A 72089-nucleotide genomic window follows, 5' to 3' on the forward strand; every position below is an offset into this window, starting at 1 on the left:
CGCCGAAGTGTCCAGAGTAGGTTGATGAAGAGATGGCGAAGCCCCCGGTCCAGCCGAGATGTCGAAGCCTCGATGTCAGCCGATGAGTCGAAGTAGGTCGGCGTGATGGACACCAGCTTGAAGAAGCAATAGTGCGGCCCTGTCGATGCAGGTCGTGACGTGGTCGATGCCGGCTTGATGAAGCGACCGTGCGGCGATGCCGGTATGCCCGCTCCGTGTAATCCGTGGGGCGGCGATGTTGGTGATGATTTATCCTTCGCGATGCCGGGCTCTTGTTCGGCTTGCCGAGATGATGATCCGAAGAAGTTGAGCTCGGCTCAACAAAGTGACGCCGTGTCTAGCGCAGGTCGGCAGCCGTGGAGTAATATTGCCGGACTGGTTTGACACCAGCATGATGTTGAAGATCATGTTCAAAAGATCTTACAGTTAGTGGGATGTGTTCGGGAACAAAACACAATACCCCATACAAAACTTCCTTCAAAAGGGATGTCCGAAATCCTGTTCATAAAAAAGATGAACTCGGGTCGGATTCGTTTTCGCGCAGAAAACAGATCCGAAAAGTGATGCACTAATCGGAAGGTTCCCGGAGTTTGGACGGTCGGATCGAGCCGAAATTTTGAGAGGTGGTAGATATAGGAATTCCGCAGCCGATCAACGGTTGGATCTTCCAAAGGACGTCCGAGCTAGAAGCTGGACACCACGCCCTAAACTCATCCAAATTCCCGTCCAGATTTGACAGGGCTCCGGTATATCGTGGATTGCCAGAGATTCCTCCATCGGAACTCGACGAAATTTTCCAGGGTTGTTGTAGACTCAATTCCGCACAATTCCACCAAAGCGATCGTCAAAGCGATACTCGAGGAGGTGGTGGTGGCAGATACGAGTTCGCTGTCCAGAAAAACAGCACGGTCGCTTGAGGGCAATGTTGACGTTGAGCCCCCGAGCTCCATAGATGATTCCTCCGTGATCTTGATAGAGATCGGAGTTGATGTTTGATGAAGGCCCTCATCCGAACATGACGATCGGAGATAGGGGCGCAATTCTTGGTCGAACCAAGGTGACCAGTCGAGCTGGTGACGAAGACGCCGAAGTCGCAGTTGATCTGCAGGCGAGCCATCGATCCTTTTGTCGATCACACAGCGGAACTCTCAATGAAAGCACCAATGTCGGTGTCAAAACCGGCGGATCTCGAGTAGTGGGTCCCGAACTGTGCGTCTAGGCCGGATGGTAACAGGAGGCAGGGAACACGATGTTTTACCCAGGTTCGGGCCCTCTTGATGGAGGTAAAACCCTACGTCCTGCTTGATTAATATTGATGATATGGGTAGTACAAGAGTAGATCTACCACGAGATCAAGGAGGCTAAACCCTAGAAGCTAGCCTATGGTATGATTGTTGTTGTGTGTTGTATATCTATCGACTAGCCTGGCCTCGGTTTATATAATGCACCGGAGGCCTAGGATAACAAGAGTCCTAGCCGAATACGCCGGTGGGGAGAAGTCCTTGTCTTGATCGCCAAGTCTTGTGGAATCTTCCTTGTATGCGGTAGCAGTCTGAACTGGCACATGAGTATACGGCCACGGGGGTCCTCGGCCCAATCTAATAGATCGGGAGATGACGTGGTGAGTACCCCCTAGTGCAGGACACCGTCACCCATCCTCAAGCCCCGCCGTGAGACCCTGGTTCAAACCACAAGCATCAAAGTTCCACTACGGTCACCGTGTTTTTTTTCCACCAAGTGCAACGACTCTAAGTACCACTACCGTCGCCAAGACCCAGATGGCGCCAAAAGTACCAAGATGAACGGGAACGACTACCGAGGTCTCTCCAAGTTCGACCAAGATTGCCGTGTACAACTACTGTCGACTCGGATTACGCCAAGTACACCGTCGGCCTTGGTTTCGCCAAGACCACCTCGAGTACGACTACACGACCGGAACACAAGTTCCTTGTATCACTTTCATCATAAGAACCGAGTCCGGCATGTCCGAAGACCCCAAGTACCATGACGCCCGAAGACATCGGATTCGTCAAGTTCATCCTCACACACGAGTACGACTTCACGTTGTTGGGCCGAGTACCACCGATGACCCTGAACAACTATGAAACGTGTACAACTACTTCCAAACGAGAACGACTACTTCCACTACCGTCGTCGCGAGAATGCCTACTTCCCTCTACGAACGAGAATCGTCCCCTTTGCACGCTCCGAAGGTATAACCCTGAGACGACGTCCGTGAACGAATGCTTGCGATGTTTGAGATGCTCATGTTTGCACTGTGTCCAATTTGTCACTCGTTTCCTTGTCGCCAACTCGTGGGACACCCGGTATTCGGGAGCACCCCACCATCTTCTGCAGGCAACCGCAAACTTCTCCTTTGCATCGTTATCTCAATCGAGTTACCGGAACCAGAACGTTGCCGTGGCACCCCTTTCCTTTCCACCACGGTGACAAATGCTTCATAATGCTCTTGTCAAGTTTTAATAAAAATTGCATAAACTTGTTCATGTCATCCGCATCATGATAACAACAACTAAAATGTTTAAATTGTTGTTGCTTTAAATTACTAAGGCATATGGGGATTTACCGGATTCGTTATTTGTCATATCCGGTCCCATTTAAATTGTTTAGATGGTGTAGTTTTGTTATGCCCCACCTCTTGCCATGTTTTAACAACATTTAATATTGTTGGGTACCTAAACGAGAGAGAACTAAATAATTGATGTGGTGTTCCGTCAATATGCAACTCGTTGCATATTGAGCTCCACTTAACTTGTAGTTTTGTTTGTGCCATTTGCCATGCCATGCATATTTAAACCGGACATGCATCATACTTGGTTGTGCATCATGCCATGCTTATGTGGTGGTTTTTTACTATGTTGTTTGCTTCTTTCCGGTGTTGCTTCTTCGGGTTAGTTCCAACAACGTCGCGTTTGTGAGGGTCCGTTCAACTACGACCGTTTGACTTCTTCATGGACTCGTTCTTCTTCCTTGCGGGATTTCAGGCAAGATGACCATACCCTCGAAATCACTTCTATCTTTGCTTGCTAGTTGCTCGCTCTTTTGCTATGCCTATGCTGCGATACCTACCACTTGCTTACCATGCCTCCTATATTGTTGAACCAAGCCTCTAACCCACCTTGTCCTAGCAAACCGTTGTTTGGCTATGTTACCGCTTTGCTTAGCCCCTCTTATAGCGTTCTTAGTTGCAGGTGAAGATTGAAGTTTGTTCCTTGTTGGAACATGGAGATGTTGTTTCTTGTTGGAACATATTTACTTGTTGGGATATCACAATATCTCTTATTTAATTAATGCATCTATATACTTGGTAAAGGGTGGAAGGCTCGGCCTTATGCCTGGTGTTTTGTTCCACTCTTGCCGCCCTAGTTTTCGTCATATCGGTGTTATGTCCCGGATTTGCGTTCCTTACGCGGTTGGGTAATAATGAGAACCCCTTGACAGTTCGCCTTGAGTAAAACTCCTCCAGCAATGCCCAACATTGGTTTTACCATTCACCACCTAGCCTTTTCTTTCCCTTGGGTTCTGCAGACTCAAGGGTCATCTTTATTTACCCCCCCCCCCCCGGGCCAGTGCTCCTCTGAGTGTTGGTCCAACCTGTCAGCTGTCGGTGGCCACCAGGGGCAACTCTGGGCTGGCCTACCCGTACCTAAGACAATCTGAGTGTGCCCTGAGAAAGAGATATGTCCAGCTCCTATCGGGATTTGTTGGCACATTCGGGCGGTGTTGTTGGTTTAGTTTTACCTTGTCGAAATGTCTTGTAACCGGGATTCTGAGTCTGATCGGGTCTTCCCGCTAGAAGGTCTATTCCTTCGTTGACCGTGAGAGCTTGTGATGGGCTAAGTTGGGACACCCCTGTAGGGATTTGAACTTTTGAAAGCCGTGCCCACGGTTATGGGCAGATGGGAATTTGTTAACGTCCGGTTGTAGAAAACCTGAAGTTGACCTTAATTAAAATGCATCAACCGCGTGTGTAACCGTGATGGTCTCTTTCCGGCGGAGTCCGAGAAGTGAACACGGTGTTGGAGTTATGCTTGACATAGGTTGTTCTAGGATCACTTCTTGATCATAGTTTCTCGATCGTGCTTTGCCTTCTCTTCTCGCTCTCATTTGCGTATGTAGCCACCATATATGCTAGTCGCTTGCTGCAGCTCCACCTCATACCTTTACCTTACCCATAAGCTTAAATAGTCTTGATCGCGAGGGTGTGAGATTGCTGAGTCCCCGTGACTCACAGATACTTCCAAAACCAATTTGCAGGTGCCGATGTTACCGAGCAGGTGACGCAACCAAGCTCAAGGAGGAGCTCGATGAAGGTCTTGTCCTTTATGTTGTTTCGTTCTAGTTGATCGGTAGTGGAGCCCAGTTGGGGTTGATCGGGGAACGTGTCGCATTTGGGGTTCTTCTTTTATTTTGGTTCAGTAGTCGGACCTTGATTGTATCTGGATGATGTAATATTTTATTCATGTAATTGTGTGAAGTGGCGATTGTAAGCCAACTATGTATCTCTTTCCCTTATGTATTACATGGGTTGTGTGAAGATTACCTCACTTGCGACATTGCTTTCAATGCGGTTATGCCTCTAAGTCATGCTTCGACACGTGGGAGATATAGCCGCATCGAGGGTGTTACAAGTTGGTATCAGAGCCTTCCCCGACCTTAGGAGCCCCCATTGCTTGATCGTTTTTAGCAGCCGTTGTTGAGTCTAGAAAAATGTTTTGAGTCATTTAGGAATTATATATCGGAGAGTTTAGGAATTCTTTTTACTCCCCAGTCCCTTCATCGCTCTGGTAAGGCTTCCTGACATAGAGTTTTGACTCTTAGCTTCTCAAATTTCACTAAATTTTTTTTAGGATCACGCGGGTATCTTGGAATCATTCTGATCGATTTGTGACGAGAACATTGTTCTTGGTGCCTCCTGTCATTTAGGGGTTGTGGCAGTGTCCCGGGGAGTTGAGCTCCGAGGTGTTGTCGTCACAATTTTATCGTTGCAGTTCTGGAATACCTGAGCTTAGTTCGCCGACATCGAAAATCTCTTTTATGCAGTTGTTGGTGAGATAACCTCGACGCCACCCAGTACTGGGGCGGGAGTTCGGGAGTATTGCCATAACTCGTATAACGGATGCTTTTCGAAGGTTGAGGTAGACGATTTCCGAAGGTTTCTTGGTTATGTGTTGAAGGATGGATACAGCTGGATGTAGGATTTGCTAGTTTGGGTGAGATATTATGCTTCCCCTGTATCCCCAACACCTGATTGCATAACCGGAAAATTTTGGGAGTTTCATAGGTGGGAACTCAAGTAGCTCTTAGGATATCTTTCCGACAGATATATGATATGAAATTGGGGTTCGACGTCTAGTGGTCCGCCTATCCACGGTTGGTTTTACAGTGGTCTCGTTGTGTCTTAAAGAGTCCTTGGCTATGCCGACTCGGGGACGCTTCATATGTCATGTGCACTGCCTTGTACATGATGGTGCTGTACGATCGAGCCCGTGTAGGCCCCACCACGAAAACTTCGGATGAAATCTCTATCATATGTTTGCTCTGGCTTATTCTGCAAGCCAATCCTTTGTTTTTGTTTTGAGCTGTGGTATTCGAGTTGCTTCAATGGCAAATGTTGATTCCATACCTTCCCCCAAATGGTGTTCTCATACTTCGATGTGAATACTAATCCTTCTCGATCATCGAGTTTGTCATTTCAATTTCTTGTCATCCGGTGTGTTTCTTTTCAAGTGGATCCGATCATTTCAACTTCTGCAAGATCAATTATCACTTCTTCTCAATGGTGTTTGTTTCATTGGTATCCAAGTTGCCTTTGTTTCCCACCCTTGTTTCTTCAAGGACTCATATATCTTAATCAAGTATCCTTTTACTCTTGTGAAGTCTCTCCATCCTTTTCCGTCAATATTTTTATCCGGTGATTCTCATGAAGATCATAACAGAGCTTCAAGTTCAACATTCGTCATTCTTTTCTTCTCCGGTGGATTCAATTCAAGCTTTGTTGATCATATTCCTTTCCTCGTTTTAAATGTTGTCTCATGCCGGTGCACCTCTTAATCATCCACTTCTCACTATTCAATTGTTCCGGAGTGCTGAAGATATCTCTGAAGGCTCGTCTTTTCATTCAAGATCCGTTCAAACATATCTTCGAGGACGTTCTCTCATTCAAGACTTTTTATTCAACCGGTGCAATCTCTCCTTCAAATCGTTCTATGGTGTATATTTTGAGTGGGCCCTAACCCACAGGTCTATTCCCAGGATCTTACCTGACTCTTCTTATTTCCCGGAGATATCCTCAAATTTCTTGTCAAAGTTTGATGTAAGAATGAATTATCATCAGTCAAATGTATTTCTCCAAGATCTTTCAAATTCTTTTCATCGTTGGCTCAACCTCTCCTCTTTTAATCATCCCGGAGTGTCTCAATAATTCTTGGTGGTGTTTTTTTTCATCGTCATTTGAAGACCGAAGAAGAGTTTTACCTCCATATCTTATCCGTTCTCTCAGAGATTCGTGGTTCTAATTCGAGGCCATCCTCTCATAATTGTTTTGATTGTGAGAATTCTTTTCACCTATCCGGAGCAATTCAAGAGTCTTCTCAGTTTGATTACCCAGAGTCCATCATTTCAGGCTTATTCATTCTCAGCTGTCAGTTATCATTCTCCTATTTTACCGGTCCTTCGTTCTAGTGATCTTCAATCGGCTTGTGATCTCTTCGTTCTCATGTTTCTAAATCCTCTCAATCTCTGTTCATTTTATAATTCTTCCCGATGTTTCTTTATCTTTTCTTCGTTCATTTTAATTCTTACGGTGGTTCGTTCAAGATTTCTCTTCCTCATCAATTTATTCGTTATTTCAATTCTACCGGTGGTGTGTTGAAGATTTTCTCAAGTTTATGTTATATCTCTCTTAATCTTTTCTACGAGAATAAGTGGTATGCCAAATCCGTTGCTTGTCATCAATTTAATTGGTGAAGGATACGCATTATGTAATTCTTATTCTTGTTTCATCCATGTGTTAATCCTTTCTTCCGGAATTTGTTCACAATGACTAATTCTCGTTGTCAATTCGTCATCTTCTGTTTTCTCCCGGAGTTCCAACCTCTTTCAATTATGTCACCACGAAGATCCATCTAAATCATTACAAGGTTTCACCTTGTGTTTTCAACTTCTCTTTTTTTGTTATCATTTTTGTTTATCGGAGTTCTTCATGGAGGCTCTACTTGATGGTTCATCAAGGATTTTAGTCCTTTTTTCGAATTTTTCATCGACATTCTTTCAGAGGAGCTCAAGCATTCTTCATCTTGCATTTCGAAGTGCAATTCCTTCATATCTCATCTTTTGAGGTGGTATTATGTCATTCTTGATAATTAGAGTTCATGTTTCATGAGTCACATGTTGTTAAGAATTAGGTATTTTAAATCCATCTATCTCTTCATTGGAATTATCTTGGGTTATATTTCACCAAAGCCTTCCCTAAGGATTGTTGCTATTTATGGTGCTTATAAATGATCCAAGTTCTTCATCTATCCTCTAGATGAAATAAGTTTCTCGTCTCCTTGTTCTTACCAATCAAATTCTTTCCCGTGAGTGGCAGGTTTTCATCTCTTAATTTGAGATGTACTCCACAAGACCATATCAAGCTTATCCTTTCGTTGTTGGTTTTCCAACAACTCCGCTCGACCCGTTTCCTAAGGATGCCTTCTCAAGCTCTTTTGTGGCATAAGATGGCATTTTCTTCTCCATTCTTTTCCAATTATCTATATTCTATTCTTTCGTTCCGGAGGCATTGTGATGTTGCTCTTTTCAACCATCATCTCGTGTGTCAAAGATCATGTTCTTTTCGTGCTTATCCTTTAACCGGATTGTGTGCCATTCTGCTCAAGTTCTTTTCGCCTTATCAAGCCTTGCATCTCTTTCAACCGGAGTGCTGTCTAAGATATTTCTTACTCCTTGTTCCATTCATTTAATACTTCCGGAGGCAATGTTTTGTAATGTCATCAAGTATCTTCTCATCTTATCAAGTTCTTATTCAATTTCTTTTCTTTTCAACCGAAGTGCTGTCCGAATTTGTAATTCCTTATTCCGCTTCCCTACCGGAGTGCTTTCAACTTCATTTATCTCCGTTGTATTCTTTTCTCGATATGGCTTAACCTTTTCAAGGTTCTTTGGTTTCACTCGTTTGTCAAAGGAGCAACTTAGTTTTACCTCTCCTTTTTCTCTTCCGTTGTCCCTCCCGTGCCATTCTAGATCTCGGGATGAGATCCTCTCGTAGTGGTGGAGTGTTGTGACGCCCCAAGACCGGAGCTTCAGATGCCTTCCAGGGTTTCTGGGTTTCGTCTTGTGATTTATTTGGTCCGTTGCATTTCATCTTTGCATCACGTGCATTGCATCATGTCATCATGCCATCATCTCATAAATCTTTTGCATCTCAACTAAATAAATTGTGTGGATCTTCGATCCATTTAAATCGAGGGAAGGGTGACTTCTCTTTATAACATATCCTCCCAATATTTTAGGGAGCTATATTAAACCATTCCATTTGCTTGGAGTCACCCACAAACACATATGCACCGTTCTTCAAATTTCCTTTTATCCTTCTCAACTTCCCCTTCTTCCTTTGGGGCCTTTTAGTAAAATTGAGTGGCAATTTTACTTTACCCATAAATGTTCCAAATCTGCCCATAAATCACATATATTGTGTAGGGTCACCTCCTATAATTTCAACCCATTTGGAGTTCATTTGAATGGGTTTCGAAATTCGAACTTGTCGAGTTAAATCCAACGCGTGTGGATTTTACTTCCTCTAAAAACCGCCAGGCCTTTTTGTCAAATTCCTCGTATTTTTGCGAGTCCGGAATATTATCCATGTGTCCAAATCCTATCCCTAACTCTTCCTTTCTTCTCTTTTTCTTCTTTGTTATTTTCTGTTTATAGAAAATAAGAGAAATAGGAGCCCAACCAGCCATCGGGCCACCTGGGCCTCCCATCCTCCCCGTAGTCCTCCAGGCCGGCCCAGTTTCCTTGCCCCTCTAAGGCCAGCCCGCACCGGCTCTAACCCTACCGATTCCCCTGCTCGATCCCTTCCCTCGTCCTCCCTCCAGCGCCGCCAGGAGATGGCCGCTCCGCGCTCGATCCCCTTTTCCCTCGCTTCGATCTCCCTCGTAGTGCCCCAGTCCTCGATCCCCTGTCTCTCCTGCCTGCCTTCGCCACGCATCCTCCATGCCTCGCCCCTCTCCGCTCGCGTTGCCCGCTGGCCCCGGCATACGTTGCGCCGGTGAGCTCCTCCCGGACTCGTTCCACTTCTCCTCACCTTGCGCCGCCCCTCTCCCTCGAGTCCTCGCCATGGACCTGCTCCCAGCGCCGGCGAACCCTCCAACTCTGCAGGGCTCCTCTCCTTGCGCGCCTGCAACCCCTGCATCACTCCCGAAGGCCACCCTACGCGCGACCCTGACGACTTGCTGCAGTCGTTCGCCGCCACAGGAGCCTCGTGTCCGGTTCCCTCGAGGTCCCGTGCTGCCGGACCTCTCCTGCACCTCCGCCGCACGCAGGGCCCCTCGTGCCTTTCACTATCGTCACCCGGCCAGATCCGGAGGTCTTCCGCTCCTTGCTGCCCGCTCACCCGTCCCGCTGCCTTCATCGATCGTCTCCTAGAGGAAGTGACGAGGCAGCCCGCAGCGCCTGTGTCTACCCGCGATCCCCTGCTCACATGCTTTCCTCCCGCATCACGCCCGTCCTCAAGCCCCGCCGTGAGACCCCGGTTCAAACCACAAGCATCAAAGTTCCACTACGGTCGCCGTATTTTTTTCCCACCAAGTGCAACGACTCTAAGTACCACTACCGTCGCCAAGACCAAGATGGCGCCAAAAGTACCAAAACAAATGGGAACGACTACCGAGGTCTCTCCAAGTTCGACCAAAATTGCCGTGTACAACTACTGTCGACTCGGATTACGCCAAGTACACCGTCGGCCTTGGTTTCGCCAAGATCACCTCGAGTACGACTTCACGACCGGAACACAAGTTCCTTGTATCACTTTCGTCACAAGAACCGAGTCCGGCATGTCCGATGACCCCAAGTACCATGACGCCCGAAGACATCGGATTCGTCAAGTTCATCCTTGCACACGAGTACGACTTCACGTTGTTGGGCCGAGTACCACCGATGACCCTGAACAACTATGAAATGTGTACAACTACTTCCAAACGAGAACGACTACTTCCACTACCGTCGTCGTGAGAACGCCTACTTCCCTCTACGAACGATAATCGTCCCCTTTGCACGCTCCGAAGGTATAACCCTGAGACGACGTCCGTGAACGAATGCTTGCGATGTTTGAGATGCTCATGTTTGCACTGTGTCCAATTTGTTACTCGTTTCTTTGTCGCCAACTCATGGGACACCTGGTATCCGGGAGCACCCCACCATCTTCTGCACGCAACCGCACACTTCTCCTTTGCATCGGTATCTCAATCGAGTTACCGGAACCAGAATGTTGCCGTGGAACCCCTTTCCTTTCCACCAAGGTGACAAATGCTTCATAATGCTCTTGTCAAGTTTTAATAAAAATTGCATAAACTTGTTCATGTCATCCGCATCATGATAACAACAATTAAAATGTTTAAATTGTTGTTGCTTTAAATTACTAAGGCATATGGGGATTTACCGGATTCGTTATTTGTCATATCCGGTCTCATTTAAATTGTTTAGATGGTGTAGTTTTGTTATGCCCCACCTCTTGCCATGTTTTAACAACATTTAATATTGTTGGGTACCTAAACGAGAGAGAACTAAATAATTGATGTGGTGTTCCGTCAATATGCAACTCGTTGCATATTGAGCTCCACTTAACTTGTAGTTTTGTTTGTGCCATTTGCCATGCCATGCATATTTAAACCGGACATGCATCATACTTGGTTGTGCATCATGCCATGCTTATGTGGTGGTTTTTTACTATGTTGTTTGCTTCTTTCTGGTGTTGCTTCTTCGGGTTAGTTCCGATAACGTCGCGTTTGTGAGGGTCCGTTCAACTACGACCGTTTGACTTCTTCATGGACTCGTTCTTCTTCCTTGCGGGATTTCAGGCAAGATGACCATACCCTCGAAATCACTTCTATCTTTGCTTGCTAGTTGCTCGCTCTTTTGTTATGCATATGCTGCGATACCTACCACTTGCTTACCATGCCTCCTATATTGTTGAACCAAGCCTCTAACCCACTTTGTCCTAGCAAACCGTTGTTTGGCTATGTTACCGCTTTGCTCAGCCCCTCTTATAGCATTCTTAGTTGCAGGTGAAGATTGAAGTTTGTTCCTTGTTGGAACATGGAGATGTTGTTTCTTGTTGGAACATATTTACTTGTTGGGATATCACAATATCTCTTATTTAATTAATGCATCTATATACTTGGTAAAGGGTGGAAGGCTCGGCCTTATGCCTGGTGTTTTGTTCCACTCTTGCCGCCTTAGTTTCCGTCACATCGGTGTTATGTTCCCGAATTTTGCGTTCCTTACGCGGTTGGGTAATAATGGGAACCCCTTGACAGTTCGCCTTGAGTAAAACTCCTCCAGCAATGCACAACATTGGTTTTACCATTCGCCACCTAGCGACTCAAGGGTCATCTTTATTTAATCCCCCCCCGGGCCAGTGCTCCTCTGAGTGTTGGTCCGACCTGTCAGCTGCCGGTGGCCACCAGGGGCAATCTGGGCTGGCCTACCCGTACCTAAGACAATCTGAGTGTGCCCTGAGAAAGAGATATGTGCAGCTCCTATCGAGATTTGTCGGCACATTCGGGCGGTGTTGCTGGTTTAGTTTTACCTTGTCGAAATGTCTTGTAACCGGGATTCTGAGTCTGATCGGGTCTTCCTGCTAGAAGGTCTATTCCTTCGTTGACCGTGAGAGCTTGTGATGGGCTAAGTTGGGACACCCTTGCAGGGATTTGAACTTTTGAAAGCCGTGCCCGCGGTTATGGGCAGATGAGAATTTGTTAACGTTCGGTTGTAGAAAACCTGAAGTTGACCTTAATTAAAATGCATCAACCGCGTGTGTAACCGTGATGGTTTCTTTCCGGCGGAGTCCGGGAAGTGAACACGGTGTTGGAGTTATGCTTGACGTAGATTGTTCTAGGATCACTTCTTGATCATAGTTTCTCGATCGTGCTTTGCCTTCTCTTCTCGCTCTCATTTGCGTATGTAGCCACCATATATGCTAGTCGCTTGCTGCAGATCCACCTCATACCTTTACCTTACCCATAAGCTTAAATAGTCTTGATCGCGAGGGTGTGAGATTGCTGAGTCCCCGTGACTCATAGATACTTTCAAAACCAATTTGCAGGTGCCGATGTTACCGAGCAGGTGACGCAACCAAGCTCAAGGAGGAGTTCGATGAAGATCTTGTCCTTTATGTTGTTTCGTTCTAGTTGATCGGTAGTGGAGCCCAATTGGGGTCGATCGGGGACTGTGTGACATTTGGGGTTCTTCTTTTATTTTGGTTCAGTAGTCGAACCTTGATTGTATCTGGATGATGTAATGCTTTATTCATGTAATTGTGTGAAGTGACGATTGTAAGCCAACTATGTATCTCTTTCCCTTATGTATTACATGGGTTCTGTGAAGATTACCTCACTTGCGACATTGCTTTCAATGCGGTTATGCCTCTAAGTCGTGCTTCGACACGTGGGAGATATAGCCGCATCGAGGGTGTTACAATGTACTACAGGTCAGAGGACGGATCATTTGCACACATGCATTATTGGATGAAACTCAAAGGGCAGCATGTGTGGGGACAACATGTGTCGGGACTCAAGCTAGTATCCTTGAATTTGATCTATTCATGAAAAACTTGTTGAACATCCGTTTAATCTTGTTAAATTTAACTATTGTTGTAGTAGACATAATTGCATGCTACAGATTTTGATGAATTCCGTCATGATTGATGAAAAGTCATCCGATTAGTTGAAATCCGATTCAAAAGCCATCCATGGTTGAATGGTGAAAGCGCCCCGCAATCTAAAAGAAAAAATAGGTTCAACACGTGCCGGTGCATTGAATCTGTATGCGGATAGCGTTGGATGATCGGCTTCCGCATCCGTGTGATTCTTCATGTCCACTAACGAATGCAGTGTTCGGTTGAGGGATGAGCGTTGCAGATGCCCTTATTACTGCTTCTGCTTGCCAATAATGAAATCGATGGAACCCCCGCCAGTAAATATGGTGCCGTAAGGTCAACACGCCATCTAGCACGAGCGTTGATAATTTCTGATCTGGCCACTCGCATCATCAAGCTTGCAATGTGCGTCGGCTTAACCAGTACACACATGTCACCTCAAGTCCACGCACGCTCTTCACTCTCTCCCCGAACGGGCGAGTGAGAGATGTAACGATCACACAACATCTAAAGAGGTGCAACTAATACGCGATCTAATCGAACTTCGACAAATCATGAGTGTGTGGTAGCACCGCCTAAAAAAGAGAGTGTGTGGTAGGAGTACGTACGACGAGGGCGTAGCCGGTGACGGTGGCCCAGGAGTTGCCGAGCGTAGCGCCGGCGAGGTGGACGTTGCCGAGGTGGCCGGAGAACATCACGGACACCAGCGGGATGCCGTAGTAGGACATGTTGGTCAGGACCATCGGCACCGCGAACCGCAGCTGCGCCCATGCCTCCTCCGTGTCGATCAAGCGGTGTAACCACGCCGGCGAGCAGGGATTCGCCTCGCCGCCCTTGCCATCGGCGGGCTCGCAGGCACCGAGCAGCGGAGCCGAAGCCGAAGACATGCCGGCCCGCCGCACGAGATGGGAGAAGAGCTCGGTTGATTTTGTGGTGTCTGGTGCCGATGGCGATCAGCGAGATATAGCGACGTGGACTGGAGATGTAGTAGCGGATAGTAGCGGGTGAGCCGCCTAGACCCCTTTTTTGTGCGGGGCCGGTGGGCTGCGGAATGTGGAACGGATGGTGGTGGAGAAAAGAAGAAGATCGGGCGTCGTACACATTTGGCGAACATTTAATGCTCCAGTGTTCAGGGCAGTGCGAAACTGTACTCCTACAAATCCAAACGTTTTCGTGGCGTGCGTGCGAAACTGTACTCCTACAAATCCAAGCGTTTTCGTGGCGTGCGAAATAGTAGTAGTCAGCGGCGGCGCCAGGGGTATTCACCTGTATTCATGTGAATACCCAAAATTTGGCCCAAACAAATTAGTAGATGTCTTCATTCAACGGCCCACAAGCCGACAGCCCACAAAACATGCCGGCTACAGGCCTACAGCCCAGCCGACCACCTCGTTTCATTGATTCGTTCGACGCCAATCCATTCCCCAACCTAACCTAGCGCGAGCGGCGGCGGCGGCGGCGATGTGGCCAGTACTGCAAGCAGCGGCCAAGGGCCAACGGAGCCGGCGACGGGCGACCAGGTTCCATTCTCCTTGTCGATGTCTTCTCTTAGTTCTCTAATTCTCTTCCCCTAAGGCCCTAGGTCCCAGTCAGTTCCTAACTTCCTATGGCGTATAGATTAGAACGATCCACCACTAGTTTGCTAGATTACAATTTTGGTATTTTAATGTAGTTTGCTGGAACAACCAGGTTGCTACTTGCTAGTACATCTAGTTTGCTAGAACGACCAGGTTGCTAGCAGTACTAGTTGGCTAGATTGCAATTTTGGTATTTTAATCTATCAATTTTCAGAGGGTATAACAGTTTTGGTAGATTGCTGATCTATTTTTTTTCCTGACCTTGTATCATAGATGAAGAAGGGTGTTAGCATATTTGCATTGTGGGAAAGCGCTTCGAAGGCAAAGAAAACAGGTTCCACATCTACTGATCTATATCAAATCCTTTGCTGGTTTGTAATCTTTCTTAAATGCTAGAGATATTGCCGCAATGCCATTTTGTTACTATTATGCATATATGGCAGTAGTACTGGCATATGATCATTGGCTCATTGCCGTCGGTATTGATTCTGCCAGTAGCTACTGCTAGTGTTGAAAGTGTTGTGTTGTTTGGTTCATATACTACATTTAGAGCAAAAAAAAATTGGATAAATACCCAACCTTCATTTCCTGGCGCCGCCACTGGTAGTAGTACTATCAAACATTTCTATATCTATACTACTATTAAACAATCCAACTAATTCTTTCTTAAAGCCACACGACAGATGTACACAGTTTAATTAGCATCGTACGATTAGGCCCATTAAACTTAATCTAACAGCTAGCCTTAATCTAATCTGTTCTTTCGTGTGCGCTTAGTAATTTAAGTTGGCTGACCGTGCTTCACCGAATCACCGTAGAGGATCTGTCACGCACCAACTCAATCCCTACAGTCACGCAAAGAGTAGAAAAAAAAGAGGAAAGTGATCTCAATCAGAGCCCCGCGCTCGCTAACTGCCCCGCGAGGCCGCCTGCCCTGGCCACCGGACGAGTGTAGGTCACCCACGCCACATGCGCCGCCGTCTGACCCTCCTCCGCCACCGCAGAACCGACGAGTGCGCCGGCAGCACCTCCCATCCCCTCCTATCATCTTCCCTATCCCAACACCGACGAGGTAGAGCCCGATGAGCTGAGACGGCGCCCTCTCGCCAGGCACGCCCTTGACCCGGACGGCACCGTCGAGCCCGTGGCCCTCCTCCCCAGGCCAGCAAGATCCGCCCCGTCCCCCCACATCGGCCACCATGGCCGTCCTCCTCTGCACCCAAGGTTAGTCCATAAGCACCATGTGCATTAGAAGGTTTGAGCCGGCGATTCAGCTTGCGGCAACCCCCAGTCTTTGATCTGGTTTGTTGTTCATCTTAGATGATTTTTTCTCTGGAAAATATTTTTTTCTTGCGTCTCATCTTAGGTAATTTGGATGGCCCCGTCTCTCACGAATACAATGAGCCGCACGCGCTAGGCGGAGCGAACAGATCCAACCACGTGGGTGGCGGTGGCGGCAGTGGGACCGAGGAAGAGACCTGCGTCCGGCGGTCTGGAGCATGCTGATGGCCGCGGCGGGAACGGCCCATGCCCGCCAATCTGCTCCTCAACTGCGGCATGCCCCCTTAGTCAAACTCTAGAGCCTTTTCCCGAACATATTGGAGATCGACAAGAATGGCGGCGACCGCAACCACGACCAGCGGCAAAGGAGAAACTGACCATGAACAATCGAGTCCTGACAGCGCTGCTCGTGTTGGACTCAGCTGTGCTCTCGGTGCACCGCCGATGGTTGATGGTGCTCGAGACCGAGAACTCCGTGGTCAGAGCCACCGGCGGCGGCTGAGTAAGGGCACTGGTGCGGTCAAGGTACATGTAGAATCAGGGGAGAGAGGGGTGGCGGCTGGGATAGAAAGATGGCCTGGTATTGTATTCTATTGGAGTTAGGGTTTCCTGTACAAGGGGGCAGCACATATATAGGCTGCAGGGTTACATGGGCCACATGGGCCACATGGGCCATAAGCGCGCACACACACACACACACTGAAATACAGATAAGACACAGCCCAACACTCCCCCTCAAGAGGGATGATAGATATCTATCATGCCCATCTTGTCACAAGCAAGATTGTTCTCCCTGGTTCCCAAACCTTTTGTCAAACAATCGGCGACTTATTGTCCAGAGCTCACATGAGTTATCTTGATGATTCCTGCATCCAGTTTCTCTTTGATAAAGAATCTGTCTATCTCCACATGTTTTGTTCTGTCATGTTGCACTGGATTATTAGCAATGCTGATTGCAGATTTGTTGTCACACCACACATTCAGAGGATCTTGTCTGAGCACTTTCAGCTCAAGCAGAAGGCCTCTTACCCATAACATCTCACTCAGCCCTTGAGACATTTCCCTATACTCAGCTTCTGCAGTTGATTTTGACACCACCGGTTGTTTTTTGCTTCTCCATGATACCAAATTTCCACCAACAAACACACAATAGCCAGAGGTTGATCGTCTATCATCAAGACAGCTAGCCCAATCAGCATCGCTATAACCGTCAACATTCAAATGGCCATTACTCTTGAACCAGAGTCCCATACCAGGGCTGCCCTTTAGATACCTCATGATTCTATAGACTGCATCAAGGTGTCCACTTCTGGGGTCATGCATATATCTACTTACTACACTTACTGCATATGTAATATCTGGTCTAGTGTGACACAAGTACAGAAGTTTGCCAACCAATTGTTGATATTTTGCTTTGTTAACTTGTTCACCCATCTGTGATGTCAATTTGTGATTTTGTTCAATGGGAGTTGGGGCTGCTCTACATCCAAGCATTCCCATATCACTTAGGAGCTCTAAGGTATACTTCCGTTGAGACAGGGCTATTCCCCTCTTTGATCTTGCAACTTCGATACCCAGGAAATATTTTAGCTGACCAAGATCCTTAACTTCAAATGCTTTGCCTAGGCATTTCTTTAGTCTTCCAATCTCCTCTTCATTGTCTCCCGTTATTATGATGTCATCCACATATACTGCAAGAATAGTAATCTGTTGCTTGGAATGTTTATAGAAAACAGTGTGATCTCCATTGCATTGTTTATACTCCATACTGCAAACTGCTTGCCTGAACCGGTCAAACCAAGCCCTTGGCGATTGCTTCAAACCATAGAGAGATTTTCTCAATCTACAAACCTTCCCAACAGTCCCAGGTGTAGAAAGTCCAGGAGGAATTTCCATGTAGACTTCCTCTTGTAGATCTCCATGTAAAAAGGCATTTTTTACATCAAGTTGGTGTAGTGGCCATCCAAAGTTAGCTGCACATGAGATTAGAATCCTCACTGTATTCATCTTTGCAACTAGGGCGAATGTTTCGTCATAATCAATACCATACGTTTGGTTGTACCCTCTGGCTACCAGTCTTGCCTTGTAACGCTCAACCTTACCCTCAGGATTCTGCTTCACTGTGAAGATCCACTTACAACTGACTGCCTTCTTCCCATACGGAAGATTTGCTAGCTCTCATGTTTTGTTCTTTCTCAGGGCCTCCAACTCTTCCCTCATGGCTTCACACCACTTTGGATCTTGTCTTGCTTCTTTCCAGTCTTTAGGAACAATCACGGTTTGAAGTGATGCGACAAATGCTCTAAATGAAAGTGATAGGGCTTCATAGGTGACATAATTACTGATGTCATGCTCAAGATTGCCCTTGCTCAAAGTTTTCCTTGCTACTTCCTTCTTGAGAGCAATTGGCAGGTTAGGTGATGCTTCTTCAGTACTTGAATTTTCATATGACTCCAGTTCAGATGAGCTTCCTGTCGCTTGAGTTTCTTCTGACTGCTCCCCTTGTTCCATAGTTTATTTTGACTGCTCCTCATGCACTTGTTCCTCCACACCTCTCTTCCTTCTTGTATACACCTGAGGATTCCTTTCCTCATTTGGTCTCTGCCACCTCTGCTGTTCATCCCCATCAACTACAACTGGAATGAAGGATCCCACTATTTTCGGGGTTGGTATTGGCTGCTCCTTGTCGCCATTGGTGCTGCACTCACCACTCAAGTTGCACTCCCCCTCTTGACCACCCTGCATAGATTGTGAGTGGTCAAGTTCTTCGAATAAAGTGCTGAGATCTGTCTTCTCACCATAGAAAGGCTCAGATTCTTGAAAGGTGACATCCATACTTACAAATGTGCGCCTTTCAGCAGGACTCCAACACTTATAGCCTCGCTGCCCTGCAGGATATCCAACAAATATGCATTTTACAGCTCGTGGATCCAGCTTTCCCACTGCTGGTCTGTGATCTCTAACGAAGCAGGTGCACCCAAATAACTTCGGAGGAACTGAGAATTTGTTCTCCCCAAATAGCATCTCACATGGGGACTTCATACCAAGCATTTTTTAAGGCATCCGGTTGATCAGGAACGTTGCAGTCATGACAGCTTCACTCCACAAGAATTTTGGCACATTCATGGTGAACATAAGTGATCGAGCCACTTCTAAAATGTGTCGGTTTTTCCTTTCTGCAACACCATTCTGAGCAGGGGTATATGGACATGATGTTTGGTGCATTATGCCTTGTGCTAACAGGAAACCTCTAAATTGCTTGTTTACATATTCAGTTCCATTGTCAGATCTGATCACCTGCACCTGCACATTGAATTGGTTTCGCACATAGGCATAAAACTCCTGAAAACATTGGAATACCTCATCTTTATGTCGCATGAGGTACACCCAAGTCATGCGAGTGTGGCAGTCTATAAATGTCACAAAATATTTCATTCCACTAACAGAAACAACAGGACATGTCCACACATCAGAGTGAATCAGCATAAACGGGGATATACTCCTTAGCCCCTTACTCAAATATGAGATTCTTGTGTGCTTTGCATATTCACATGCATCACACACAAGCTTACTCTTGTCTACTCCACGCATTACATCAGGAAATATCTTACTCATCTTATCAAAAGCCATATGCCCCATGCGACAGTGATGGATCATCGCCATTGTCTCACTTACTCCAACTAGTACAGCCAAAATACGACTAGCACCAGACCTAGACACATCACGATCCATATACCACAATCCACTACGCCTGGTTCCTGTCCCAAGTTTCCTTCCAGTCATCCTCTCCTGAATCAAACATATTTTCTTATCAAGAGTTATTCGGAAATCTATCTGATCAATCAAAGCACTTAGAGAAAGCAAGTTCACAGGAAAAGCTGGAACATGTAATACATCAGATAATTTAATAGTGGGTGTACATTGAACTGATCCAACTCCTTTAATTGGTTGTGAGGTGCCATCAGCAGTTTGTATTGTTTCACAATGTGTAATTGGGTACTGAATATATGATTCAAACTCAGTTGAGGTACCCGCAACATGCTTGGATGCTCCAGAATCTAATATCCAATCTGGAAGGAAATCATGTGTGGATATAGATGCATTTGCAAAGTTACCTTCCCCTGTGTAGACAAAGTGGGCAAAGTTCCCGAAGGTGTTGTCCTCCTGGCTTCTACTCTTCGACTCCCCTTGAGAGGTTGTTGACGTCCCTTCTTCTTGCGTTGCCAAGTTAGCCAAGTTTGCTTTGAAGCCACTGGAATAATTCGAACCCCTCGAGTTACCTCTGCCTCTAACTCCCCGGTATCCACCTCGGCTGTAACCTCTTCCCCTACCACGTATTTCTCTGCGTTGTGCTGTGCAATTGATGCTTATGTGACCTTTCTCTCCACAGTTGAAGCACTCTCTTGTCTCCTTCCATTCAGACACAGTAAATGCTGAGCGAGATGCATTCGCTTCTCCAGTCCTGGTCAACTTCAACCTGACCTCCTCCTGTGCCATTGCTGCAACTGCCTCCTCAAGCGAGGGGAGCTTTGGCTGATGAAACAACCCAGCACGCCTTCCTTCAAATTCTGAGCTAAGTCCCTTCAAGAATTTCATCACTCTCCTACGCTCTACCCACTTCTTAGTAGCAACTATACATTCTGAATGTGGTAACTCCAGTGGATCATAGTGGTCTAAGTCAGCCCACAAATGCTGCAATTCTGCTACATACTCCATCACCGACTTATCCCCTTATTTTAGCTCATTTACTCTATCCTCAATCTGCGCCATAAGCATTATGTTCCCTTTCCCGGAGTACAATGTTTCCAGGGTTTTCCATACCTCTGCTGCATGGGGAAGAGTCTCCACAGCTGCTGCAATGGATGGGGTCAAGGAGTTCAGCAGCCATGCCACCACCAGAGAGTCAATGACACTCCACTTCTTCCACTCTTCACTTGCCCTATTCGCCGGTTCATCTACTTCCCCTCTGACATAGCCTTCCAGCCCCTTTGTCCTCAATATTAGCAATGCCCTTCTGGACCAGCTTAGGTAGTTTGTGACCCCTTCCATCTTGATTTCATTTGGCATCAGTTCTATTTTCTGTATCACCTCAGGCTGAGGAACAAGCGCACCTGGGGAAGCCACACCCTCTGCCTTGACAGTGATGAGCTCAGCTAGCTTCTCCAACGCCTTTACCAACCCCTGGTTGTCCCCCATCTTTCCAATCTTGAATCACACCACTAGCAACCTCCAGCAACCACTGCTCCCCACTTTCACCTCTCTACTACCTCCTCCCCTCAGATCTGGGATTCCACCTCTCCTTCTTCCACACAAGCCTTCTCCTCTCAGACAATCGCCAGCAAGCACAACCAGCCAACCACCATCACCACTGCTGGGATTGGGAACCCAAGCTCTGACACCATGTAGAATCAGGGGAGAGAGGGGTGGCGGCTGGGATAGAAAGATGGCCTGGTATTGTATTCTATTGGAGTTAGGGTTTCCTGTACAAGGGGGCAGCACATATATAGGCTGCAGGGTTACATGGGCCACATGGGCCACATGGGCCACATGGGCCATAAGCGCGCACACACACACACACTGAAATACAGATAAGACACAGCCCAACAGTACATCTCATCCCTCTCTCCCTGCCTCCCTCCCTCGCTCTCTCGGCCCCAGCGGGGTCGCCATTAGCCCGTGACCATGGACCAGCGGTGAGCTGGGGACTCCGTCCGCGGGGAACAGGGAGCACTGGTGCTCTGCTGGCGAACGCTTGTTGCGGGGACATGGAGATCTCCTACGATGGGGAATGGAGAGAGCTTTGGTAGATAGACCTGTTCTCTCTGGATGCGAACAAAATTTATCACTCTTGGATTTTTTTTGTGTGTGTGTCAAATAGTAGAGAGGAACGCTGCTGGTGAGAGGATTCTTATCACTACCAGCAGATCAAGCCTTCCCATGAGTTTGTTGCCAAGGATTTGCATGGCGTGAAGTGGAGGTTCCGCCATTATAAGAGGTGAGATCAGTGTTGTTGTACTGCTTGATCAGGAGTATGGTATGCGACACTATATTTTGATGTATACTACAGTATTATTTTGTTGTTGGTAAACATTATTTCCATCTAATATTTTTTCAGAGGCAGAGAAAATTATTTTGTAGGCTTTTAAACTAAGCACAAAAATAAGACATGTCCTGCGTCAAGGATAGCAATTATAATATGTAAAGGTCAGTAAAGAAGTATGCACATAAAATGCTATTCTTTTTCAGTTGGCAACATTGCATACAGAATTTGAATCTTAATTATTGGAATTCGTTGTTCCATGTTGGAAGTTCCTGAAGAGCTTGAAATAATCCATTTTGTATGGGACTTGACAATCCACCTATACCAAATAAGATTGTTTCCGGAGCCTGACAGCTAAAATGCATTGTTTTTTTTAGATTTTCACCTTCGGGTAAGCATGACATGGTGATTAAAACGTTTCTTAGAAAATGAACTCATAATGAGAAGTTATGTTATAATTAAGATGGATTAAGGGTTGTGCCTTTTTAATTATTCAGCATGAATATATAGCAGGCTGGTTCAGTGATCATCTGTGAACTAAAATTATACTCTTTTGTTCAGGTAAGATGGGAGGATGGCACAGGCTGTACTACCAAATTAGACCATCTCCATGGGAGATCGAGATTGTTGGTGGTTCAATCTCTACTGCTCAGTGTCTAGCACTATCAATGACCTGCAGACACAAACAATGTTGGAACCTTTCCTTTATTACTCCAGGACCACCCAAGTTAATGGTTCTACATCTATTGTAGATTATATATGTATGAATCCTGTCTCTGGCAGCATCAATGACTTGCAGACACAAACATTCATATACTTCTATGTGTAAAATTAAACCAATTGTGATTAGTATAGATTGTTGTATTGTTCCTTGGACCGGCATAGTTATAATTGACATTGTTCTACGTGTTAAGGTTGATGTTGATTTGTGAATCTTGCGTTATTATCATGTATATATGACATGAGCTTGTTCCTATAAACCAGATATTATCGGATGCCTTTTTCCCTGTTTGTTTTTGGGAAAATTTGTGGTTCATCATGTAAGAACCATGAACAAGCATATTAGGATTATCCTTGCGATAGTGTATGGCCCTTAATTAATCAATTATACTGCTGATAAAGTTTAATGTTTGGGACTCATTTAGTATGTTCCTGTTTTCCATTTTGTCCCTCTGTTCCAAGCTTGTGTCTCTACCATATCCATTTGTCCAATGCTTAATTGTATCACAAGTCCTGTGAAGTTTGCATTATAAAATAGACATTCTGGATTTTTTTATTCCATTTTTTACTATACACAGACCAAATAGCCTATGCCCATAAGTTCTCTATGGAGAAGTTAATCAAGTATGTTTTTATTTTATTCCTTGCAAATGGTTGGTAGAAGTTCATACAGTTAAACCTACGGCGTCGGGTTTTGGAGAGATCCGCCCCCTACCGAACTGAACTAAGAGCGCTTTAAATTATTGAAGTACAGGTAAAAGGAGATATATACTCTTTCTACAACTACATTAGTATTAGTACCGACATACATTAAATGGAAAGTAGCTAATGTAAAATTTATTTTCGAATGGCCCATTCGCATAATACGAACATGCATGGTCTGGTCAGTGGATTATGAAGTGAGCAGTTTATTCGGTTTTATTTTAGTTCTTGTAAGGGGTTTGTAGAAACTCATCCAGTCGACTGCTTTTGATGTGCAACATACACATACTACAGTAATTTTTCTTCTTCTAAAAAACCCATCTTATTATGAGGGGGGGGGGGGGGGGTTCTTTGTACGGTTATTCATGCGTTGCACGTGCACATTTACTAGTGGTGGTAAAAGTGTAGAGTTGCGTCTGGGCATCTTCAACGCTGACCCATCAAATCAGATACATAAAATTCATGAGCATGCCCAAACTGTCCACAAAAAATGGATAGAGGGCGGCCATATAACTCGGCGCACTAAATCTATATTTTAAATGAATGTTAAGAAGAAAAATCATGCAACCGAACAAAATTTAAGCAATTTTCCATATACTATATGCAAACCGGATGCTATTTAACAAGTTTAACTACTTGTTTAAAAAAAAGACTAAACTAAGTGAGATAGCGGACAATGACCTCGTAGTCATGTCCTCTGAGGCAATCCGATCAGTCGTCGTCCTTTTGGTGGCAATCAATCTCCCATTCTGTCATTAGGATATAGAAATCAATGTAAGATTGAGTCCACTGATATGCACCACTCCCTTTGAAGATCTAACAACCATTGGCCAAATAAGACAAATAGATCAAAAAGCATACATAGCTATAATTGTACAGCAAAAAACTGAAGGAAATATGCCCTAGAGGCAATAATAAAGTTATTATTTATTTCCTTATATCATGATAAATGTTTATTATTCATGCTAGAATTGTATTAACCGGAAACATAATACATGTGTGAATACATAGACAAACAGAGTGTCACTAGTATGCCTCTACTTGACTAGCTCGTTAATCAAAGATGGTTATGTTTCCTGACCATGAACAATGAGTTGTTATTTGATTAACGAGGTCACATCATTAGTTGAATGATTTGATTGACATGACCCATTCCATTAGCTTAGCACCTGATCGTTTAGTATGTTGCTATTGCTTTCTTCATGACTTATACATGTTCCTATGACTATGAGATTATGCAACTCCCGTTTACCGGAGGAACACTTTGGGTACTACCAAACGTCACAACGTAACTGGGTGATTATAAAGGAGTACTACAGGTGTCTCCAATGGTCGATGTTGGGTTGGCGTATTTCGAGATTAGGATTTGTCACTCCGATTGTCGGAGAGGTATCTCTGGGCCCTCTCGGTAATACACATCACATAAGCCTTGCAAGCATTACAACTAATATGTTAGTTGTGAGATGATGTATTACGGAACGAGTAAAGAGACTTGCCGGTAACGAGATTGAACTAGGTATTGGATACCGACGATCGAATCTCGGGCAAGTAACATACCGATGACAAAGGGAACAACGTATGTTGTTATGCGGTCTGACCGATAAAGATCTTCGTAGAATATGTAGGAGCCAATATGGGCATCCAGGTCCCGCTATTGGTTATTGACCGGAGACGTGTCTCGGTCATGTCTACATTGTTCTCGAACCCGTAGGGTCCGCACGCTTAAGGTTACGATGACAGTTATATTATGAGTTTACATGTTTTGATGTACCGAAGGAGTTCGGAGTCCCGGATGAGATCGGGGACATGACGAGGAGTCTCGAAATGGTCGAGACGTAAAGATTCATATATTGGATGATATGGTTAGGCCAAGGGGTCAAGCCCATGAGGCTTTAGGTCGGTGCAAAAGGAGTCTTGCGGAGGCCAGGTGGCCAAACGCCGGAGACCCTGGCGTCTGGCCCTGGGCCAGACGCCGAGGCCCATGGCGTCTGGGCCAGACGCCAAGGATTGTGGCGTTTGGTCCTGGAGTCCGAGTGGGACTCTTGCCTTTCGGGCAAAACCGACTTTGAGGAGGCTTTTGCTCCAAGTTTCGACCCCGGGGCTCAACATATAAATAGAGGGGCAGGGCTAGCACCAAAGACACAACAAGTTGATCCACGTGATCTATTCCTTAGCCGTGTGCGGTGCCCCCTGCCACCATATACCTCGATAATACTGTAGCGGAGTTTAGGCGAAGCCCTGCTGCTGTAGTTCATCAAGATCGTCACCACGCCGTCGTGCTGACGGAACTCTTCCCCGACACTTTGCTGGATCGGAGTCCGGGGATCGTCATCGAGCTGAACGTGTGCTCGAACTCGGAGGTGCCGTAGTTTCGGTGCTTGATCGGTTGGATCGTGAAGACGTACGACTACTTCCTCTACGTCGTGTCATCGCTTCCGCAGTCGGTCTCCGTTGGGTACGTAGACAACACTCTCCCCTCGTTGCTATGCATCACATGATCTTGCGTGTGCGTAGGAAATTTTTTGAAATTACTACGAAACCCAACAGTGGTATCAGAGCCTAGGTTACTTATGTTGATGTTATATGCACGAGTAGAACACAAGTGAGTTGTGGACGATACAAGTCATACTGCCTACCAGCATGTCATACTTTGGTTCGGCGGTATTGTTGGACGAGACGACCCGGACCAACCTTACGCGTACGCTTACGCGAGACCGGTTCCCTCGACGTGCTTTGCACATAGATGGCTTGCGGGCGACTGTCTCTCCAACTTTAGTTGAACCGAGTATGGCTACGCCCGGTCCTTGAGAAGGTTAAAACGGAGTCTATTTGACAAACTATCGTTGTGGTTTTGATGCGTAGGTGAGATTGGTTCTTACTTAAGCCCGTAGCAGCCACGTAAAAACATGCAACAACAAAGTAGAGGACGTCTAACTTGTTTTTGTAGGGCATGTTGTGATGTGATATGGTCAAGGCATGATGCTGAATTTTATTGTATGAGATGATCATGTTTTGTAACCAAGTTATCGGCAACTGGCAGGAGCCATATGGTTGTCGCTTTATTGTATGCAATGCAATCGCGATGTAATGCTTTACTTTATTGCTAAACGGTAGTGATAGTCGTGAAAGCATAAGATTGGCGAGACGACAACGATGCTACGATGGAGATCAAGGTGTCGCGCCGGTGACGATGGTGATCATGACGGTGCTTCGGAGATGGAGATCACAAGCACGAGATGATGATGGCCATATCATATCACTTATATTGATTGCATGTGATGTTTATCTTTTTATGCATCTTATCTTGCTCTGATTGACGGTAGCATTATAAGATGATCTCTCACTAAATTATCAAGAAGTGTTCTCCCTGAGTATGCACCGTTGCCAAAGTTCGTCGTGCCCAGACACCACGTGATGATCGGGTGTGATAAGCTCTACGTCCATCTACAACGGGTGCAAGCCAGTTTTTGCACACGCAGAATACTCAGGTTAAACTTGACGAGCCTAGCATATGCAGATATGGCCTCGGAACACGGAGACCGAAAGGTCGAGCGTGAATCATATAGTAGATATGATCAACATAAATGATGTTCACCGATGAAACTACTCCATCTCACGTGATGATCGGACATGGTTTAGTTGATTTGGATCACGTGATCACTTAGAGGATTAGAGGGATGTCTATCTAAGTGGGAGTTCTTAAGTAATATGATTAAATTGAACTTAAATTTATCATGAACTTAGTCCTGGTAGTATTTTGCAAATCATGTTGTAGATCAATAGCTCGCGTTGTTGCTTCCCTGTGTTTATTTTGATATGTTCCTAGAGAAAATTGTGTTGAAAAATGTTAGTAGCAATGTTGCGGATTTGATCCGTGATCTGAGGTTAAATCCTCATTGCTGCACAGAAGAATTATGTCCTTAATGCACCGCTAGGTGACGGACCTATTGCAGGAGCAAATGCAGACGTTATGAACGTTTGGCTAGCTCAATGTGATGACTACTTAATAGTTTAAGTGCACCATGCTTAACGGCTTAGAATCGGGACTTCAAAGACATTTTGAATGTCATGGACCATATGAGATGTTCCAGGAGTTGAAGCTAATATTTCAAGCAAATACCCGAGTTGAGAGATATGAAGTCTCCAACAAGTTCTATAGCTAAAAGATGGAGGAGAATCGCTCAACTAGTGAGCATGTGCTCAGATTGTCTGAGTACTACAATTGCTTGAATCAAGTGGGAGTTAATCTTCCAGATAAGATAGTGATTGACAGAATTCTCTAGTCACCATCACCAAGTTAGTAGAACTTCGTGATGAACTATAATATGCAAGGGATAACGGAAACAACTCCCAAGCTCTTCGTGATGATGAAATCAATGAAGGTAGAAATCAAGAAAAACATCAAGTGTTGATGGTTGATAAGACCACTAGTTTCAAGAAAAGGGCAAAGGGAAGAAGGGGAACTTCAAGAAGAACGGCAAGCAAGTTGCTGCTCAAGTGAAGAAGCCCAAGTCTGGTCCTAAGCCTGAGACTAAGTGCTTCTACTGCAAAGGGACTGGTCACCGGAAACGGAATCACCCCAAGTGATTGGCGGATAAGAAGGATGGCAAAGTGAACATAAGTATATTTGATATACATGTTATTGATGTGTACTTTACTAGTGTTTATAGCAAACCCTAAGTATTTGATACTAGTTCAGTTGCTAAGATTAGTAACTCGAAACAGAAGTTGCAGAATAAACAGAGACTAGTTAAGGGTGAAGTGACGATGTGTGTTGGAAGTGGTTCCAAGATTGATATGATCATCATCGCACACTCCCTATAATTTCGGGATTAGTGTTGAAACTAAATAAGTGTTATTTGGTGTTTTCGTTGAGCATAAATATGATTTGATCATGTTTATTGTAATACGGTTATTCATTTAAGTAAAAGAATAAATTGTTGTTCTGTTTACATGAATAAAACTTTATATGGCTACACACCCAATGAAAATAGTTCATTGGATCTCGATCTTAGTGATACACATATTCATAATATTGAAACCAAAAGATGTAAAGTTAATAATGATAGTGCAACTTATTTATGGCACTGTCGTTTAGGTCATATTGGTGTAAAGCGCATGAAGAAACTCCATGCTGATGGGATTTTGGAATCACTTGATTATGAATCACTTGATGCTTGCGAACCATGCCTTATGGGCAAGATGACTAAAATGCCGTTCTCCGGAACAATGAAGCAAGCAACAGATTTGTTGGAAATCATACATACCGATGTATGTGGTCCGATGAAAGGCTTACAGCAGGTATCATTATTTTCTGACCTTCACAAGATGATTTGAGCAGATATGGGGATATCTACTTGATGAAACATAAGTCTGAAATAATTGAAAGGTTCAAAGAATTTCGGAGTGAAGTGGAAAAAATCATCGTAACAAGAAAAATAAAGTTTCTGCGATCTGATCACGGAGACGAATATTTGAGTTACGAGTTTGGTCATCAATTAAAACAATGTGGAATAGTTTCATAGCTCACGCCACCTGGAACACCACAATGTTATGGTGTGTCCGAACGTCGTAGCTGCGCTTTATTGGATATGGTGCGATCTATGATGTCTCTTATTGATTTACCATTGTCGTTTTGGGGTTATGCATTAGAGACAGCTGCATTCACATTAAAAGGGCACCATCTAAATCCGTTGAGACGACACTATATGAACTGTGGTTTAGCAAGAAACCAAAGTTGTCGTTTCTTAAAGTTTGGGGCTGCGATGCTTATGTGAAAAAGTTTCATCCTGATAAGCTCAAACCCAAATCGGAGAAGTGCGTCTTCATAGAATACCCAAAGGAAATTGTTGGGTACACCTTCTATCACAGATCCGAAGGCAAAACATTCGTTGCTAATAATGGATCCTTTCTAGAGAAGGAGTTTCTCTCGAAAGAAGTGAGTGGGAGGAAAGTAGAACTTGATGAGGTAACTGTACCTGCTCCCTTATTGGAAAGTAGTTCATCACAGAAATCAGTTCCTGTGACAAATACACCAATTAGTGAGGAAGCTAATGATATTGATCATAAAACTTCAGATCAAGTTACTACAGAACCTCGTAGGTCTTCCAGAGTAAGATCTGCACCAGAGTGGTGTAGTAATCATGTTCTGGAAGTCATGTTACTAGACCATGATGAACCTACGAACTATGAGGAAGCGATGATGAGCCCAGATTCCGCGAGATGGCTTGAGGCCATAAAATCTGAGATATGATCCATGTATGACAACAAAGTATGGACTTTGATTTACTTGCTCGATGATCAGCAAAGCCATGTTAAATAAATGGATCTTCAAGAGGAAGACGGACACTGATAGTAGTGTTACTATCTACCAAGCTCGACTTGTTGCAAAAGTTTTTCAACAAGTTCAAGGTGTTGAATACGATGAGGTTTTCTCACTCGTATCGATGCTTAAGTCTATCTGAATCATGTTAGCAATTGCCACATTTTATGAAATTTGGCAGATGGATGTCAAAACTGCATTCCTGAATGGATTTCTGGAAGAAGAGTTGTATATGATGCAACCGGAAGGTTTTGTCGATCCAAAGGGAGCTAACAAAGTGTGCAAGCTCCAGCGATCCATTTATGGACTGGTGCAAGCCTCTCGGAGTTGGAATAAACGTTTTGATAGTGTGATCAAAGCATTTGGTTTTATACAGACTTTCGGAGAAGCCTGTATTTACAAGAAAGTGAGTGGGAGCTCTACAACATTTCTGATAAGTATATGTGAATGACATATTGTTGATCGGAAATAATGTAGAATTATTCTGTAAAGCATAAAAGGAGTGTTTTAAAGGAGTTTTTCAAAGAAAGACTTCGGTGAAGCTGCTTACATATTGAGTTTCAAGATCTATAGAGATAGATCAAGATGCTTGATAAGTTTTTTCAATGAGTACACACCTTGACAAGATTTTGAAGTAGTTCAAAATGGAACAGTCAAAGAAAGAGTTCTTGCCTGTGTTACAAGGTGTGAAGTTGAGTAAGACTCAAAGCCCGACCACGGCAAAAATAGAAAGAGAATGAAAGTCATTTCCTATGCCTCAGTCATAGGTTCTATAAAGTATGCCATGCTGTGTACCAGATCTATTGTATACCCTGCACTGAGTTTGGAAAGGGAGTACAATAGTGATCTAGGAGTAGATCACTGGAGAGCGGTCAAAATTGTCCTTAGTGGAATAAGGATATGTTTCTCGATTAGAAAAAGGTTCGTCGTAAAGGGTTACGCCGATGCAAGTTTGACACTAATCTAGATGACTCTAAGTCTCGATCTAGATACATATTGAAAGTGGGAGCAATTAGCTAGAGTAGCTCCATGCAGAGCATTGTTGACATAGAAATTTGCAAAATACATAAGGATCTGAATGTGGCAGACCCGTTGACTAAGATTCTCTCACAAGCAAAACATGATCACACCTTAGTACTCCTTGGGTGTTAATCACATAGCGATGTGAACTAGATTACTGAATCTAGTAAACCCTTTGGGTGTTGGTCACATAGCGATGTGAACTATGGGTGTTAATCACATGGTGATGTAAACTATTGCTGTTAAATCACATGGCGATGTGAACTAGATTATTGACTCTAGTGCAAGTGGGAGACTGAAGGAAATATGCCCTAGAGGCAATAATAAAGTTATTATTTATTTCCTTATATCATGATAAATGTTTATTATTCATGCTAGAATTGTATTAACCGGAAACATAATACATGTGTGAATACATAGACAAACAGAGTGTCACTAGTATGCCTCTACTTGACTAGCTCGTTAATCAAAGATGGTTATGTTTCCTAACCATGAACAATGAGTTGTTATTTGATTAACGAGGTCACATCATTAGTTGAATGATCTGATTGACATGACCCATTCCATTAGCTTAGCACCCGATCGTTTAGTATGTTGCTATTGCTTTCTTCATGACTTATACATGTTCCTATGACTATGAGATTATGCAACTCCCGTTTACCGGAGGAACACTTTGGGTACTACCAAACGTCACAACGTAACTGGGTGATTATAAAGGAGTACTACAGGTGTCTCCAATGGTCGATGTTGGGTTGGCGTATTTCGAGATTAGGATTTGTCACTCCGATTGTCGGAGAGGTATCTCTGGGCCCTCTCGGTAATACACATCACATAAGCCTTGCAAGCATTACAACTAATATGTTAGTTGTGAGATGATGTATTACGGAACGAGTAAAGAGACTTGCCGGTAACGAGATTGAACTAGGTATTGGATACCGACGATCGAATCTCGGGCAAGTAACATACCGATGACAAAGGGAACAACGTATGTTGTTATGCGGTCTGACCGATAAAGATCTTCGTAGAATATGTAGGAGCCAATATGGGCATCCAGGTCCCGCTATTGGTTATTGACCGGAGACGTGTCTCGGTCATGTCTACATTGTTCTCGAACCCGTAGGGTCCGCACGCTTAAGGTTACGATGACAGTTATATTATGAGTTTACATGTTTTGATGTACCGAAGGAGTTCGGAGTCCCGGATGAGATCGGGGACATGACGAGGAGTCTCGAAATGGTCGAGACGTAAAGATTCATATATTGGATGATATGGTTAGGCCAAGGGGTCAAGCCCATGAGGCTTTAGGTCGGTGCAAAAGGAGTTTTGCGGAGGCCAGGGGGCCAAACGCCGGAGACCCTGGCGTCTGGCCCTGGGCCAGACGCCGAGGCCCATGGCGTCTGGGCCAGACGCCAAGGATTGTGGCGTTTGGTCCTGGAGTCCGAGTGGGACTCTTGCCTTTCGGGCAAAACCGACTTTGAGGAGGCTTTTGCTCCAAGTTTCGACCCCGGGGCTCAACATATAAATAGAGGGGCAGGGCTAGCACCAAAGACACAACAAGTTGATCCACGTGATCTATTCCTTAGCCGTGTGCGGTGCCCCCTGCCACCATATACCTCGATAATACTGTAGCGGAGTTTAGGCGAAGCCCTGCTGCTGTAGTTCATCAAGATCGTCACCACGCCGTCGTGCTGACGGAACTCTTCCCCGACACTTTGCTGGATCGGAGTCCGGGGATCGTCATCGAGCTGAACGTGTGCTCGAACTCGGAGGTGCCGTAGTTTCGGTGCTTGATCGGTTGGATCGTGAAGACGTACGACTACTTCCTCTACGTCGTGTCATCGCTTCCGCAGTCGGTCTCCGTTAGGTACGTAGACAACACTCTCCCCTCGTTGCTATGCATCACATGATCTTGCGTGTGCGTAGGAAATTTTTTGAAATTACTACGAAACCCAACAAAAACTTCAAGAGATTCAAATAGATTTAGTGAACAATCTGATCATAAACACACAATTCATCATATCCCAACAAATACATCGCAAAAATACATCAGATAGATTTCAATCACACAAGGAAGAAGGGGAACAGGTATTGAAGATCCAAGAGAGAGAGAGAGAGAGCGCACCATCTAGGCACTACTATGGACTCATAGGTCCTGAAGAAATAACTCACACATGGTCATGGAGGCAATAAGGTTGATGAAGAGGCCTCTGGCGATGGCTTCCCCCTCCGACGGGGCACCGGAACAGGACTCCAAATGAGATCTCTTCAGAACAGAGACTCGGCGATAACACTCTTCTCGAGGAACGACAAATGGTTTCATCATTTAAAGGGAATTATGGCGGTGGAATCAGGTCAAGGTGGTAACCGGGGGCCCACAAGCTCATGTGGCGCGGAGGAAGAAAACCGTGATCCAACCGATCCAACAAAAGATCCGCCCAAGAAGGCTAGAAGAGAGTTCCGGGAAAGAAGCGAGGGGAGGAGAAGGCGAAGCGAGAATGGCAGCGACCATGATGACGAAGAGATTCGAGGACATCTTGGCGAAGAAAGAGGTGGCATACTTCAAACGCTCACACGTCAAGGAGGCATGCAAGACCGAGAGATTTAACATGTTGATGGCGGCGACCGACGAGGAGATAACACTCGAAGGCAAGAAGGTCATGCTCGAAAAGAAGAAGGTTGAGATTACATGATCGGCGGCAGAGTGAGCGATGGGGCTTAGATGGCCGGATCGGCAGGGAGATTTTTTTTTTGCACAGACAGACAGACTGATATTCTTTTGTGACCGGGCATGTAAAACTATGCATACTTCTTTGTGCACATTTCTTTTTTTTCTACGTGGGGGCTGAGAGCCCAACAACAAATGGAAATGCAGGCTCATCCACTCACGCAGAGCCTTCCTACAGCCCAGATACAACAGCGGAACCGCCTGACGAACGGCCCATCATCGCGAGAAAATGGAGGGAAAAAGGTGCAGAAGCGAGGGAAAACTCTCTTCCCCTTCCCCAAATGCGCGCACAGATGGAAACCTACGCCGACCTCGGCCCCGACGGCGGCAACCCTGCTCCGGCGAAGCCGGCCATGGAGGAACCACGCGCCGCCACCGAGGTCGTTGCGGACCCCTACCTCGCCGGCACCGACGCGCTCCCCGCCCCCCACCCGGTACGCTCTCCCCGCAGCCGTCCGGGCACCACTCGATGGGTTCTCCGCCACCGCCCGTTTTATTCAAATCCGTGCGTTCTAATCTCGCAGGGTACTGCCGCCGGCGCGAGGAAGCGGAAGGCCCCGGCTATGGCGATGGGGAAGGCTGCCAGGAAGCCTCGCAAGCCGCAGGTCTGTAGTTTCACTGTACCCGTCCCCCCTCCCCCTGCAATCTAGGTTGGTAGTTTGATTCGTCTGATTCTGTTGCATCTGTGTTGTGCATTGCTTGGTGGTGTAGGTTGAAGAACCGATTCAGATGCCTGTGTACTATGGACTTAGAAAAGAGTTTCTCAGCGTGGAGGGCAATGATTTAGTTGAGGATTGCTCAGACCTTTTTGCAGAGAACAAATGTGCGCGTGTCATCGGCGAGCTACAGCTGCAGCCACAGTCCATGTCACTGGTGGATCTGCAGCTCTGGGTCTTCAAGCTGTTCCGGCTCCATCCAGAAACACAAGATATTGATATTAAGGGATTCTTCAAACAACACAAAAGGGACCTCACTGACGACGAGTCCTCCGAACCAGACTGTTCTTTGGAGTACTACCCGTGGGACATACATTATTTTAGGACTGACAAATGCTGGAGTTCCTTTGCCAATAAATTGAAGAGAAAAAGGAATGTGACACAGAGGTTCATGTTGTATGTGCAATCTTCTGAGGTCAAGCACTACCACATTTTGCTCAAAGCTGTAAATGGCGATTATTCTCAACTGGCGACGGTTGTGTTGCCCGGGACGAAAAGCCTGACGGGTCGCTTCGGCTTTGGTGCCTTTGTGGAAGACCCAACAATGACAGCTGAGGAAATTGCAGATTATCTCACTCGTCACTATGGCGAGCGGATTAGTCCTGTTGAGGCGTGGAGAGCAAAACAGTTTGCTCTGGAGAGTAAATTTGGAACCTTCTATGATTCACACAACTTTGCCCCGAGGTTACTTAAGGAAATAGCACGTAAAAACCCTGGTACTTTTGTTGACATCAAGGATGCAGAGGTTGCAGGGTGTGAAGATTTTCGAGTCCTGCAGCGTATGTTTTGGGCATTTGGACAGTGCTTACAGGCCTTCCATACCTGTCGCCCTGTGCTATGCATCAAGGGCACACCACTATGTGGGAAATATCAAGGGATGCTGTTGACTGCTGTAGCATTAGATGCTAATGATTTCTCCATTCCAGTAGCATGTGCTGTTGTCGAGGATGAGACCAAGGAAAGCTGGCTGTGGTTTCTTAGGAATTTGGAGCGAGCAGTGGTGCATCAGTCTGATGTGTGCATCATACACGACTACAAAAAGGAGTTGATTGATGCTGTGGAGGACCTTCTGAATTCCCGTGAACGACAGTGGCGTAAAGCAGAAAGCCGATGGTGCATGGAAGACCTTGCTGAAAACTTCTTTGCGTATTTTGGCGAGAAGAAGCTGGTGATGATGTTCAAGAAACTTTGCCAGCAGAAGCGACGCCATAAGTTCGGTAAATCTGGAAGGAGCTAGATGAGCTGACATCCACATATATGGCTGAGAAAGAACATGATGGTAGTGGGGAAATGCAGCAGAAATCAGTCGAGCATGATGTGGCAGAGCTTGAGGCGCGAAGCCTGTGCAATCAACATGGTTCAGTTGTGGATGTGAAGGAAGGAGATCATGCCGATGACAGCAACAGAAAGATAACAAAGTTCTCTGACTGGATCAGTCCGAAACCAAAGGAGAAGTGGTCACTGGCATACGATCGAGATGGAGCAAGGTATGGCATCATGGGCAGTGATACAACTGATGCATATAAGAACGACCCTGTATTGAAAGGGATAACATGCCTTCCGCTCAGTGCGATAGTGGAGGTGACATTCCTGCGCTTGGTAGAGTACTTCCAAAACACAAGTGTCGCAGCAAACAAAGCGATCGGCAACCCGATAATTAACTTCCCTGAACATGTCCAGGTTGACCTGAATTCCAAAATGCAGAAATCCGAGACGCATAGACTTATGTACACATACGCCGATGAAAAGAATTATCTTGGTAAGGTAGTGGATCAAAAATTTACAGTCAAGGGAAGGAAGAGGGAGGTGACTGTTCACCTGAAGACGGACTATATCGTTGGCATTAATAAGTCTAAAGGATGCACAATTCGGAAAACTGCCACCTGTTCATGTGGCAAGCCACAGGTACTTCACAAGCCTTGCTCTCATGTCATTGCGGTCTGTTGTGAGATTGGGGTTAGCACTGCTACATACATGTCCCCATACTACAGCCTGCCCTATCTAGGTAGGACCTGGAGGCAAAAATTCAATAAGTTCTCTCATGACTACAGAGATACCATACCACACTGCTTCAGAGGTATCATACCATTTGAAGGTGAAGCACAAACTTGGATCCCAGACAAGAGATTAGAGTGTGGCCTTCCTGTTTATCTGTCGCCGGACTGCGCACAAACTGTCGTGCTCGAGGAAGAGCATTGCAGAACTGAAGATGGAGCAGTTGCAGGCAATGATGAAACCTAGACACACTCAGAAGAACTAGCCAGATTTGAGATTCTAATCTCATCTGTCAAACTCTCAAGTTCTTCATATTTTGGACGCTTAGTATGCGTTTAGCCGCTGTAGTTAAGCTATCCTAAGCAAACTCTGAACCTCTGTTATCATTCGCAGTGCTTTGGTGTTGCACTGGAAACCGAAGTTCTTATTTCGTTGCTAATAGTAGGTTGCAGTTTGGTATCTGAATTTCTTGCTTGATATGTGTTTTCTTGAAACTCTTGTATGCTCAAATGCTAAATCCTCTGAGAAGACACCACATCTTTGCTGATAGTGTGACAAGCATACCATTTCAGTTTATGAATCTGTCAGTAGAAGCACTTGATAGACTCCAGTAATCTTAGTATATCAAGCAACCATTTACTGCCAGCGGTTGAAGTTTCTCTGAGCACGCACTGCTCAGGATTACAAACTACGTAAGTAGTAAGATTCTGTAAGGGCACTGACAACCTACGTGACATGTGGGAAGTAGAGTAAGGTGCACGTTGTTTTGGTACCTCAGAAGCTCACCTTGTGCGTTCGGTTTATTCGGTTTACATGGTTTGATTTATATGGTTTTTCAGTTTATACGGTATTAATACTTCGGTAATATATGATATGAAATTAAAATATGGTTCGGTTTCGGTATATACCAAATTATTTCGGTATGGTTTCTGTATATATCATAAAAACCAAAGTTGACGCGAATTTGAAAATGACGTAATAATAATTAGCAAATTTATGACTCAAAACACATACTATTCTACACAAATAGTATATGACTATATATATAAGTATATATGCATGCATCGATTCATCTGTTGATGGTTATGGACATGCTTAGCATTTTAAAAATAGAAAAATGACTATGTTACAAGAAAAAATTACGTGCTTAGTAGTGCATTTGACTCATGTACAAGAAAAATGACAACTTGTATGGTTGTTCATCTCAAGAAATATAAATTTATTTTTTACTTCGGTTTATTCGGTTAACCGTTCGGTTTTCCGGTATATATCATAAAAACCAAGTTCAAATCGGTATGAAAAGTTCATACCATACCGAAATCAGAAACCATAAAAACCATAAAATTGGTTCGGTTCAGTTTATTTTCGGTATGGTTTTTCGGTTCGGTTTTTAAATGCACAGAGTGATCAGAAGCAGTGCAAGACCACTTTCAGTTTTCATGTGCTGTTACAGATTACAGATACTGCTTGTTTTAAGGTGCAGACACGGGCAAAGAGGTTGAGGGTTCAAAATCCTTGCCTTCTTTTTATTACCATTGGCTTCAGGATAATTCTCTCTGGTAGCAAGGTTGCGGCCAATGTCTGTGCACCGTAAAAAATGCTTTTTTCTTTCTTACAAATTTCACATACCAAATTCATAGATACTCCCGGCGGTAAACAATTTTTTAATTTAAAATTTGCCCCTCAGTTCTTTTTTTGCGGGAGAAAGAGATTCTCATTACTCACGGAGGCTTCTTAGCCATTGTCAAGTTTATAACAAATCTATTGCCAAATGTGGCCATACTGCAGTATGGGGAGTGGTATGGCCGTATGCGGCAAGTTCATGACTAACTTTATTCTGCGACCGACAACAAAGAGTAGAAGAAATCTCTCTATCCTTAGGTTGAGGCCAGTCTTTGAATCTCCTTAACCAATATGCGATGCATTGATCGATCCTCGAAATTTGTTGTGATCAATGACACCGCCTCCACGATGTCAAGCTCGACCAAAATGGGCAGCATCGTCCGATGGAGGGCCAGTTCCAGCCCTTCCCGACACGCCGCTAGCTCGGCACCCAGCACGCTATCGGATTTCCCGACAAGCGCTATAGATAAGATCTCCATGTGCATCCTGGAGTATCATACCACCTCCTATCATACCTGTGGACGGAATGAAGCTCCCCAACGCAGCTCTTCCTTAGGCTCGGCATTGGCCTTATAGGCTGACAGAAGGGCATTGAGCACCATTTTCCTTTGACAACGTCGCCATTGGGATACTGCTGGAGGCACAAAAGCGAGCTAATATATACATGCAGGAACCGACGAGAGCTTCAGTAGGCGGAGGCCTTTTCTCATGTGTTATCTCGTTGCGCACGTACCAAATCCTCTAGATGGTCATTAGTACAACCATAGCGCCGTCTTGTCCAGTGGTCCGAGGAGAGTAAAGAGCCATCCCAGGCCCGAGTTGTAGATTGCTTTGACCCTCGGGATGTGCCAATCGGGTGCCATGGCTAGTGAGTTGGTCATAATCCTTCAAGTGAACATGTGTATCTTCGGGGAGCGGGACACTCTCATATGGTCTTTCAGATGGCGCAACGATCATCTGATGCCCTGCTCGTGGCGGTGGCCGACGGGTTCTCGCGCTCGTCCATAGCAAACCGATAGGCAGAATGAACGGTAAAGATACCATTCTTCTCCGGGGCGCCCAGATGATGATGTCGTCAGTGACGCAAGGTGATGTGCGAATACTGGTTGCAGCATCTAAGGACGGAGACAAGGGAGGGACCGGCAGGGGCAAATGGCCCCCCTATGATCCACTAACTGCTTACTTATCCTCTTAACAATCTTTCAAAGTGAAGAAAAAAATTCATTAGCACATGGTTTGGCCTTTGTTATCACGAGCTCGATTGATTTGGCGCCTTCCAATTCTAGATCCCGGCTCCGCCACCGAGTGCCTCCTGAGTCCTGAATTCCATTAAATGCAGAAACTTGATGGAATGTCAGACTGTGGAGTGTGTTGGCACGCTGCTTTCAGCTCAACTGTACATGCGCCGATCGGGCGGTCACCGACACGCTCCGTTCGGACGTCCGCCTCGTGTTGTGCATGCGTGTAGTCCCCCGTGTACGTGTTGCTCTTCTGAGAATTAATTAAATCGGAAGGTGTATCATGCCCGTCCACGTTATGCCGTTGGTCAATCCTTGCTGATGATCATGCATGCATCATGCATGCACGGGGAATATATGACCGATCGAGACTTCTTCGTCGAGCATCCATATTTGTTTTTTGAGCGAAAAAAGGATGGAAGCAACAACCTCCTCACGTTGCGCCCATGGAGAATAAAGCGATGCTCCTACCAATTAATCAATGGAGCAGCTGCATAAGCTGTTTGCTGATGCAACATGATTTTTCAGAAGGTCGCTGCTTCCAAGATCTTTCTGAACAAGTAGACGATCTTTCCGGGCTTTAGTTTATATATATATATATATATATATATATAAGCAAAAGGGAATAGTTGTTTCTACCAACGACTCCTATGTTGCAACAACCACGTCCATCGAACCAATCACACACAGCTAGCTAGAGTTTAAACTGTTGACTGGAATCCACTTTTTGATCAAAAAAATGAAAGCTATCTGGGGGCTTCTATGTAAAATATATGTCATATGTAAGAAGTGAAAACACAAAAATGTAGAAGCAGTATATCTCGTCACAGTGTTCCCTCTTTTATTAATGATTACACAGGAGTTTGTTCATTCACTCCTCCACGCAACCAAAGCAGATTTTCCTTATATTTAGCACGCGCCGTCCTACTAATGGCGACGACGAGTTTAACATGACCACGACTCGGGGAGCCGTGAGCGAATTCTTCAAGAATCCTCCAAGAAGGAAAATGACGCACATGGGTGTCCTCGTCGTGGCTGCGACCTCCATAGATGACACAAGTATGCACCCAGAACCGAAGACGATCTTAACCTTGGGGAAGGGTCCAGCCACACCAACAACCTCTAAGGCTACCTCGGATTCGGCTAGTCATGATCCTGTGTCAAGGAAGCACTCTTCGATGATGCCTCCGTGTAGCAAGATACCCTCGGCCTCCATAATGGCATGCTTCCACCCCCATCAAAGACTTAGTTTTCCCCATAGCCTTATGCATGTCGACCTATCAAGCCCCAAGGAGGAGACTCAACTGATGTCAAATCGCCAGACCAAACCAAGGCTCTGTCTGCATCTACGCCGATGAATAAAACCAGCAGATCTATTAAAAACCGCAAAAAAACACCACGTCACCCCGAAGCTCGGACCAAGTCGACAATGAGCACTAGTGTTGACAGTGATATCGTTAAAATCGGGGATAAGAGATATATACCTCCCCCTTCCCCCCCCCCCCCCCCCCCCCCGGTTTTTGTTCGGCAAGAGACTAAACACTACAGTAGTTCTTCCTTCTAATGAGATATCAAAGACATAGGTTTTTACCCATGTTTAGGCCACCACGAGGGTGTAATACCCTGCTTCCTGTTTTTTTTGTTGATGTATGGTGTATATGGTTGGTTACCGCATGATCTACATGAAATCTCTCTCGTGCTAGTGGACTACACTTGTGTTATCTTCAATTGAATTTGCGATGATATATGTGTTGGGGATCGTAGCAGAAATTCAAAATTTTCTACGCATCACCAAGATCAATCTATGGAGTAATCTAGCAACGAGGGGAAGGAGAGTGCATCTACATACCCTTGTAGATCGCTAAGCGGAAGCGTTCAAGTGAACGGGGTTGATGGAGTCGTACTCATCGTGATCCAAATCACCGATGATCCTAGCGCCGAACGGACGACACCTCCGCGTTCAACACACGTACGGTTGGGAGACGTCTCCTCCTTCTTGATCCAGCAAGGTGAGAGGAGAAGTTGAGGGAAAACTCCGACAGCACGACGGCGTGGTGGTGATGGAGCTCGTGGTTCTCCGGCAGGGCTTCGCCAAGCACTACGGAGGAGGATGAGGTGTTGGAGGAGGAAGAGGGCTGCGCCAGGGAAAGGGTGCGGCTGCCCTCTCTCTCCCTCACTATATATAGGGGGAAGGGAGGAGGGGGAGGCACCCTAGGGTTCCCTAGGGGAGGGGCGGCGGCCACAGGGGAAACCCTAGATGGGTTTGGGCGCCCCCACCCCCTAGGAAACTTGCCCCCCAAACCGGGAGGGGCGGCTGCCCTAGGGGTGGCGCCCCCACCTCTCCTGGTTACGTGAGATGGGGTGGGAGGGGCGCTCAGCCCCTTAGTGGGCTGATGTGCCCTCTCCCCTTGGCCCATAAGGCCCCCCAACGCTTGCCGGGGCCTCCGAAACCCCTTTCGGACACGCTGGTCATCACCTGGTACCCCCGGAACAATTCCGGACTCCAATACCCTTCGTCCAATATACCGATCTTCACCTCCGGACCATTCCGGAGCTCCTCGTCATGTCCGGGATCTCATCCGGGACTCCGAACAACCTTCGGTAACCATATACTATTTCTCATAACAACTCTAGCATCACCGAACCTTAAGTGTGTAGACTCTATGGGTTCGGGAACCATGCAGACATGACCGAGACAACTCTCCGGCCAATAACCAACAGCGGGATATGGATACCCATGTTGGCTCCCACATGTTCCACGACGATCTCATCGGATGAACCACGATATCGAGGATTCAATCAACCCCGTATACAATTCCCTTTGTCCAGCGGTATTGTACTTGCCCGAGATTCGATCATCGGTATCCGATACCTTGTTTAATCTCGTTACCGGCAAGTCTCTTTACTCATTTCGTAACACATCATCCCGTGATCAACTCCTTGGTCACATTGTGCACATTATGATGATGTCCTACCGAGTGGGCCCAGAGATACCTCTCCGTCACACGGAGTGAGAAATCCCAGTCTCGATTCGTGCCAACCCAACAGACACTTTCGGAGATACCCGTAGTGTACCTTTATATCCACCCAGTTACGTTGTGACATTTGGTACACCCAAAGCATTCCTATGGTATCCGGGAGTTGCACAATCTCATGGTCTAAGGAAATGATACTTGACATTAGAAAAGCTTTAGCATACGAACTACACGATCTTTGTGCTAGGCTTAGGATTGGGTCTTGTCCATCACATCATTCTCCTAATGATGTGATCCCGTTATCAACTTCATCCAATGTCCATGGTCAGGAAACCATAACCATCTATTGATCAACGAGCTAGTCAACTAGAGTCTTACTAGGGACATGGTAATTGAGTTCATCTGATTATTTCATGAACTCCCACTCAGATAGACATCCCTCTAGTCATCTAAGTGATACATGATCCGAATCGACTAGGCCGTGTCCGATCATCACGTGAGACGGACTAGTCATCATCGGTGAACATCTCATGTTGATCGCATCTTCTATACGACTCATGTTCGACCTTTCGGTCCTCCGTGTTCCGAGGCCATGTCTGTACATGCTAGGCTCGTCAAGTCAACCTAAGTGTTTCACATGTGTTCCGAGGCCATGTCTGTACATGCTAGGATCGTCAACACCCGTTGTATTCGAACATTAGAATCTATCACACCCGATCATCACGTGGTGCTTCGAAACAACGAACCTTCGCAACGGTGCACAGTTAGGGAGAACACTTTTCTTGAAATTTTAGTGAGGGATCATCTTATTTAAGCTACCGTCGTTCTAAGCAAATAAGATGTAAAACATGATAAACATCACATGCAATCAAATAGTGACATGATATGGCCATCATCACTTCGCTCCTTTTGATCTCCATCTTCGGGGCTCCATGATCATCATCGTCACCGGCATGACACCATGATCTCCATCATCGTGTCTTTGTGAAGTTGTCTCGTCAACTATTACTTCTACTACTATGGCTAACGGTTAGCAATAAAGTAAAGTAATTACATGACGTTTATGTTGACACGCAGGTAATAAAAAAATTAAGACAACTCCTATGGCTCCTGCCGGTTGTCATACTCATCGACATGCAAGTCGTGATTCCTATTACAAGAACATGATCAATCTCATACATCACATATATCATTCATCACATCCTTTTTGGCCATATCACATCACACGGCATATGCTGCAAAAACAAGTTAGACGTCCTCTAATTGTTGTTGCAAATTTTTACGTGGGTGCTATAGGTTTCTTAGCAAGAACGTTTCCTACCTACGCCAAAACCACAACGTGATATGCCAATTTCTATTTACCCTTCATAAGGACCCTTTTCATCGAATCTGATCCGACTAAAGTGGGAGAGACAGACACCCGCTAGCCACCTTATGCAACTAGTGCATGTCAGTCGGTGGAACCTGTCTCACGTAAGAGTACGTGTAAGGTCAGTCCGGGCCGCTTCATCCCACGATGCCGCCGAATCAAGATAAGACTAGTAACGGCAAGTAAATTGACAAAATCGACGCCCACAACTACTTTGTGTTTTACTCGTGCATAGAAACTACGCATAGACCTAGCTCTGATACCACTGTTGGGGATCGTAGCAGAAATTCAAAATTTTCTACGCATCACCAAGATCAATCTATGGAGTAATCTAGCAACGAGGGGAAGGAGAGTGCATCTACATACCCTTGTAGATCGCTAAGCGGAAGCGTTCAAGTGAACGGGGTTGATGGAGTCGTACTCGTCGTGATCCAAATCACCGATGATCCTAGCGCCGAACAGACGGCACCTCCACGTTCAACACACGTACGGTTGGGAGACATCTCCTCCTTCTTGATCCAGCAAGGTGAGAGGAGAAGTTGAGGGAAAACTCCGACAGCACGACGATGTGGTGGTGATGGAGCTCGTGGTTCTCCGGCAGGGCTTCGCAAGCACTACGGAGGAGGATGAGGTGTTGGAGGAGGAAGAGGGCTGTGCCAGGGGAAGGGTGCGGCTGCCCTCTCTCTCCCTCACTATATATAGGGGGAAGGGAGGAGGGGGAGGCGCCCTAGGGTTCCCTAGGGGAGGGGCGACGGCCACAGGGGAAACCCTAGATGGGTTTGGGCGCCTCCACCCCCTAGGAAACTTGCCCCCCAAGCCGGGAGGGGCGGCTGCCCTAGGGGTGGTGCCCCCACCTCTCCTGGTTACGTGAGATGGGGTGGGAGGGGCGCTCATGTTGGGAAACATAGTAATTTCAAAAAAATTCCTACGCACACGCAAGATCATGGTGATGCATAGCAATGAGAGGGGAGAGTGTGATCTACGTACCCCTGTAGACCGACAGCGGAAGCGTTATGACAACGCGGTTGATGTAGTCGTACGTCTTCACGGCCCGACCGATCAAGCACCGAAACTACGGCACCTCCGAGTTCTAGCACACGTTCAGCTCGATGACAATCCCCGGACTCCGATCCAGCAAAGTGTCGGGGAAGAGTTCCGTCAGCACGACGACATGGTGACGATCTTGATGTTCTACTGTCGCAGGGCTTCGCCTAAGCACCACTACAATATTATTGAGGACTATGGTGGAAGGGGGCACCGCACACGGCTAAGAGAACGATCTTAGAGATCAACTTGTGTGTCTAGGGGTGCCCCCTGCCCCGTATATAAAGGAGCCAAGGGGGGGGGGTGCGGTCGGCCCTAGGAGGAGGCGCGCAGGAGGAGTCCTACTCCTACCGGGAGTAGGACTCCCCTCCCTTTCCCTAGTTGGATTAGGACTTGGGGGGAAGGAGGAGAGGGAAGAAAGGAAAGGGGGGCGCCGCCCCCCTCCTTGTCCAATTCGGACTTGGGGGGGAGGGGCGCGTGGCAGCCCCTAGGCCTCCTCTCCTCTTGCTCCACTAGGCCCATTAAGGCCCATTAGGTTACCGGGGGGTTCCGGTAACCTCCCGGTACTCCGGTAAAATGCCGATTTCACCCGGAACACTTCCGATGTCCAAACATAGGCTTCCAATATATCAATCTTTATGTCTTGACCATTTCGAGACTCCTCGTCATGTCCGTGATCACATCCGGGACTCCGAACTAACTTCGGTACATCAAAACTCATAAACTCATAATATAACTATCATCGAAACCTTAAGCGTGCGGACCCTACGGGTTTGAGAACAATGTAGACATGACCGAGACACGTCTCCGGTCAATAACCAATAGCGGAACCTGGATGCTCATATTGGCTCCCACATATTCTATGAAGATCTTTATCGGTCAAACCGCATAACAATATACGTTGTTCCCTTTGTCATCGGTATGTTACTTGCCCGAGATTCGATCGTCGGTATCTCAATACCTAGTTCAATCTCGTTACCGGCAAGTATCTTTACTCGTTTCGTAATACATCATCTCGCAACTAACTCATTAGTTGCAATGCTTGCAAGGCTTATGTGATGTGCATTACCGAGAGGGCCCAGAGATACCTCTCCGACAATCGGAGTGACAAATCCTAATCTCGAAATACGCCAACCCAACATGTACCTTTGGAGACACCTATAGAGCTCCTTTATAATCACCCAGTTACGTTGTGACGTTTGGTAGCACACAAAGTGTTCCTCCGGCAAACGGGAGTTGCATAATCTCATAGTCATAGGAGCATGTATAAGTCATGAAGAAAGCAATAGCAACATACTAAACGATCGGGTGCTAAGCTAATGGAATGGGTCATGTCAATCACATTATTCTCCTAATAATGTGATCCCGTTAATCAAATGACAACACAGGTCTATGGTTAGGAAACATAACCATCTTTGATTAACGAGCTAGTCAAGTAGAGGCATACTAGTGACGTTTAGTTTGTCTATGTATTCACACAAGTATTATGTTTCCGGATAATACAATTCTAGCATGAATAATAAACATTTATCATGATATAAGGAAATAAAATAATAACATTATTATTGCCTCTAGGGCATATTTCCTTCAGCTCAGCCCCTTAGTGGGCTGATGTGCCCTCTCCCCTTGGTCCATAAGGCCCCCTAACGCTTGCCGGGGCCTCCGAAACCCCTTTCGGACACGCTGGTCATCACCTGGTACCCCCGAAACAATTCTGGACTCCAATACCCTTCGTCCAATATACCGATCTTCACCTCCGGACCATTCCGGAGCTCGTCGTCATGTCCGGGATCTCATCCGGGACTCCGAACAACCTTCGGTAACCACATACTATTTCCCATAACAACTCTAGCGTCACGGAACCTTAAGTGTGTAGACCCTACGGGTTCAGGAACCATGCAGACATGACCGAGACAACTCTCCGGCCAATAACCAACAACGGGATCTGGATACCCATGTTGGCTCCCACATGTTCCACGATGATCTCATCGGATGAACCACGATGTCACATCCCTAGCTGCTGGTAGTGCTCTAGGCTAGCTTCATGTGTGCATCATGTCTATATTTTCGAAACTTGAACTGAGGAATTTTGGAAGCCTCAAAAACTTAAATAAAAGAAGGGCAGAAAACCCTAAAAATCTCATTCATTGTTCCAAAATGCTCTTCTTAAATGTTTGATAATTTTTGGCAAGGGTTCTGGTCCCAACCAAAATATTGAACATTTTTAAGGATTTATTTTTGGGACTTTGGATTTAATTCATTAGCTATTTGAATTTGAATTATATTCATATAATTAGAATATAATTTCGAATACCCCCTGAAATATTTTATAAGCTTTTGGAAAAGTCCATCTAGCAATATAAAAATATTCAGAGGAGCTTTGGCATTGTTTGAATTATTATTTTAATTCAAAACAGTGGCAAAAGAATTAAATAAAAGAAAAACAGAACAGAAATAAATAGCAAGGGAGAGAAGGCCACCTGGGCCACCTACCTGGCGCCACTTACCTGGCCCAGCTCCCCCAACGGCCCAGCCCACCGCCGCCCCCCCTCCCCTGTCGTCTTCCTCCCTGCCAGGAGGACGGACACCGCGACGCCGCCGCGCGCGCCACCTCCACCCTGCTCGGCCACCTCCTGCTTCCCCCGGTCTCCCTAGCGACGCCACGACGACGCCTCGTGTCCCCTCGCTCCTCTTCCTCCCTCGCTGCTCCCTCTCTCTTCCCCGAACACTCTCCCCCTCCTCTGTTCTCCTCACCGAACGGAGCCGCCGCCACCGACGAGAGCCACCGTGGCTACCGGCCACCCCACGGCTCACCGACGCCCCAGGAAGCTCCGCCGGTCCTCCCTCTACCTCCTCAACGAGCCACGAGGCCCCGGACGTGCCGCAACACCGCCCTCGATGTCTTCTTCAACCTCGGGACCGCCGGCCATCTTCGTCAAATTCGTCGGCTCCGGACCGCCCCCGACCTCGCCGAGCGTCCCCTCGTCATCGCCGTGAGCCACTGACCTTCTCCCCTAACTCAGCATGCTCTCCTTCGTGCCGTAGCGCCGTTCCCCACGAGCTCCGAAGCCACCGTCCGCCATTGCTGCTGCACGCATAGCCTCCGTGCTCCCCTGGCCTCACTGAGCTGCTCTTAGTGCTCCCCATGTCTAGCAGGTGCTGCCCAGCCTCTCCATTTGCTCACTGATGCACCGTAGCGACGCGCCCGAGCACCACCGAACACCATCGCCGCCAAAGCTCGTCGCCGGCATGAGTTCCGGCGACCCCACGACCTCCCACTTGGTCCTCTGGATGCGCGAGAGCAAGGGCCATCCCCTGGTTGTTGGGGAACGTAGCAGAAATTCAAAATTTTCCTACGCGTATCACCAAGATCTATCTATGGAGAGACCAGCAACGAGTAGAAGGAGAGTGCATCTACATACCCTTGTAGATCGCTAAGCGGAAGCGTTCAAGTGAACGGGGTTGATGGAGTCGTACTCGTCGTGATTCAGATCACCGATGATCAAGTGCCGAACGCACGACACCTCCGCGTTCAACACACGTACAGCCCGATGACGTCTCCCACGCCTTGATCCAGCAAGGAGAGAGGGAGATGTTGAGGAAGACTCCATCCAACAGCAGCACAACGGCGTGGTGGTGGTGGAGGAGCGTGGCAATCCCGCAGGGCTTCGCCAAGCACCATGGGAGAGGAGGAGTAGGGAGAGAGGTAGGGCTGCACCCAGAGGGAGAGAACTCATGTGTATGGCAGCCCCAAACCTCAACTATATATAGGGGGAAGGGGGGGCTGCGCCCCCTTTAGGGTTTCCCACCCCCAAGGGGTGCGGCCAGCCCTAGATGGCAAAGGGGGCGGCGGCCAGGAGGGGGAGAGAGGGGAGGCGCCCACTAGGTGGGCCTTAAGGCCCATCTGGACTAGGGTTTGCCCCCTCCCACTCTCCCTTGCGCCTTGGCACCTTGTGGGGGGCGCACCAGCCCACCTAGGGGCTGGTCCCCTCCCACACATGGCCCACGCAGCCTTCTGGGCAGGTGGCCCCACTTGGTGGACCCCCGGGACCCTCCCGGTGGTCCCGGTACAATACCGATATCGCCCGAAACTTTTCCGGTGACCAAAACAGGACTTCCCATATATAAATCTTTACCTCCGGACCATTCCGGAACTCCTCGTGACGTCCGGGATCTCATCCGGGACTCCGAACAACATTCGGTAACCACATACAAGCTTCCTTTATAACCCTAGCGTCATCGAACCTTAAGTGTGTAGACCCTACGGGTTCGGGAGACATGCAGACATGACCGAGACGTTCTCCGGTCAATAACCAACAGCGGGATCTGGATACCCATGTTGGCTCCCACATGTTCCACGATGATCTCATCGGATGAACCACGATGTCAAGGACTCAATCGATCCCGTATACAATTCCCTTTGTCTAGCGGTATTTTACTTGCCCGAGATTCGATCGTCGGTATACCGATACCTTGTTCAATCTCGTTACCGGCAAGTCACTTTACTCGTTCCGTAACACATCATCCCGTGATCAACTCCTTGGTCACATTGCGCATATGATGATGTCCTACCGAGTGGGCCCAGAGATACCTCTCCGTTTACACGGAGTGACAAATCCCAGTCTCGATCCGCATAAAACAATAGATACTTTCGGAGATACCTGTAGTGCACCTTTATAGTCACCCAGTTACGTTGTGACGTTTGATACACCCAAAGCACTCCTACGGTATCCAGGAGTTACACGATCTCATGGTCAAAGGAAGAGATACTTGACATTGGCAAAGCTCTAGCAAATGAACTACACGATCTTTGTGCTAGTCTTAGGATTGGGTCTTGTCCATCACATCATTCTCCTAATGATGTGATCCCGTTATCAACGACATCCAATGTCCATAGCCAGGAAACCATGACTATCTGTTGATCACAACGAGCTAGTCAACTAGAGGCTCACTAGGGACATATTGTGGTCTATGTATTCACACGTGTATTACGATTTCCGGATAATACAGTTATAGCATGAATAAAAGACAATTATCATGAACAAGGAAATATAATAATAATACTTTTATTATTGCCTCTAGGGCATATTTCCAACAGTCTCCCACTTGCACTAGAGTCAATAATCTAGTTCACATCGCCATGTGATTAACACTCACAGGTCACATCGCCATGTGACTAATACCCAAGAGTTTACTAGAGTCAGTAGTCTAGTTCACATCACTATGTGATTAACACTCAATGAGTTTTATGTTTGATCATGTTGCTTGTGAGAGAGGTTTTAGTCAACGGGTCTGAACCTTTCAGATCCGTGTGTGCTTTACAAATCTCTATGTCATCTCCTAGATGCAGCTACCACGCTCTATTTGGAGCTATTCCAAACAACTGTTCTACTTGGAGCTATTCTAAATTATTGCTCCATTATATGTATCCGGTCTCTCTACTCAGAGCTATCCGGATAGGTGTTAAGCTTGCATCGTCGTAACCTTTACGACGAACTCTTTTACCACCTCCATAATCGAGAAAATTCCTTAGTCCACTAGTTACTAAGGATAACTTTGACCGCTGTCCTATGATCCATTCATGGATCACTCTTGTACCCCTTGACTGACTCATGGCAAGGCACACTTCAGGTGCGGTACACAGCATAGCATACTGAAGAGCCTACGTCTAAAGCATAGGGGACGACCTTCGTCCTTTCTCTCTATTCTGCCGTGGTCGAGCTTTAAGTCTTAACTTCGTACCTTACAACTCAGGCAAGAACTCCTTCTTTGACTGGTCCATCTTGAACACCTTCAAGATCATGTCAAGGTATGTGCTCATTTGAAAGTATTATTAAGCATTTTGATCTATCCTTATAGATCTTGATGCTCAATGTTCAAGTAGCTTAATCCAGGTTTTCTATTGAAAAACACCTTTCAAATAACCCTATATGCTTTCTAGAAATTCTACATCATTTCTGATCATCAATATGTCAACAACATATACTCATCAGAAATTCTATAGTGCTCCCACTCACTTCTTTGGAAATACAAGTTTCTCATAAACTTTGTACAAACCCAAAATCTTTGATCATCATCAAAGCATACATTCCAACTCCGAGATGCTCACTCCAGTCCTTAGAAGGATCGCTGGAGCTAGCATACCTTTTAGCATCCTTAGGATCGACAAAACTTTTCTGATTGTATTGCATACAACCTTTCCTTACGAAAACTAGTAAGGAAACTTGTCTTGACATCCATCTGCCAGATTTCATAAATGCAGCTAATGCTAACATGATTCCGACGGACTTTAAGCATCGCTACGGATGAGAAAATCTCATCGTAGTCAACTCCTTGAACTTGTGAAAAACTTTTCGCCACAAGTCGAGCTTCATGGACGGTGACATTACCATCCACGTCCGTCTTCTTCTTAAAGATCCATTTATCTTAATGGCTTGCCGATCATCGGGCAAGTCCACCAAAGTCCATGGATCCGTTCTCGGATTTTATGGCCTCGAGCCATTTATCGGAATCCGGGCCCACCATCGCTTCTCCATAGCTCGTAGGTTCATTGTTGTCTAGCAACATGACCTTCAAGACAGGATCACCTTACCACTCCGAAGTAGTACGTGTCCTTGTCGTCCTACGAGGTTTGGTAGTGACTTGATCCGAAGTTTCATGATCAATATCATAAGCTTCCACTTCAATTGGTGTAGGTGCCACAGGAACAACTTCCTGTGCCCTGCCACACACTAGTTGAAGAGACGGTTCAATAACCTCATCAAGTCTCCACCATCCTCCCACTCAACTCTTTCGAGAGAAACCTTTCCTCGAGAAAGGACCCGATTCTAAGAAACAATCCATATTGCTTTCGGATCTGAATTAGGAGGTATACCCAACTGTTTTGGGTTTCCTATGAAGATGCATTTTATCCGCTTTGGGTTCGAGCTTAATCCTGAAACTTTTTCACATAAGCGTCGCAGCCCCAAACCTTTAAGAAACGACAACTTAGGTTTCTCTAAACCATAATTCATACGGTGTCATCTCATCGGAATTACGTGGTGCCCTATTTAAAGTGAATGTGGTTGTCTCTAATGCCTAACCCATGAACGATAGTGGTAATTCGATAAGAGACATCATGGTACGCACCATATCCAATAGGGTGCAACTATGATGTTCGGACACACCATCACACTATGGTGTTCCAGGCGGTATTAATTGCGAAACAATTTCCACAATGTCTTAATTGTGTGCCAAAACTCGTAACTCAGATATTCATCTCTATGATCATATCATAGACATTTTATCCTCTTGTCACAATGATCTTCTACTTCACTCTGAAATTACTTGAACCATTCAATAATTCAGACTTGTGTTTCATCAAGTAAATATTCTCAACATCTACTCGAATCATCTGTGAAGTAAGAACATAACGATATTCACTGCATGCCTCAGCACTCATTGGACTGCACACATCAAAATGTGTTACTTCCAACAAGTTGCTATCTTGTTCCATCTTACTGAAAATGAGGCTTTTCAGTCATCTTGCCCATGTGGTATGATTTGCATATCTCAAGTGATTCAAAATCAAGTGAGTCCAAACGGTCCATTTGCATGGAGTTTTTTCATGCATATACACCAATAGACATGGTTCGCATGTCTCAAACTTTTCAAAAACGAGTGAGTCCAAAGATCCATCAACATGGAGCTTCTTCATGCGTTTTATACCATTATGACTTACATGGCAGTGCCACAAGTAAGTGGTACTATCATTACTATCTTATATCTTTTGGCATGAAAATGTGTATCACTACGACCGAGATTCAATAAACCATTCATTTAGGTGCAAGACCATTGAAGGTATTATTCAAATAAATAGAGTAACCATTATTCTCTTTAAATGAATAACCGTATTGCGATAGACATAATCCAATCATGTCTATGCTCAACGCAAACACCAATCTCGGTGGTAGAGGGAGCGTGCGATGCTTGATCATATCAACCTTGGAAACACTTCCAACATATATCGTCAGCTCACCTTTAGCTAGTCTCCGCTTATTCCGTAGCTTTTATTTCGAGTTACTAACACTTAGCAACCGAACCGGTATCCAATACCCTGGTGCTACTAGGAGTACTAGTAAAGTACACATTAACATAATGTATATCCAATATACTTCTATCGACCTTGCCAGCCTTCTCATCTACCAAGTATCTAGGGTAATGCTGCTCCAGTGGTTGTTCCCCTTATTACAGAAGCACTTAGTCTCGGGTTTGGGTTCAACCTTGGGTTTCTTCACTTGAGCAGCAGCTGAATTGCCGTTTCATGAAGTATCCCTTTGTTCCCTTGCCCTTCTTGAAACTAGTGGTTTCACCAACCATCAACAATTGATGCTCCTTCTTGATTTCTACTTTCGCGGTGTCAAACATCATGAATACCTCAAGGATCATCATATCTATCCCTGATATGTTATAGTTCATCACGAAGCTCTAGCAGCTTGGTGGCAATGACTTTGGAGAAACATCACTATCTCATCTGGAAGATCAACTCCCACTCGATTCAAGTGATTGTTGCACTCAGACAATCTGAGCACAAGCTCAACGATTGAGCTTTTCTCCCTTAGTTTGCAGGCTAAGAAAATCGTCGGAGGTCTCATACCTCTTGACGTGGGCACGAGCCTGAAATCCTAATTTCAGCCCTCGAAACATCTCATATGTTCCGCGACGTTTCGAAAACGTCTTTGGTGCCTCTACTTAAACCATTTAACTGAACTATCACGTAGTTATCAAAACGTGTATGTCCGATGTTCGCAACATCCACAAACGACGTTTGGGGTTCAGCACACTGAGCGGTGCATTAAGGACATAAGCTTTCTACTGATCGCATAATCGCTACTATCAACTTTCAACTATATTTTCTCTAGGAACATATCTAAACAGTAGAACTATAGCGCGAGCTACGACATAATTTGCAAAAGGTCTTTTGACTATGTTCAAGATAATTAAGTTCATCTTATGAACTCCCACTCAGATAGACATCCCTCTGGTCATCTAAGTGATTACATGATCCGAGTCAACTAGGCCGTGTCCGATCATCACGTGAGACGGACTAGTCATCATCGGTGAACATCTTCATGTTGATCGTATCTACTATACGACTCATGCTCGACCTTTCGGTCTCCGTGTTCCGAGGCCATGTCTGCACATGCTAGGCTCGTCAAGTTAACCCTAAGTGTTTTCGCTGTGTAAAACTGTCTTACACCCGTTGTATGTGAACGTAAGAATCCATCACACCCGATCATCACGTGGTGCTTAGAAGCGACGAACTGTAGCAACGGTGCACAGTTAGGGGAGAACACTTCTTGAAATTTTGTAAGGGATCATCTTATTTACTACCGTCGTCCTAAGTAAACAAGATGCATAAACATGATAAACATCACATGCAATCAAATAAGTAGTGACATGATATGGCCAATATCATATAGCTCCTTTGATCTTCATCTTCGGGGCTCCATGATCATCTTGTCACCGGCATGACACCATGATCTCCATCATCATGATCTCCATCATCGTGTCTTCATGAAGTTGTCACGCCAACGACTACTTCTACTTCTATGGCTAACGCGTTTAGCAATAAAGTAAAGTAAGTTACATGGCGTTCTTCAATGACACGCAGGTCATACAAAAAATAAAGACAACTCCTATGGCTCCTGCCGGTTGTCATACTCATCGACATGCAAGTCGTGAATCCTATTACAAGAACATGATCAATCTCATACATCACATATATCATTCATCACATCCTTTTGGCCATATCACATCACATAGCATACCCTGCAAAAACAAGTTAGACGTCCTCTAATTGTTGTTGCATGTTTTACGTGGCTGCTATGGGTTTCTAGCAAGAACGTTTCTTACCTACGCAAGACCACAACGTGATATGCCAATTGCTATTTACCCTTCATAAGGACCCTTTTCATCGAATCCGTTCCGACTAAAGTGGGAGAGACTGGCACCCGCTAGCCACCTTATGCACCAAGTGCATGTCAATCGGTGGAACCTGTCTCACGTAAGAGTACGTGTAAGGTCGGTCCGGGCCGCTTCATCCCACAATACCGTCGAAACAAGATTGGACTAGTAACGGTAAGCATATTGAACAACATCAACGCCCACAACTACTTTGTGTTCTACTCGTGCAAAGAATCTACGCAATAGACCTAGCTCATGATGCCACTGTTGGGGAACGTAGCAGAAATTCAAAATTTTCCTACGCGTATCACCAAGATCTATCTATGGAGAGACCAGCAACGAGTAGAAGGAGAGTGCATCTACATACCCTTGTAGATCGCTAAGCGGAAGCGTTCAAGTGAACGGGGTTGATGGAGTCGTACTCGTCGTGATTCAGATCACCGATGATCAAGTGCCGAACGGACGGCACCTCCGCGTTCAACACACGTACAGCCCGGTGACGTCTCCCACGCCTTGATCCAGCAAGGAGAGAGGGAGAGGTTGAGGAAGACTCCATCCAACAGCAGCACAACGGCGTGGTGGTGGTGGAGGAGCGTGGCAATCCCGCAGGGCTTCGCCAAGCACCATGGGAGAGGAGGAGTAGGGAGAGAGGTAGGGCTGCACCAAGAGGGAGAGAACTCATGTGTATGGCAGCCCCAAACCTCAACTATATATAGGGGGAAGGGGGGGCTGCGCCCCCTTTAGGGTTTCCCACCCCCAAGGGGTGCGGCCAGCCCTAGATGGCAAAGGGGGCGGCGGCCAGGAGGGGGAGAGAGGGGAGGCGCCCACTAGGTGGGCCTTAAGGCCCATCTGGACTAGGGTTTGCCCCCTCCCACTCTCCCTTGCGCCTTGGCACCTTGTGGGGGGCGCACCAGCCCACCTAGGGGCTGGTCCCCTCCCACACATGGCCCACGCAGCCTTCTGGGGCAGGTGGCCCCACTTGGTGGACCCCCGGGACCCTCCCGGTGGTCCCGGTACAATACCGATATCGCCCGAAACTTTTCCGGTGACCAAAACAGGACTTCCCATATATAAATCTTTACCTCCGGACCATTCCGGAACTCCTCGTGACGTCCGGGATCTCATCCGGGACTCCGAACAACATTCGGTAACCACATACAAGCTTCCTTTATAACCCTAGCGTCATCGAACCTTAAGTGTGTAGACCCTACGGGTTCGGGAGACATGCAGACATGACCGAGACGTTCTCCGGTCAATAACCAACAGCGGGATCTGGATACCCATGTTGGCTCCCACATGTTCCACGATGATCTCATCGGATGAACCACGATGTCAAGGACTCAATCGATCCCGTATACAATTCCCTTTGTCTAGCGGTATTTTACTTGCCCGAGATTCGATCGTCGGTATACCGATACCTTGTTCAATCTCGTTACCGGCAAGTCACTTTACTCGTTCCGTAACACATCATCCCGTGATCAACTCCTTGGTCACATTGCGCATATGATGATGTCCTACCGAGTGGGCCCAGAGATACCTCTCCGTTTACACGGAGTGACAAATCCCAGTCTCGATCCGCATAAAACAATAGATACTTTCGGAGATACCTGTAGTGCACCTTTATAGTCACCCAGTTACGTTGTGACGTTTGATACACCCAAAGCACTCCTACGGTATCCAGGAGTTACACGATCTCATGGTCAAAGGAAGAGATACTTGACATTGGCAAAGCTCTAGCAAATGAACTACACGATCTTTTGTGCTAGTCTTAGGATTGGGTCTTGTCCATCACATCATTCTCCTAATGATGTGATCCCGTTATCAACGACATCCAATGTCCATAGTCAGGAAACCATGACTATCTGTTGATCACAACGAGCTAGTCAACTAGAGGCTCACTAGGGACATATTGTGGTCTATGTATTCACACGTGTATTACGATTTCCGGATAATACAGTTATAGCATGAATAAAAGACAATTATCATGAACAAGGAAATATAATAATAATACTTTTATTATTGCCTCTAGGGCATATTTCCAACACTGGTGCCCTCAGCGCGCCAAACTGACGCCTCTAGCGCAAGTCCGGCGTGCCCCCGCCGTGTTCTGTGGTCGCCGTCGGCTGGTCTCCGGCGTGCTGACGTGGCGTCGTCGTTAGGGGCTAATGACCCTGCTAATTAACCCTGTGACACTGACAGCAGGGCCCCACCTGCTAATTAATCCTAGATTAGTTTCTGTTTAGTTTTTAACTAATCCTAGTGGCCCCACGCGTCAGCTTTGACTAAGCTGACGTGGCTGTTGACTGGGCCCACATGTCAGCGACACTAATCAGCCCCAGTCACTGACCAGTGGACCCCACTGGTCAGGTTTGACCTGAACCTGCCCTGTTGAACTGATGACGTCAAGGTGATGTCATGCTGACGCCATAATTCATTTTCTGGAATTATTTTAATTCTAAATATCAGGAAATTTCAGAAAATGCCCTAAACTTCAATAAATCATAGAAAATTAACCGTAACTCCAAATTAAATAATTTATATATGAAAAATTATCAGAAAAATTCAAGGAATCCATCTGTACCATTTTCATGCATGTTAGAACAACTTATAGCTGCTGTTTAGCACAAATCAATTAAATGGCATTTGAATAATCACATATGGAGTTTGAATTTGAATCTTGTATTCAAACCAACTTCATTTAATCTGTTGCTAGTTGCATTAGCCCAAAACACATTCATTTTGCCATGTCATGATCATGCATCATATTGTGCATTGCATTGATTGTGTTCCCTTCTGTGTTGCCGGTATTTGTCCCCTCTCGATAGACGTGATACCGATGATGTGATCGTTGACACTGATGAAGACTCAATGTTATCTTCAGAAGTGCCAGGCAAGCAAAACCCCCTTGTTCATTCCGATACAATCCCACTCTCTCGCTCCTGCTCTCTTTTACTGCATTAGGACAACACCGATTCAACTGTTACATGCTGCGGTAGTTGAACCCCTTTATCCTCTGCATGACCTGTCATTGCCACAGTAAATAGATGAAACCCACTAGCATGAGTAGGAGTTGTTTGAGCCCTGTTGTGCCTACTCATTCATGTTTGTTTGTCATGCCTGCTACTGCTTAGAGTTGAGTCAGGTCTGATTCATCGGGGATGAATTAGAGGTGTGTGAACATGTCCTACTGTGTGTGAGCTAAGTGTGTGAACACGATTTGGTAAAGATAGCGGTGAGAGGCCATGTAGGAGTACATGGTGGGTTGTCTCATTGCAGCCGTCCTCAGGAACTGAGTTCTGTGTTTGTGATCCATGATTCAGTTACTACCATACATTGGGCCCTGAAATATGACCCCGCTCGACTTCTTATTCACCCTTGTCCTCTGTCCAGGAGTTGCAAGTAGTTTCTGGTGTTTGTAGCTTACTGGAGGCCGTGGACAGCGCTGACCGTAGGGGTGGGCTGTGATGCGGTAGGTACGTGGCACGGTGTACCGGATGCCCGTTTGGTATCTCGGGAACCCTGTTCACATCGTTTGGGGCTGTGAGCGAAACTCCGGCCGGATCTCCTCATGGATGGAACCCGAATAGGCGATAAACCTGGACTAGAGACTTGAGTGTTTAGGTAGGTCGTGGTCTACACCCACGTCGGCTTTCGCTTGAAGTCTGCCGAGCACATGTCGTGTGCAGACGCTAAGTGGTGGAAACATGTATGAAGAAGTACACCCCTGCAGGGTTATCATCATCTATTCGAATAGCCGTGTCCGCGGAAAAGGACTTCTGGGTTGCTTATATCAGTTCATAGACAAGTGAAAGTGGATACTCTAAAATGCGCAAGATAAGCGTGAGTGCTATGGATGGCGTTCTCGTAGGGGGACGAGAGCGGATCCATAGTGGTGTATTGATATGGTGAATATGTGGACTCGTGTGCGCCACCTCAAAAGAGTTACATTGCAGTCGTAGTTCAGGATAGCCACCGAGTCAAAGCTGGCTTGCTGCAGTTAAACCCCACCATCCCCTTTGTTGATAATGATGCATATGTAGTTAGTTCTGATGTAAGTCTTGCTGGGTACATTTGTACTCACGTTTGCCTATTTTATGTTTTTGCAGAGAGACTTCGGTCTCACTAGTAGTTTTGCGTGGACTTCGACGTTTAGCTTGTTACCTCAGCTATGATCTTGTGCCCCGGCAGGATCTGGTAGATAGTCAGGCTTCTCAGCCCTTTTCAGTTATAGATGTCTGTACCCAGACATGATAGCTTCCGCTTGTGCTTTGATTTGTATGCTCTGATTGTTGGGTCATGAGACCCATGTTTGTAATATCTCGCTCCTCGGAGCCTATTGAATAAATACTTGAGTCGTAGAGTCATGTTGTGATGCCATGTTGTATTTGCACATATCAAGCATATTGTGTGTATGTTATTGAAATGCTTGGTATGTGTGGGATCTGACCATCTAGTTGTTTATCTTTAGTAGCCTCTCTTACGGGGAAATGTCTCCTAGTGTTTCCACCGAGCCATGGTAGCTTGCTACTGCTCCGGAACACTTAGGCTGGCCGGCATGTGTCCTTCTTCGTTCCTGTGTCTGTCCCTTCGGGGAAATGTCACGCGATGAATACCGGAGTCCTGTTAGCCCGCTACAGCCCGGTTCACCGGAGTCCTGCTAGCCCAGTGCTACAGCCTGGATTCACTCGCTGATGACCGACACGTTTGATGCTGGGTCATGGATGCCTGTCCCTGTAAGTCTGTGCCACTTTGGGTTTACGACTAGCCATGTCAGCCCGGGCTCCTTATCATATGGATGCTAGCGACACTGTCATATACGTGTGCCAAAAGGCGCAAACGGTCCCGGGCAAAGGTAAGGCGACACCCGTGGGAATACCGTGCGTGAGGCCGCAAAGTGATATGATGTGTTACATGCTAGATCGATGTGGCATTGAGTCGGGGTCCTGACAGCGTTGGTATCAGAGCTTGACTGCCTGTAGGATTACCAAGCTAAACTGATCGAAGTTGAGTCTAGAAATTCTTTAGTTATATAAGGGAATTGATTGTGGGATGGAACGTAAGGCTCTTTTTACTCCTTTACCTCATGCCCTTCTGATCTGAGTCATCATCTTCTCTTCTACAGGGATTAAGAACTAGGCTATCTCTTCTTTCTATTAGGATCACGTGTTACTAGTCCGTAGACTTATAGATTGTTGGATTCAAGCCTCTGTTCAGTCTCTACTACCTCCGTACGTTAACTGTTTATCTCGAAACCTTGATATTGTGCCTCCGAGTGGTTATGCCACCATTTTTGTGAATGTCTCAATTCTTTTCTGAGCATTTACAGCCGTTATGCTGCCCGAGTCATTCCAGGTTTCTAAATAGTCTTATGCATTTGCAAAATCCTTTTCCTCTGGTTTCGATGCTCCTTTATGCCAGCTCAATCACACTAATTGTGAGTTGAGGTATTCTATTGCCTTGACATTATGTTGGAGTTACTATTATGGACCTAGGTGTTTAGGGAGTCACCTAGCAATCTAGCAATGTTTTGTGATCCCAGTGTGATGATTCTGGCCATCATTCTCGAAAGCATCCCGTGATGCTACTTAGTAATAGGTATTCTGTTCCTGGGTTCTTGAACCCGAGATTCACTCTACCTACTTCATGTTGATAGTAATTGCTAGCGCCTTTAGGATATTAGTAACCTTTGCGATAGTCCTTGAAGTCTGTGGTATCTTCTTCTTCCAGATACCATGAACTACTTATGGCAGAAGTTCCTCGTTGAACTGAAATATCACAACAGGATTATTCTTGAGGAGTTCTCCATTCATAAATCGTGACTCTGCCAGTTCTACCTTTCTGCGTGGGTTATCCGGAAGAAATATGTTGAACTTGGTTCGACATACTAACCTATGCATCCACAACTCAGAAAATTATATGTTCCTTTGAGTTGTTCTCTTTAGTTGTCTTCTGACCCTCGTCTATCAATTGATAGTCAAGAGTATGCGTGCATTCGTTCGTCGATGCCTATTACCCTTGTGGTCCGCCAAGCCATTCTATTTCAGAATGAATAGGAGAAACAAACTCTAGTACCTCATCCATATTTAGGATTGGGTCAAAGTAGTTGTGTTCCGCAGATCAAGTTACAATCCAGCTTCTGGTCTGCTCTACCCTGAAGTATTACCTTCTTTATGACAGGAATTTCATGAGAATTGCACCACCTTTTGTGAATTCTTGACATAGTGATACTTCTCGCCATCCTTTTTCATTCCTCGGTTCCGTGTTGTTGCAGCCGGAGTGCCGACAAGTGAATCATGATGTGTGAACTCAATACTCCTAGCAACCCCATTGCTTGGTAGTTAATGGACAATAATCTTATTCTTAGTATGTTGGTTATTGAATCCCCATTCTAAGATTGATCGTGCTACCTAGTCCTTATTTTGGTGCACCCTTCGATTGATGGGTTAGGATCTTGTCAAGTCCTCACCCATTTGATCATATCGTCTTGTCCTCAAAAGCGAGATTGTTCTCGAGCTTAGTAACATATCGGTGGTTCGTGATTTCCTAAGATCTTCTCGGAAGTATTACCAGGTTGTCACCTGACCGCTATGTTGAGCTCGTGATCAAGTTGGTTTCTTGTGAACCACCTTCTCTCCAAGAATCGGTGTTAGATATCCCTGAGCTAGTTGGTTAAGCTAAACGACAACTTGGAGGGTTGGAAGATAAAAGCTTGCCTGACTTAGTTCGTTCCAAAGGGATATTCTTGTGTAGTGTGTGTTGAAGAAAGATGATATCTTCATCGATTGGTCCCTGTGATCAGTTGCTGGACCTATCGTCTTATCAATCCTTTGATTTGAGTGTGGGCTATCGTCAAATCAAGTCAGAACCAACGATGTTCGTAATGTTGTCTTCCTCGTGGTTGATCCCTCGAGCATACACCATTATATTTTTTGGGTCTGACCAATGCTATCACCGTGTTCACACGATGGTGGAAGTCCAGTGATATGGAAATTCCGATGAGTTGTTGTTGAGTCCATTGACAACATCCTTATCTCCTCCATGATGTTGTTGAACATTAAGTTAGTGTTGGAAACTTTTGAAAGCATTTTCTTCATGCTAGCTCATGAAGTACTTGTTTGATGAAAGGAGTGACTTCCTTTGATTCACGTGCATTTTGATGTAAGCTGCCGTCGTGAATTCGATAAAGTTTGTTTTTGCTCCTTTGGAATCATCCCAAGTCGGTCATGCACGTGCGAAGAATTCTGTGGTCTGTTAGACTGATCATCTTCATTCCATATGTATATCCTAGCACACCAAGCCACTGACTGATTTGTTCAAGGAGAAGGAGTATCTTCATAAGAGCTAATCCGGACTTATGAAAGAACTTCGATATCCTCGATGATGGCTCCCAACCAGGACTCGGTAGTGTTTTATTGTAAGACTACCATGTGGGCATGCTTGTCTGGAACAACGTGTTCACATGTTTGTAGCAGAACCAGCTCATGTTTTGGAGCTTGCTATCGTAGTTCATTTCCTGAGAATCTCGCAACGTCATCTCGTCGATTTGTGTTGCAAACTTTCATTTTTCTTCCTAGACTCGATGAGTCTGGAATATCCTGACACCAACCAGATCTGAGTCTCAGGCAGATATGATGGTTGTAATATTTCCCAAGAACTATAATATTGGTCCCTCGATAACCGGTAAAGTGGATGTCGTGGCCAACACACCCAGCCGGAAGACCTATTATTGTAGTATCTTGTTTGAGGAAGTTGGCCACCTCCCCATAAGGATTTCGTAGGATTTACCTCCGTGACTGTTCCTTATGGATTCTATTGCTCCCGAAGTCCGACCTTTACTTGATGTTCTAGTTATCAAACCATATCTATGAATGGGTTACACTAGCACGTCAAGGAGAACATTAGAAGCGGAGTGCTAAATGTCTCTCGGTCGATCATCCAGATTTTGTTTCCTTGGCCTCGCTAGGGTGAAATCTGAGTTGATGTTATCTTCCTATGCATCTACATCGTCCATCGTTGTTCATCATGGTGGTATGTTGTGTTGCCAGGATCCTTGACACGGATGTTGGTAAAACCTTGATGAATATGGAAATGCTCAAGTTCTTGAGAGCACGCACAAGCGCTAGGTGTTATCATCGGCACTAACTGGGTTTGCTCTCAGTCTCCTCGGCAATGCTATGATCTTTTCAAACAGTGAATTCACTCTCTGTTGTTGGGTTCTTCCCCAGTTACCAGAATCATTCCCAGCATTTGCATTTTGTTCCTAGCTTGCACCGCCAATGTGCCATTCTACCATGGGTCTCTTCCATCTCCGGTGATAAGCAAATTCATCCATTACGTTGTCTTCAACAAGGTAATCCACATCATCCAAGTCCGAGTATGCCATTCTACCGACCCCCTCCAAATGATCGCTTGTGATTGCCTTAGGCTGGTATAAAGAGTTTCAATGATCTTTGAATCAAAGGTAATTCTTTTTGCCACTTAAGGGGATAATCTACGAATCACCCTCCTTCAGGATGTTTCGTCGTGGTATCATGGCAACTCAACTCCTCGCTACGTGGACAATCGTTTACCACCTTCTTAGGTGTGGAATCGTTGTCTACCTAGTGAACCTTCGTCATCCGTTTCTTTCCACCCCTCTTGATGTGTATCTCGTGTCTCAACCCGAGAGATGGTCCTATGTCTCATTCCGTGAGTTGTTCGATCTTCGAGAAGATCGACCCTTCTAGAGTCTCCTTCTTCCCTCCATGTCATGTTGGCAGGATTTCTCAGAGCAAGACATCAAGACAATGATGGTGATCGAATCAACGTTCCTATGAAGTGCAACCTGGATCGTGAAGATTATACTAGTCTGCGTTACCCTTCACCTTACCCTACGCTTGAATCTCGAGACGAGATTCTTGTTTAGTGGGGGTGAGTTGTCACATCCCTAGCTGCTGGTAGTGCTCTAGGCTAGCTTCATGTGTGCATCATGTCTATATTTTCGAAACTTGAACTGAGGAATTTTGGAAGCCTCAAAAACTTAAATAAAAGAAGGGCAGAAAACCCTAAAAATCTCATTCATTGTTCCAAAATGCTCTTCTTAAATGTTTGATAATTTTTGGCAAGGGTTCTGGTCCCAACCAAAATATTGAACATTTTTAAGGATTTATTTTTGGGACTTTGGATTTAATTCATTAGCTATTTGAATTTGAATTATATTCATATAGTTAGAATATAATTTCAAATACCCCCTGAAATATTTTATAAGCTTTTGGAAAAGTCCATCTAGCAATATAAAAATATTCAGAGGAGCTTTGGCATTGTTTGAATTATTATTTTAATTCAAAACAGTGGCAAAAGAATTAAATAAAAGAAAAACAGAACAGAAATAAATAGCAAGGGAGAGAAGGCCACCTGGGCCACCTACCTGGCGCCACTTACCTGGCCCAGCTCCCCCAACGGCCCAGCCCACCGCCGCCCCCCCTCCCCTGTCGTCTTCCTCCCTGCCAGGAGGACGGACACCGCGACGCCGCCGCGCGCGCCACCTCCACCCTGCTCGGCCACCTCCTGCTTCCCCCGGTCTCCCTAGCGACGCCACAACGACGCCTCGTGTCCCCTCGCTCCTCTTCCTCCCTCGCTGCTCCCTCTCTCTTCCCCGAACACTCTCCCCCTCCTCTGTTCTCCTCACCGAACGGAGCCGCCGCCACCGACGAGAGCCACCGTGGCTACCGGCCACCCCACGGCTCACCGACGCCCCAGGAAGCTCCGCCGGTCCTCCCTCTACCTCCTCAACGAGCCACGAGGCCCCGGACGTGCCGCAACACCGCCCTCGATATCTTCTTCAACCTCGGGACCGCCGGCCATCTTCGTCAAATTCGTCGGCTCCGGACCGCCCCCGACCTCGCCGAGCGTCCCCTCGTCATCGCCGTGAGCCACTGACCTTCTCCCCTAACTCAGCATGCTCTCCTTCGTGCCGTAGCGCCGTTCCCCACGAGCTCCGAAGCCACCGTCCGCCATTGCTGCTGCACGCATAGCCTCCGTGCTCCCCTGGCCTCACTGAGCTGCTCTTAGTGCTCCCCATGTCTAGCAGGTGCTGCCCAGCCTCTCCATTTGCTCACTGATGCACCGTAGCGACGCGCCCGAGCACCACCGAACACCATCGCCGCCAAAGCTCGTCGCCGGCATGAGTTCCGGCGACCCCACGACCTCCCACTTGGTCCTCTGGATGCGCGAGAGCAAGGGCCATCCCCTGGTGCCCTCAGCGCGCCAAACTGACGCCTCTAGCGCAAGTCCGGCGTGCCCCCGCCGTGTTCTGTGGTCGCCGTCGGCTGGTCTCCGGCGTGCTGACGTGGCGTCGTTGTTAGGGGCTAATGACCCTGCTAATTAACCCTGTGACACTGACAGCAGGGCCCCACCTGCTAATTAATCCTAGATTAGTTTCTGTTTAGTTTTTAACTAATCCTAGTGGCCCCACGCGTCAGCTTTGACTAAGCTGACGTGGCTGTTGACTGGACCCACATGTCAGCGACACTAATCAGCCCCAGTCACTGACCAGTGGACCCCACTGGTCAGGTTTGACCTGAACCTGCCCTGTTGACCTGATGACGTCAAGGTGATGTCATGCTGACGCCATAATTCATTTTCTGGAATTATTTTAATTCTAAATATCAGGAAATTTCAGAAAATGCCCTAAACTTCAATAAATCATAGAAAATTAACCGTAACTCCAAATTAAATAATTTATATATGAAAAATTATCAGAAAAATTCAAGGAATCCATCTGTACCATTTTCATGCATGTTAGAACAACTTATAGCTGCTGTTTAGCACAAATCAATTAAATGGTATTTGAATAATCACATATGGAGTTTGAATTTGAATCTTGTATTCAAACCAACTTCATTTAATCTGTTGCTAGTTGCATTAGCCCAAAACACATTCATTTTGCCATGTCATGATCATGCATCATATTGTGCATTGCATTGATTGTGTTCCCTTCTGTGTTGCCGGTATTTGTCCCCTCTTGATAGACGTGATACCGATGATGTGATCGTTGACACTGATGAAGACTCAATGTTATCTTCAGAAGTGCCAGGCAAGCAAAACCCCCTTGTTCATTCCGATACAATCCCACTCTCTCGCTCCTGCTCTCTTTTACTGCATTAGGACAACACCGATTCAACTGTTACATGCTGCGGTAGTTGAACCCCTTTATCCTCTGCATGACCTGTCATTGCCACAGTAAATAGATGAAACCCACTAGCATGAGTAGGAGTTGTTTGAGCCCTGTTGTGCCTACTCATTCATGTTTGTTTGTCATGCCTACTACTGCTTAGAGTTGAGTCAGGTATGATTCATCGGGGATGAATTAGAGGTGTGTGAACATGTCCTACTGTGTGTGAGCTAAGTGTGTGAACACGATTTGGTAAAGATAGCGGTGAGAGGCCATGTAGGAGTACATGGTGGGTTGTCTCATTGCAGCCGTCCTCAGGAACTGAGTTCTGTGTTTGTGATCCATGATTCAGTTACTACCATACATTGGGCCCTGAAATATGACCCCGCTCGACTTCTTATTCACCCTTGTCCTCTGTCCAGGAGTTGCAAGTAGTTTCTGGTGTTTGTAGCTTACTGGAGGCCGTGGACAGCGCTGACCGTAGGGGTGGGCTGTGATGCGGTAGGTACGTGGCACGGTGTACCGGATGCCCGTTTGGTATCTCGGGAACCCTGTTCACATCGTTTGGGGCTGTGAGCGAAACTCTGGCCGGATCTCCTCATGGATGGAACCCGAATAGGCGATAAACCTGGACTAGAGACTTGAGTGTTTAGGTAGGTCGTGGTCTACACCCACGTTGGCTTTCGCTTGAAGTCTGCCGAGCACATGTCGTGTGCAGACGCTAAGTGGTGGAAACATGTATGAAGAAGTACACCCCTGCAGGGTTATCATCATCTATTCGAATAGCCGTGTCCGCGGAAAAGGACTTCTGGGTTGCTTATATCAGTTCATAGACAAGTGAAAGTGGATACTCTAAAATGCGCAAGATAAGCGTGAGTGCTATGGATGGCGTTCTCGTAGGGGGACGAGAGCGGATCCATAGTGGTGTATTGATATGGTGAATATGTGGACTCGTGTGCGCCACCTCAAAAGAGTTACATTGCAGTCGTAGTTCAGGATAGCCACCGAGTCAAAGCTGGCTTGCTGCAGTTAAACCCCACCATCCCCTTTGTTGATAATGATGCATATGTAGTTAGTTCTGATGTAAGTCTTGCTGGGTACATTTGTACTCACGTTTGCCTATTTTATGTTTTTGCAGAGAGACTTCGGTCTCACTAGTAGTTTTGCGTGGACTTCGACGTTTAGCTTGTTACCTCAGCTACGATCTTGTGCCCCGGCAGGATCTGGTAGATAGTCAGGCTTCTCAGCCCTTTTCAGTTATAGATGTCTGTACCCAGACATGATAGCTTCCGCTTGTGCTTTGATTTGTATGCTCTGATTGTTGGGTCATGAGACCCATGTTTGTAATATCTCGCTCCTCGGAGCCTATTGAATAAATACTTGAGTCGTAGAGTCATGTTGTGATGCCATGTTGTATTTGCACATATCAAGGATATTGTGTGTATGTTATTGAAATGCTTGGTATGTGTGGGATCTGACCATCTAGTTGTTTATCTTTAGTAGCCTCTCTTACGGGGAAATGTCTCCTAGTGTTTCCACCGAGCCATGGTAGCTTGCTACTGCTCCGGAACACTTAGGCTGGCCGGCATGTGTCCTTCTTCGTTCCTGTGTCTGTCCCTTCGGGGAAATGTCACGCGATGAATACCGGAGTCCTGTTAGCCCGCTACAGCCCGGTTCACCGGAGTCCTGCTAGCCCAGTGCTACAGCCTGGATTCACTCGCTGATGACCGACACGTTCGATGCTGGGTCATGGATGCCTGTCCCTGTAAGTCTGTGCCACTTTGGGTTTACGACTAGCCATGTCAGCCCGGGCTCCTTATCATATGGATGCTAGCGACACTGTCATATACGTGTGCCAAAAGGCGCAAACGGTCCCGGGCAAAGGTAAGGCGACACCCGTGGGAATACCGTGCGTGAGGCCGCAAAGTGATATGAGGTGTTACATGCTAGATCGATGTGGCATTGAGTCGGGGTCCTGACATACGATGTCGAGGATTCAATCAATCCCGTATACAATTCCCTTTGTCCAGCGGTATTGTACTTGCCCGAGATTCGATCGTCGGTATCCGATACCTTGTTCAATCTCGTTACCGGCAAGTCTCTTTACTCGTTCCGTAACACATCATCCCGTGATCAACTCCTTGGTCACATTGTGCACATTATGATGATGTCCTACCGAGTGGGCCCAGAGATACCTCTCCGTCACACGGAGTGACAAATCTCAGTCTCGATTCGTGCCAACCCAACAGACACTTTCGGAGATACCCGTAGTGTACCTTTATAGCCACCCAGTTACGTTGTGACGCTTGGTACATCCAAAGCATTTCTACGGTATCCGGGAGTTGCACAATCTCATGGTCTAAGGAAATGATACTTGACATTAGAAAAGCTTTAGCATATGAACTACACGATCTTTGTGCTAGGCTTAGAATTGGGTCTTGTCCATCACATCATTCTCCTAATGATGTGATCCCGTTATCAACGACATCCAATGTCCATGGTCAGGAAACCGTAACCATCTATTGATCAACGAGCTAGTCAACTAGAGGCTTACTAGGGACATGGTGCTGTCTATGTATCCACACATGTATCTGAGTTTCCTATCAATACAATTATAGCATGGATAATAAACGATTATCATGAACAAGAAAATATAATAATAACCAATTTATTATTGCCTCTAGGGCATATTTCCAATAATATGCATGGCATCAGTCCTACCCTTATATAGGAATAGGAGGGGGGCACTGCAGTGGGCTTACATTGCAGGTGGTACGTTGAACCAGGTGGATGCAACTTGTGCGATCCACTCGAGTTTAACAAGCCGCCAACTGCATCGAAACCTTCTGGCCAGGGACAGAGAGCTAGTGTAGACATGCTAGTAAGGGCCTTTACAAAGATCTACTCCTTGGGCATAATGGTCTTGAGTCCGACCCATTTCAGCTAGCCAAGGAGACCATGTTTCCCGTATTGTTGACAACCACCTCCACCATTGCCGCTAAACAATCACAACCACATCGCCATGAGCGGCCTTGCCACCACCGCAGGCCTCAACCGAGGCTTGCCCCAAACCTGAAACGAGCCTGCCACGACCGTGCGCGTTCCTTGTAGCGCCTCCTCTACCTCATACCACCACGTTGCCCATCCACCAGTAGGACGCCGACGCGACCACCCCAGAGCAGGGGCGGCGCAACCAATTGCCAACATTGCAGGAACAAACAGATCGACGGAAACCCGATTCAAACTCCCGAGCCCACACGCAAGCTGCTGCCAACGTTGCAAGGCCACCATAGTTCCGTGGCGCAAACAACAATACAAACAACGCCACGTCGCCTCCCGCAGTGAGATCCCTAGCCCACCGGCGCACTTCACACGAAGCGGAGAACATATCCCACCATCACCGTTTTCGCGCAGGCTTTGCCCGACGAAGGCTACCGGGCAAGAGGGAGGAGGAGCTGGCCGGGAAGGTATGGTCCCCTCCCATGTCGCCCTGGTCGAGAGTTCCACCCACATTTGAATTTTCGTGAAGAAATGACATCCGTTGTGTATGAAAAAAAGGGACAAAATAGTGTTCTAAAAAGATTCAATTTTGAAAGCATTTCACCCAGAGCTGTGAACAGCTAGCTCGCCGCCTGCCAACCACCGGTGCGGCGCATGCACGCCACGCTGGCCGCAACGTGCGTGATGGAGCCCCTCGATCGTCCTCCACGCGCAAACACACAAGCTGGCCGGAGCTCAGATGGACGGACGGAGTACCACCCAACACGAAACGTACCTGCACACCTACACCCGCTCCTTCCTCCCGGATTCCCTTCTGATTTTCCCTCTGTAAATAAACGTGGGAAGCGCACCGACATCGTCGGTCGTCACGCACAAGCGGGCAATCATCGCCCCTGTCCGATGTCCTTTCCCTGCACACCTGGAGTTGAAAGGCGTAGTATATAATCCGATGCGCATGTGGTCATGTGCCGTTGCGTGATCCGAGCACAGAGTGCCGCTGTCGGTCGCCGCCGTCGTCTCCATTGCCATTGCCAAGGGACGCTCTAGCTCGCGCGCGCCTCCTACCCTGCCCCCGGCAAGCTGCCAGGTTTCTCCTCGCTCACCTCCTCCCCCCTCTCACCGGGGCACGGTCCCGGCATCCTAGCCAGCCACCCTTCCCGTGCGCGCCGGCGTGCAGTCCTTGTCGCCGCGCTCACCCGCCGCGCGCGCGTTCTGGTGGTGCGAAGCGCGATGGCGTCGTCGTGGGCGCTTCTGGCAGCGGTGCTGCTGGCGACCCACGGCGTGGCGGCGGTGTCTGGCGCCCGGGCGGCGGCGGACGCTACACGGCTGCCGTCGTCGGGGCCGGGGTTCAGGGAGGCGCCCGCGTTCCGGAACGGCGACGGGTGCCCGCCGCGGGGGGCGGGGGAGCGCGTGCACATCGCCATGACGCTGGACGCCAACTACCTCCGCGGCACCGTCGCGGCCGTCTTCTCCATCCTGCAGCACACGGCGTGCCCGGAGGACGTGTCGTTCCACTTCCTGGCGGCGCGGCGGCGGGACGCCGACGCCGTGCGCGCCACGTTCCCGTACCTGGACCCCAGCGTGCACCTCTTCGACCCGGCCCGCGTCAGCGGCCGCATCTCCCGCTCCGTGCGCCACGCGCTGGACCAGCCGCTCAACTACGCGCGCATCTACCTCGCCGACACGCTGCCCCGGTCCGTGCGCCGCGTCATCTACCTCGACTCCGACGTGGTGGTCGTGGACGACGTGCGCAAGCTCTGGTCCGTGGACCTCGACGCCGGCGGCGGCCACGTGGTGGCGGCGCCCGAGTACTGCCACACCAACTTCACCAAGTACTTCACCGACGCCTTCTGGTCGGACCCGCGGCTCAGCGCCACGTTCCGGCAGGGCCCGCACCGGCGCCGGCGGCCGTGCTACTTCAACACGGGCGTGATGGTGATCGACGTGGCGCGGTGGCGCGCGGGGGGGTACTCGAGGCGGGTGGAGGAGTGGATGGCGGTGCAGAAGGAGGAGAAGCGGATCTACAGCCTGGGGTCGCTGCCGCCGTTCCTGCTGGTGCTCGCCGGCGAGATCATGCCGGTGGACCACCGGTGGAACCAGCACGGGCTCGGCGGGGACAACGCGGAGGGGAGGTGCCGGAGCCTCCACCCGGGCCCCATCAGCCTGCTGCACTGGAGCGGGAAGGGCAAGCCGTGGCTGCGGCTCGACACCCGGAAGCCGTGCACCGTCGACTACCTCTGGGAGCCATACGACCTCTACAAGGCCGCCGCCACCACCGCGATCGAGGAGTGAGCTGCCGCCGCCGCCGCCGCGGTCGAGGAATGAGCCGCCATGACCAGTCGATCGATTCGACTGAGAGCCGGCACTAGTCGAGCTGAGAGGCAGGCAGATCGAAGAGGAAACACGACGAACCATACTGGCGCGAGGATCGGAGAACAAGTTTGTCGCTCGGGAGTTCTCGAAGAATTTTATCGGATGTCCCCGAAGGGACGAGTGCTCGAAGAATTTTGCGAGGGAAGCAGAGGGGATCGAATTCCCATTTTTTCTTCTTCTTCGGGGTGGTCATCGTGCAATTGACATTTCTGCCCTTGGATTGTATATACATACAGGACACGTCACACGTGGGTGGGTCGGGCCGCAGGTTTTGTATTTTTTTTTGCAATGGCGCAGGTTTTGTATTTTTTATGGTAATACGTGTCTCATTCATATCATAAAAAACAAAGTACAAGTCACGTAAAGACCGACATGACAAAACTGAAAAAATAGCAGAACATCTCTGAGCTTGACATCAACGCCCGTCACCTACCTCCGGCACCACCATAGTAGCCACCGAAGAAAAGAATGACGAATCATCTTCTCATCCGAACTCGACGCGGCTCCATCGCTGTATGCAGCTTTGCGGACCTTCAAGGTTTTGTACTCGACCAGAGGTGTATGCATAAATGCGTATATGTATACGTGCGAATGTACTAGGTACAACATTGAGTCGTTGACTCGATAATTCATGTACGTTTTTTTCTCTAATGAGAGGTTTTCCACCTCTGATTTCTATTAACAGAAACCAGTATTCCGGTAGACTACAACGTTTATAGAGTCAAGCTTCTGTGGTTGGATGGTTAAAGATACTGTGGTATCCACAGTCCATTGGAGTTCAAGTCCTGGCTCATAGGGGTAGGATGTGCGTGTGTGCATTCATAAGGATGAGTGTATGCGTGTGTATATGAGCACTTGCGTCTGTATCGTGTTAAAAAAGAGTGAAAAAAGTAAAGGCATTCTCCGGTCCTTACGACAATTACAACAACAAATACAGTAAAAATCCGTGCTGCAAAATCGTTTTAGGGTAATACCGTAAAACTTCTTTATGAGTTTTTACGGTATGATGTGTGTTGGCAGAGATTATGTAAAAATCGCTTTGGGTCAAATGTGGTGCCCACTGGTCGGTAATGAACTTAATTGGGTTCTGGTCATGGTCGAGAAGAGTGCCAAGGCGTCGCTCCTCTGTCACGCCGTCGCGCTCCGATCGCGCTCCATAGATGACCTCCTCCTCCGTCGCCATAGCGAGGAAGGCGAGGCGGCGGTGGACCAACAAAGGAGGGGCAAGGGGCACCGGAGCTCGCAGATGGAGTCGTGGGCGCCCATAGTCGACAAGGAGGGCGTCGACGCGGGGGGTAGGGGCGCGAGGGGCTGCTCGGCGGACGGCATGGTGGTTGCGTCCATGGTTGCAGCGCACGAGGCGCAGACAAGGAG

The 72089-nt window shown here is 46.8% G+C and overlaps 4 protein-coding genes across 4 annotated transcripts; 2 read left to right on the top strand and 2 right to left on the bottom strand.

Moving 5' to 3' along the window:
• Nucleotides 1–1519: 1519 nt before the first annotated feature.
• Nucleotides 1520–13941, bottom strand: LOC123187720 (protein DETOXIFICATION 18). Its single transcript, XM_044599644.1, has 2 exons — nucleotides 13507–13941; nucleotides 1520–1678 (listed from the first exon to the last, which is right to left on the bottom strand). The coding sequence occupies exons 1-2, from the start codon at nucleotides 13783–13785 to the stop codon at nucleotides 1649–1651; spliced, it is 309 nt and encodes a 102-aa protein (XP_044455579.1). The 5' UTR covers nucleotides 13786–13941; the 3' UTR covers nucleotides 1520–1648.
• A 5223-nt stretch (nucleotides 13942–19164) lies between these two features.
• Nucleotides 19165–21336, bottom strand: LOC123187719 (uncharacterized). Its single transcript, XM_044599643.1, has 2 exons — nucleotides 19872–21336; nucleotides 19165–19545 (listed from the first exon to the last, which is right to left on the bottom strand). The coding sequence occupies exons 1-2, from the start codon at nucleotides 20470–20472 to the stop codon at nucleotides 19502–19504; spliced, it is 645 nt and encodes a 214-aa protein (XP_044455578.1). The 5' UTR covers nucleotides 20473–21336; the 3' UTR covers nucleotides 19165–19501.
• A 12172-nt stretch (nucleotides 21337–33508) lies between these two features.
• LOC123187721 (uncharacterized) lies at nucleotides 33509–36455 on the top strand. The gene is made up of 3 exons (XM_044599645.1): nucleotides 33509–33719; nucleotides 33810–33890; nucleotides 33997–36455. The coding sequence occupies exons 1-3, from the start codon at nucleotides 33567–33569 to the stop codon at nucleotides 35236–35238; spliced, it is 1476 nt and encodes a 491-aa protein (XP_044455580.1). The 5' UTR covers nucleotides 33509–33566; the 3' UTR covers nucleotides 35239–36455.
• A 32602-nt stretch (nucleotides 36456–69057) lies between these two features.
• Nucleotides 69058–71134, top strand: LOC123187722 (probable galacturonosyltransferase-like 4). Its single transcript, XM_044599647.1, has one exon. It carries the CDS (start codon nucleotides 69573–69575, stop codon nucleotides 70632–70634), a length of 1062 nt encoding a protein of 353 aa, XP_044455582.1. The 5' UTR covers nucleotides 69058–69572; the 3' UTR covers nucleotides 70635–71134.
• The last annotated feature ends 955 nt before the right edge of the window (nucleotides 71135–72089 follow it).

The sequence above is a fragment of the Triticum aestivum genome, chromosome 2A (assembly GCF_018294505.1).
Source record: "Triticum aestivum cultivar Chinese Spring chromosome 2A, IWGSC CS RefSeq v2.1, whole genome shotgun sequence".
In the NCBI taxonomy this organism is placed as follows: domain Eukaryota; kingdom Viridiplantae; phylum Streptophyta; class Magnoliopsida; order Poales; family Poaceae; genus Triticum; species Triticum aestivum.

What these genes read in the sequence shown, in the direction of transcription:
- LOC123187720 (XM_044599644.1), bottom strand. Translation starts at nt 13,785, where the DNA reads ATGTCTTCGGCTTCGGCTCCGCTGCTCGGTGCCTGCGAGCCCGCCGAT. An exon ending in TCACCGGCTACGCCCTCGTC is followed by an intron (nt 1,679 to 13,506) that starts GTACGTACTCCT and finishes GGTTTGAACCAG; the next exon opens with GGTCTCACGGCGGGGCTTGA.
- LOC123187719 (XM_044599643.1), bottom strand. Translation starts at nt 20,472, where the DNA reads ATGGAGTATGTAGCAGAATTGCAGCATTTGTGGGCTGACTTAGACCAC. An exon ending in CTTTGTCTACACAGGGGAAG is followed by an intron (nt 19,546 to 19,871) that starts GTAACTTTGCAA and finishes TGTTTGATTCAG; the next exon opens with GAGAGGATGACTGGAAGGAA.
- LOC123187721 (XM_044599645.1), top strand. Translation starts at nt 33,567, where the DNA reads ATGCGCGCACAGATGGAAACCTACGCCGACCTCGGCCCCGACGGCGGC. An exon ending in CGCTCCCCGCCCCCCACCCG is followed by an intron (nt 33,720 to 33,809) that starts GTACGCTCTCCC and finishes CTAATCTCGCAG; the next exon opens with GGTACTGCCGCCGGCGCGAG. An exon ending in GGAAGCCTCGCAAGCCGCAG is followed by an intron (nt 33,891 to 33,996) that starts GTCTGTAGTTTC and finishes TTGGTGGTGTAG; the next exon opens with GTTGAAGAACCGATTCAGAT.
- LOC123187722 (XM_044599647.1), top strand. Translation starts at nt 69,573, where the DNA reads ATGGCGTCGTCGTGGGCGCTTCTGGCAGCGGTGCTGCTGGCGACCCAC.